This window comes from Haematobia irritans, chromosome 2 (assembly GCF_050003625.1).
Source record: "Haematobia irritans isolate KBUSLIRL chromosome 2, ASM5000362v1, whole genome shotgun sequence".
Lineage (NCBI taxonomy): Eukaryota > Metazoa > Arthropoda > Insecta > Diptera > Muscidae > Haematobia > Haematobia irritans.
This window is the reverse complement of record NC_134398.1, coordinates 69,860,398-69,920,561: the sequence shown is the minus strand read 5'-3', so window position 1 is coordinate 69,920,561 and position 60,164 is coordinate 69,860,398. Positions and strand designations below refer to the sequence as shown.

The window sequence follows — 60,164 nt, the reverse complement described above, 5'->3', positions numbered from 1 at the left end:
CCCCAATGAAATTGTCCTTTTTTAAGTATGTCTCACATTTTATGAACTAAACATCATTGAACTTTATGACCGAACACATAAGATCAATGTGAACTAAAGCAGAAGAACATTTTCGTACAATTCCCAAAAATAGTAGGAATTAACTATTGTATGGTTAATGGTCATGATTTGATTTTTTAGTTCATTTAAATTGCAGTTAAACAGAACACCTCGGCATTAACTTTTCCTTGTATTAAATAACAACGCTTTGTCGAAATCTCAAAATGTGGAGTGCAATTTAGTTAAATTTAAGAGGTAGTTAATTTTTCCAGTTTCTTTTTTTTTTTTTGGTGCACGTGAAACCAAGAACAACCTAAATTTTTTGGAGGAAAATCAAAGCGGAAATATATTTGAAGGGAAATCGAGAACATACATAACATAAAGGTGGTTATGTATATAAAAACTCCATTGTATTGAACAATACTGTTTGGTGGCACTTCAGGAATCGATAATTCAAACCGCACGCACAGAAAAAACATGTTTAGTCATGGTTGCCGCATCGATTTAATGCTTATCTAGAGCATGTAATTGTCGCGAAAACCATGTATTTTGTCTTTGTAAAAATAATTTTCGAACAGAGAAAAATGTATGCTGGTTATAAGCATTTTAAATGATAGAATTTGGGACCATTACATGTTAATAAAATATAAATAAAATTAATTTTGTGTTTTCTTTTCTCAAGTGGCGTCCTTTTTCTGACGATGAAAAAGGTTTTTTCATAAAGATCATGACATTTTAGATTGTGACCATGTTCTTTTAACTGGGAGAAAAACATTTTGTTTAATCTCTGCGTGCGCTTTATTACCCAGCAAAAAAATTTTGGAAGTTGTTCTAAAGGCACAACTTTAAAAGCACTTCCTTGTTTAGTTTGTTTATTTTAACTACACAGGAAGTTCTTTTACAATTTTTATAAGTCGCTTTTTTCGTATTATTAATGGGTAATTTTAACGTTTTTGTTGCTTAAAAACAGAGTAGGAATTAATAAAATGATAAAACTTATTTAAATGTATTCGAAAAATGTTTAAATCCATTCTAAAAAAAATTGAGAAATTTTGGAACTATTTTAGCCAAATTTTTCAGACAAGCGTTATAATGCATTAGAAATCAGAAAACATTATAAATATTATTTATTTGGCAAAATATAACAAAATTTTTATATCCCATCCCATACACAGAATTCGGATCACACCTTAAGAAGTTATGCAAATTCAGAGCAACGGTAGTTGAAATGATTGACATCCGTCCTAGGAAAAGCCCATGTTAAATTCATCGCCTCTGAGACAATTTCGCACCACTTTCGGATCTAAAAAGAACATTTTCACTACTTTTTTGGTGACGCTTTGTTTGCTGGGTACTTCATCCCGGTGTTAATTTTGCACAACACTGACTTTCCCGTCTAGTAATATTGAATTCATGAGAACAATCTCCTAAGTTCTACTTTTCATTATCATTTACATAGCTATATTTTACATTTAAAACCTAATACTGAACTAATAAATAAGTTTAATAAAGAGAAGACATTGCATTTTAAATAAATGGACATGATTTGTAAATGAGAGAGGAAAATTTTGATTAAGATGCAAAATTTTTGTGGAGTAAATGATTACTATTCATTAAACACTACATACTTATTCGTATAATGTATGGTTGGTAGTCGGTTAGTATCCATAAAGAACCTTTTAATTAATTATATATTTCAAACAAAAGTTGGGTGGTATATATGTATGTATGTAGTGTGTATATGTACATTTTCAAGACACTTTTACTGAACCAGTAATATAACTAAGTTTTTCTTTGAGATTTTTGGAAGATTTCTAGATAGACTAATTTACCACTTAAGCCTATCTTGCTGTTTTAACGTACATATATATGATACATTTAACATTTAGAAAATTGAAATGTTGTGGAGGAATTGGCTCAGAGTTTTTTTTTGTAATTTTTCACAAACAAATATATGCATAAGGAAGAAGAAAAATATGTAGTTCTATTGCGTTCAACATGAGTATTATACAGTGCTGCGCAAAAACATTCGCTTTTTTGTCCGTTTACCCGCGTATTTTTAGTACAAATAATGCGATGAGGCTTGAGCACGATATTGTTTCGGTGTTAGTTTTATAAGTTTTGGATTGAATGCTCCCAATTGGGCCTCATTGGTGGATGAGGGCGCCGGTGGCACGGGATTCGATCGAAAACGGGTTCTCAAAAATTTTTGCATGGACCGCAATCGTATGAGTGGAGCGCATGGCGATTGTCGTAGACTATTATGATTTAGAGCCCAATAAATGATGGGACTAAGGGCGGAATACATGTAACCTGTGGAAAAATAAATATTTAGCATAAATAAAAAAAAGTACAAAAACAGGCCATTCAAACTTACCCAATAATAAGTTAAAATATCTTGATGATTTATTGCAGTAGTTATTGTAGCCCATAATTCTGTAAATGACACAAAAAACATGTGGTGTCCAGCATGCTATAAAAATTAATGCAGAGCCAATTAGCATATTTGCCAAATGACGCCTCGAACGCAATGTAGATGTCTGTGGTAAAGGTATGCCCGGGGTGGCAACTCTTCTGCCCCTCGCAGCAGCACGTTGCATTCGTTGACGCTGCGAATGTTCACGGATTTCACGCATGGCTCTAAAAAAATAAAAATAAAAATACAATGACAATATTTATTTGAAACTTTGACCAACTAGCAGTTATGTCATGAGACTTATGCTATGGTCACACTAGGCAATTATTTGACATAAATCAAAAAAGAATCCGTCGCCACAGCCAAACCAGCAGACATTTTTATCTCATATTTTTTTTACTATACAAAAATAAGTGGGGTTTTCTTTCCTGATGCAATAACTCCAGAACGCACGAACCTATTTCCATGGTTTTGCATTCGTTGGAAAGGTCTCGCGCTCCGTAAAATTTATAGCAAAGAAAATTCAAGAAAGTTTCAACAGAAAAGCGGGAAAATCTTTTTTTTACACACAGCGCACATTAAAAAAATTATAACTTGAATTCATCGCAGTTGCTTTTTATTTTTATTTTTTTTGCGAAAGATTTAAGAAGTTGTAAAAGTGATGTGACAAATATTCATGTTATAAACCGGCATTGTGTACACTGTGAAATTGTGAAAAATTATTAAAAAATAACTTATTAGTTTCCTAACACTTCAATTGGAAATCATCAAATCAATTACGTGTATTGTGCAAATTTTTAGTATGCAAAAGTGATGTGAAAAATGTTCATTTGACAAACCGGCATTGTGTACACTGTGAAATTGCGAAAAAAAGTATTAAAAAAATAACTTAATCGTTTCCTGACATTTCAATTGGAAATCATCAAATCAATTACGTGTATTGTGCAAATTTTTAGTGACTTTAAACAGCAGACATTTGTCTTTAAGATAGTAAGTTGAACTGTGTAAATTTTGTGGATCATGCATTTGAAGTTAACTTCACCACTCTGTCCATAGACCAAAATGCCTTTAGGGCGACGTGCGACCATCGTCCGCCGCACAAGACATACAAGCCAGCAACAAGTGTATTTACAAAATTTAAGGGAATGACATTCCAATATGATCCCACTTCGAACTACAGTGATGATGAAAATTTAGATATTGGACCAATGACGACTATATGCCGATATTGCAATGCATTAAAGTTCAAAACACACACCCAATCTCTCACACCAACACAATGAATTGCAACACATAACAACTACGTATACACCACACGATCAGAAATTACAAAGTATTTCTTCAATAAATGACTGTTTGCAAATAACATACAGATACAATGACAAATATATCAATTGCACGGTTCAATGGTGCCAACATTGGATGAACCGCATCAATTTTTCATAATTTATTTCATTTCATCGATTGTGGATCAGCTAAATGAGTGGTGCAATATACAGGGAACACAACAGTTAAAGAGACGAATTATTGAACAATTGCAAGCATTTTTGCATATCCCAGCAAAAAAATTTGGAAGTTCTTCCAAAGGCACAACTTTTTTTCAACCGTCGAACTTAACGGACGGGTTTTACTAATAGCGGAGTATTTCATCGTAATAAGTACTTATTACGAATTTCACGTGTGGTGGAAATAATAAACCACCATGCAGCGAAATTCAAAGTCATCCACTGGGTTGCTAACTTCAGGGCCCAGTGGACGGGTAACGACTGAAGTTATAAATTTGGGCAGCGACCAAGAGTCAGGCCCAATTAGTCGACCTGTAGACGGGTCGACTGGCGGTGACACTTTGGCAAGTCGAACTTTTTCTAAGGTGACGACATCAAAAGGAGGCAATCCCTCTCGAAAGAGATTCAAGGAACGAAGAAATGCTTTGTTTATCCTAAAGAAATTAGGATCAGTCGACCCAAGCACGTTGTCGGCTAAGCAAAGCGATTCCTTAAAATGGGCTCAAGGAATTCTTGAAGCTGGAAGAAGGGAACGATCACCGGATGAGCTACCATCCTCTAAACGGGATCAAAGATCGTTTGCCTCAGTTGCAAAAGACAGCCTTGTGATGGCTATTATTAATAAAGGAGCATTGGACGGTATGATTCCAAGGCAAAAATGGGGGAAATTGAGAACGCGATGTCTGGTGTCTACTCAGAGGTGCGAAAAAAGTTTCCCGGACCAAGTCCTCGACAGCAAGATGCTGGATGGTATCAAGGACGATATAAGTTAATAGCTTTTGCAGACCAGAGGTCTATGGATTGCTTTAAAGCTGCATTGATGCTAATTGGTGAAGTTTGGGAAGGAGCCGCTTTGGAGTTAGTCGATAAGAAAGACATACCGGCTAAACCTAGAGCACATGCATGGATACCGGCAAACCCTCCTGATCCTGAGTCAATACTAGAGAGACTAAAAGAATGTAACCCAGATCTTCCAACCGCCGATTGGAAGGTTGGTCGTTTGGATGAGGTGGATGGACCAAGACGACATGCGGTGTTTATATTAAACATAGAGTCGCTGCCACATCTAGCCCAGACCCAAGGACGCGTAAGTTATGGCTTGAAAGCAGTGAAAAAATCTCCTAGCGAAGCCGAAGGAGACATAAAACCGGCAGACTATGGCGAAAATCATATGCGGGAAGTTTCTACAGGCTCAAGCCTCACCAAAGCTGAACCGCGGATTGTTGCGAGAGTCACCGAGATCTGTGAAGAGGAAGCCCTTGATGACTCAGTTGAAGCGGCTGATGTGACGGTGGTTGAAAATTTGGATGGTTCTACGGTTCCTCCAGATAAATCTTCACCATTGTAAGGCCGCTTGTGCTGCCTTAAAAGTTCTCCTGATGAAAGGAGACATAGATATAGTTCTTATTCAAGAACCATACATATATAAGAACAAGATCTGTGAATTAAGCACTCCGTGTTTCAAACTTTTGCATAATACCGGTAACGATATAAATCGAGCATGTATAATTGCTAAAAACGAACTAAACTTGTTTCTGCTTCCTTCATTGAGCAATGCAGACACTGTCGTAGCCAGTCTAGAGATATCCACATGCAAATATTGGGTATCTTCGGTCTACATGGGACATGATAGGGATATGCCACCCTGTGCCGTTAAGACCTTAGTTGAGGAGTCACTAAAAACAAAGACAAAACTCATTATGGGATGCGATGCAAATGCACATCATAGTATTTGGGGAAGTAGTGATACTAATGCAAGGGGAGAGTCGCTAATAGAGATTATTTTGCGTACTAACCTGGTAGTTTGCAATAAGGGAGATGCACCAACCTTCGTCACCAGGAACAGACAAGAGGTTTTGGACGTAACGTCCAAAACCTCTTGTCTCTTGATAAGATATCTGATAAGATATCTGAGTGGCAAGTTTTGAGGGAACATAGCTTCTCAGATCATCGCTACATCAGTTTCAGATTGGCTGTTCGTACTTCAAAGACCATATTTCCGCCAAATGTTAGGAAAGCTGATTGGAATAGGTATAGGGAATCGTTCAATTTGATGATACCGGAAATGCCGGAGACAAATATGAGCACTGTGCAAGATATCGAACACGCAGTGGAGCGGATTACGAAGGCCTTCAACATTTCACTGAAAGCTGCTTGCCCTAGAGGAAAGCCAAGGGGAAAAAATCGGCCGCCATGGTGGACTACGGAGTTAAGTAATATGAGGAAATCCTGCAGGAAGCTCTTTAACAAAGCAAAGTCCACAAGAGCTCCGGAGGATTGGGACACGTACAAGATGAATCTGAGAGAATATAAACGAGAACTGAGAAGGTCTCAACAAAACTCTTGGGATTATTACTGTAGCATTATTGAGAATATGTCAGAGGCTTCCAGACTACGGAAGGTACTAGCATCCACTAACACCGTTCCAGGTTTCATTAAAACATCGGAGGGAAATTGGACAACGTCCAGTGAGGAGACATTGGAGGTACTTTTGGACACACACTTCCCTGGAAATCAGACGGTTGAACCATGTTCCGGCGGTGTAACAGAGGCTCGGCGATCACTTCCTATCGAGGAAATTGTGTCGGAATCTAGAATAAAATGGGCTTTAAATAGCTTTGGACCATTCAAATCCCCCGGACCTGATGGAATTACTCCGGCGGAGTTACAGGCAGTGGCTGAAAGAATTATCCCCTGGTTGATGGTGATATATAAACAATGTGTAAACTTAGCATATATTCCAGAAAAGTGGAGGGAAACAAAAGTCGTCTTCATACCTAAAGCAGGAAAAGCCTCTCACTCGAGTGCGAAGGATTTCCGACCAATCAGCTTATCCTCATTCCTACTTAAGACCCTGGAGAGGATGATAGACATGTATCTTAGAACTAGCGTGGATTCAAGTTTGCTCTCGAAACGACAGCATGCATACTCGAAGGGCAGGTCTACTGAGACCGCATTGCATGAACTGGTCAGCTTTATTGAAAGCTCACTATCTGTCAAAGAATACACAATCGTTTCTAGACATCGAAGGGGCGTTCAATAATGTCCATCCGAGCTCGATATTAAATGGACTGACAACTCTGAATGTTGATCCAGGTATACTTAGGGCCACTTTCTCATTGTCTTGTTATTATTTATCGTGTCGATAAAACAGCTGATCCCATACAAAAATTTTACTAACCGGAGGTCTATCCACCGGTTAAAATTAATCGGAGGATGAGAAACTGGCCATTAGGCTGTTAGACGAACTTCTAATAAAGAGACGTATTTCAGCCACACTAGGGCAAGCAAACATACAAAGGTATGTGAACAGAGGCACTCCCCAAGGAGGAGTTCTATCGCCTCTTCTTTGGAATGTTGCTATAAACAACCTTCTGGTTTCTCTAGAAAAAGTGGTGGCATACGCAGATGATGTGGCGCTAGCAGTCAGGGGAAAATTCCCATCCACAATCAGAGATATTATACAGAGAGCTCTCCGGATGACTGAGAAATGGGCGAAAGATAATGGTCTTGGTGTAAATCCAGCAAAGACAGAAATAGTCATGTACTGCAAAGATCGCAAAACTCCCACGGTTAGGCCCATTTCCTTAGGGGGTACTGAAATTCCCTTTAGTGAGTGTGCAAAATACCTTGGCGTTATTTTGGACAGGAAGCTGAATTTTAGGCTTAATATTGAAGAGAGGGCGAGAAAAGCCACGGTAGCTTTGTACTCGTGCAAAAAGGCAATAGGGAAAAAGTGGGGACTAAGACCAAAAATTGTGCATTGGCTATACACGGCAGTGGTTAGACCTATAATGCTATATGGTGTTGTAGTCTGGTGGCCGGCACTTCTGAAACCGACTTGTTTAGATAAAGTTCAGCGTATGGCGAGCTTATGTATCTCAGGCGCATTTAGTAAGACAGGAACAGACTCCCTTAATGTCATGCTACATCTATTGCCTTTAGACATTTTGGCCAAACAGTCAGCTGCAACAACGGCTGTGCGGTTGCGCGAGCTATCGCTGTGGTCGGAAAAAATGTACGGTCATAGTTCGGTCCTCAAAGTAATGCCAGATGTGCCTAACGTAGTGGATTACACCCTGGCAAAACCACTTTTCGACAAAAAGTTTGAAACTCTAATTCCCAACAGTGAGGCGTGTTGTACACAGACCCCGGGGAATAAAAGATATATAGATTTCTATACTGATGGCTCCAAATTGAATGGACAAGTGGGGTTCGGAGTATATTCTAAAGATCTGGAAATTCGAATAGCGAAAAGATTACCTAATCACTGTAGTGTTTTTCAGGCTGAAATATTGGCAATAAGAGAGGTGGTGAATTGGCTGAGAAGTAATGTTCCAACAAATATTGGCATTAATATATACTCAGACAGTCAACCTGCAATAAAATCCTTGGACTCTGTGTTCCTTAACTCAAAAACGGCCATAGACTGCCGCAAATCTCTCAACGAGATGGCTGAGCAGTACAATATTCACCTAATATGGGTGCCTGGTCATAGGAACATACCGGGGAACTGTGAAGCAGATGTGTTAGCAAGGCTAGGAACTACCTTACAGATTCCAGGGGAACTAGAATCTGTTGGTATGCCTCTGGCCACCTGCAAGCTCTTACTGCGTGAGAAGGCTGTTATGATGGCCAATATTCGATGGGAAAATTGCAAGGGTTGTAACGACACCAAGCAAATATGGCCCCATTTAAACTTAAACCGCACACTAGATATGCTAGTGTTCTCAAGGCGTCAGATAGCACTCCTAATATCTGCTATAACGGGTCGCTGCCTGATAGGCGAATTTGCAAAAACTATAGGTGCGAAGTATAATGACTATTGTATAAGCTGTCATGACGTGGAGGAAACGGAATCAATTAAACACCTCTTGTGTGAGTGTCCTGCTTTTTGTGTAAGGCGTAAGCGAATTTTAGGAGCATATAGCTTTAGATTACTGGCTGACCTGGAAAACGTTAACTTAAGCAGTTTGTTAATGTTTTTGGAGCAATCTGGTTGGTTCCACAAAAGTAAATAATAGAGAAGGTTCAGTGGTTAAGACTAGGCCCATATGTAATAGGTACTTTTAGTTAAATGTGATATCACAATGGACTGAATAGTCTAAGTGAGCCTGAAATTTAATCGGGCTGCCACTTTAACCTAACCTAACCTAAAGGCACAACTTTAAAAGCACTTCCAGAAGATGTACTCCCAATGATGATCTTTATTTTAAGTACCCATGAAGTTCTTTTAATTCAATTTTTTATAACTTGGTTTTTTTCATACTTTATTGGATAATTTGAACTTTTTTTGTTTCAAATAGATTAAAAACAGAGTAAGAATTCATAAAATGGTACAAATTATTAAAATTTTGTCGAAAAAAAATGCTAAATCCAATCTGAAAAAATTGTGAATTTTTGAAAATATTTGAGGTCAAACGTTTCAGACAAGCGTTAGAATCCATTAACAATTATAAAAAATTATAAAAATTATTTATTTGATAAAATATCACAGAATTTTTTAATTTACATCCAAAACATTGAATTCGATTCACACCTAAAGAAGTGATGCAAATTCAGTGCACCGGCTGTTGAAATGGAGGAGTTCTGTCCTATGACAAGCCCATATTAAATTCATCGCTTCTGCGTCAATTTTGCACCACTTCCGGATCCAAAAATAACATTTTCATTACTTTTTTGGCGACGCTTTTTTTGCTGGGATGCTAATAATGCTGTCGTTAATATGTTTAAAACAGCATTGGAACGAATGCCATCGGATACGCACAAATTTGTCATGAGAGCGGATTGTACCCCAACAGGTGAACATGTCCGAAGATTCGATGCACCCACAGTTAATAATCCAGTCACTGATCCCCATCTAATACACGACATTGTGACAACACAGATAGTGCATGGACCGTGCGGTAAAATAAAATTAAAAATTGTTCTTCATCTTTTAATCACCAAACGAAATGTTACATAAAACGAAGCTAGCAAAACGGCGAACGGAGTTCGTCTAGTTTGCTAGTTGGATATATAATATCATGGTAAGATTATTTTTCAAAAACCGTATCCAGTTATTTGGACAAAGGTTCTGGAAAATGTTTGACACTAATTTTGGTCAAATAATTGCCTACACACAAAAAAAATTTTTCTGATTCAATCACGAAATTAATTGATCCAATTAATTTTTTAATTGAAATGTCTTCAATCACAGAAATGATAGTATCAATTAAAAAATTAATTGAAGGTCAATTAAACAATTAATTGATCCAATTAAAAAATTAATTGATACTATTATTTTTTGTGATTGATTTTTGTTTCAATTAAAAAATTCGTTGAACCAATTAAATTTTTAATTGAATATTTTTTAAAACTCAATTAAAATTTTAATTGGAAAATTTTTCGTGAGATTTTTTTCTGTGTAGTGTGACCATAGCCTTAATGTTTAAAACATGTTCAATACACAAAGAAAATATAATTAAAATTGAGCAAACGAAATGTTTTCTTTGACTTATCTAAAATTGTTTTTTTTTCATGGTGGATTCACTTGTTGTTTGGTGTAAAAGGGACATTCCTTGTCATGGAGCTAAACTTAGAATCGGGCAGCACTCATTGATAAGAGAGAAACTCAATACTTCCGGCATCACAATGTAGCCTAATATAACGACCCAGCAAAAAAAGCGCCGCCAAAAAAGTAGTGAAAATGTTCTGCTTGGATCCAGAAGTGGTGCAAAATTGGCGCATAGGCCAATGTTAACATTTAACATTGGCTTGTTATAAGACCGATGTACACCATTTCAACAGCCATTGCACTGAATTTTCATCGCTTAAGGTATGATCCGAATTCAGTCCCAGCAAAAAAGTACTTCTAAAGGCACAACTTTAAAAGCACTTCCAAAATGTCATTTCAGAGATGTTCTTTATTTTAACTACTTACACGGGAGTCACCGTGGTGCAATGGTTAGCATGTCCGCCTTGCATACACAAGGTCGTGGGTTCAATTCCTGCTTCGACCGAACATCAAAAAGTTTTTCAGCGGTGGATTATCCCACCTCAGTAATGCTGGTGACATTCTGAGGATTTCAAAGCTCCTCTAAGTGGTTTCACTGCAATGTGGAACGCCGTTCGGACTCGGCTATAAAAAGGAGGTCCCTTGTCATTGAGCTTAAGATCGAATCGGGCAGCACTCAGTGATAAGAGGGAAGTTCACCAATGTGGTATCAAAATGAACTGAATAGTCTAAGTGAGCCTGATACGTCGGGCTGCCACCTAACCTAACCTTAACTACGTAGGAAGTTCTTTTAATTCGATGTTTTATTACTCGCTTTTTTCAACCTAATTGATGGTTAGGTTAGGTTAGGTTAGGTTAGGTGGCAGCCCGATGTATCAGGCTCACTTAGACTATTCAGTCCATTGTGATACCACATTGGTGAACTTCTCTCTTATCACTGAGTGCTGCCCGATTCCATGTTAAGCTCAATGACAAGGGACCTCCTTTTTATAGCCGAGTGCGAACGGCGTTCCAAATTGCACTGAAACCACTTAGAGAAGCTTTGAAACCCTCAGAAATGTCACCAGCATTACTGAGGTGGGATAATCCACCGCTGAAAGACTTTTTGGTGTTTGGTCGAAGCAGGAATCGAACCCACGACCTTGTGTATGCAAGGCGGGCATGCTAACCACTGCACCACGGTGGCTCCCGTGGTGCAGTGATTGAAGACATTTCAATTATCTTAATGTTTCTATCTTGATTAAAAAGTTAATTGTATCAATGAATTTATTAATTGAAAAAATTTAAACTTTTTAATTGGAAATATTTTGATGATATTTTTTCTGTGCATTATTATAAATAATTAATGAATCTTTAAGATCATAGCTCGAGAAATGTTAATAAATAAACGTCTATAAAATTCCTGGTTACATCCAGAAAAAAAGTGCCTTCGGAACTAAAGGAAAAAATATTCATCAATTTAGTTTAGCCATTTTATTTCCATTAAGGTAAATTTTTGTGTGAAATAATAAAATTTACTTGTTTCAGTAAAAACAAGTATATACGGCCGTAAGTTCGGCCAGGCCGTACCCTACATCATGGATTGCGTAAAAACTTCTACGAAAGACTGTCATCCACAATCGAATTACTTGGGTTGTGATATCTTAAAACTTCTTAACATCGTTTTCTAAATTGTGAGTTAGTCCATACGTGGTATATATTAGACAAAAAAGTTATGTATAGGTAGTCTACAAATAATTACGATTCGCTTATATGGGGGCTATATAGAATTATGAACTTGATATGGACCAATATTTGTGTGATTGGGGATCGATTTATCTGAGGGCTATATATAACTATAGACCGATAGGCATGGTTGTTAACGGCCATATACTACCACAATGTACCAAATTTCAATTGACTCGGATGAAATTTGCTCCTCCAAGAGGCTCCAAAACCAAATCTAGGGATCGGTTTATATGGGGGCTATATATGATTATGGACTGATATGGACCACTTTTGGCATGGTTGTTAAATATCATATACTACCACCACGTACCAAATTTCAACCAGATCGGATGAATTTTGCTTCTCCAAAAGGCACAGGAGGTCAAATCTGGGGATCGGTTTATATGGGGGCTATATATAATTATGGACCGATATGGACCAATTTTTGCTTGGTCATTACAGACCATATACTAACACCATATACCAAATTTCAGCCGGATCGGATGAAATTTGCTTTTCATAGAGGCTGCAAGCCAAATCGGGGGATCGGTTTATATGGGGGCTATATATAATTATGGACAGATGTGGTCCAATTTTTGCATAACTAACACCATGTACCAAATTTCAGCCGGATCGGATGAAATTTGCTTCTCTTAGAGGCCCAGCAAGCCAAATCGGGGGATCGGTTTATATGGGAGCTATATGTAGTTATGGACCGATGTGGACCAATTTTTGCATGGTTGTTAGAGACCATATACTCACTCCATGTACTAAATTTCAGCCGGATCGGATCAATTTTGCTTCTCTTAGAGCAATCGCAAGCCAAATTTGGGGGTCCGTTTATATGGGGGTTATACGTAAAAGTGGACCGATATGGCCCATTTGCAATACCATTCGACCTACATCAATAACAACTACTTGTGCCAAGTTTCAAGTCGATAGCTTTTTTCGTTCGGAAGTTAGCGTGATTTCAATTGACGGACGGACGGACGGACGGACATGCTCAGATCGACTCAGAATTTTACCACGACCCAGAATATATATACTTTATGGGGTCTTAGAGCAATATTTCGATGTGTTACAAACGGAATGACAAAGTTAATATACCCTCCACCATAGGATGGGGGATTTCAACAGACGGACGGACGGACGGGCATTCTCAGATCGACTCAGAGTTTTACCACGACCCAGAATATATACTTTATGGGGTCTTAGAGCAATATTTCGATGTGTTACAAACGGAATGACAAAGTTAATATACTTTATGGGGTCTTAGATCAATATTTCGATGTGTTACAAACGGAATGACAAAGTTAATATACCCCCCATCCTATGGTGGAGGGTATAAAAATTCTAAACTGAAAGCAGGTTAGGAATAGTTCATTAACTAGAATTTTACTAATACTATTTTCTTCGCTGGGTATAAGAATTTACAACTGAATAAGAAAATGTTATTCACTGATAACAAAGCATTCGTAAAAATAAACAAAAACCAAACTAAACCCAATTTTCCTCAAATTTAGTAAAATTTCCTATAAAATGATAATCTGACTTCCTTTATTATAGAAAGCTTATCATACATACGAATAACATAGAATAGGCATAGAAAAATATTTTAGTTCATTCGTACTAAGAAATATTTAATCCTTTCAAAACTTAAGGAAACGCACTTGTTAGAATATATAGGAAATTTTTCTATTTTTCTTTTATATACCTGTAATCGATACCTGTCATCGATGTAATAGATATCTTTGCACGTGGGTTGTTTTTATACCCTCCATCATAGGATGGGGGGTATATTAACTTTGTCATTCCGTTTGTAACACATCGAAATATTGATCTAAGACCCCATAAAGTATATATATTCTGGGTCGTGGTGAAATTCTGAGTCGATCTGAGCATGTCCGTCCGTCCGTCCGTCTGTTAAAATCACGCTAACTTCCGAACGAAACAAGCTATCGACTTGAAACTTGGCACAAGTAGTTGTTATTGATGTATTGCAAATGGGCCATATCGGTCCACTTTTACGTATAGCCCCCATATAAACGGACCCCCAAATTTGGCTTTCATCCGATCCGGCTGAAATTTGGTACATGGTGTTAGTATATGGTCTCTAATACCCATGAAAAAAATTGGTCCACATCGGTCCATAATTATATATAGCCCTCATATAAACCGATCCCCCGATTTGGCTTGCAGAGTCTCTAAGAGAAACAAATTTCATCCGATCCGGCTGAAATTTGGTACATGATGTTAGTATATGGTCTCTAATGACCATGCCAAAATTGGTCGAAATCGGTCCCATATAAACCGATCACCAGATTTGACCTCCGGAGCCTCTTGGAAGACCAAAATTCATCTGATTCAGTTGAAATTTGGTACGTGATGTTAATATATGGCCTCAAACACCCATGCAAAAATTGGTCTATATCGGTCCATAATTATATATAGGCCCCATATAAACCGATCCCCAGATTTGACCTCCGGAGCATCTTGGAAGAGCAAAATTCTTCCCATTCGGTTGAAATTTGGTACGAGATGTTAGTATATGGTATCCAACAACCATGCAGGAATTGGTTCCTATCAGACCATAATTATATATAGCTCCCATATAAACCGATCGCCAGATTTGACCTCCGGTGCCTTTTGGAGGAGCAAAATTCATCCGATCTGGTTGAAATTTGGTACGTGGTGGTAGTATATGATATTTAACAACCATGCCAAAAGTGGTCCATAGCAGTCCATAATCATTTATAGCCCCCATATAAACCGATCCCGAGATTTGGTTTTGGAGCCTCTTGGAGGAGCAAATTTCATCCGAGTGAGTTGAAATTTGTGGATGACAGTCTTTCATAGAAGTTTCTACGCAATCCATGGTGGAGGGTACATAAGATTCGGCCTGGCCGAACTTACGGCCGTATATACTTGTTTTAGTTGGAATCGTGTTGTTATGATATACGGAGATATCGTTAAAAAAATAATTTAGTAAAATAATATAATAAATAACCAATAAAATATATAAAGTATATGTTATTTTAAATTAGTGAGAAATTTTTCGTTTTTGAAAATTATTAAACATAAACAACAAACAATACGTCTATCAATGTTCGAGATGGTGTATAAAGAAAGAAAATACCAGAAGAATAACAACCCCTTCATTCGTCTTCATTTTGGAATCTTCAATTATCAGGTAACATTCAGTGACGCTAACTTTTTGTGAAAAAATTGAGGACGGACAACGATGGTGTTCGAAATATTGGAAAGAATTAAAAATAAAACACTATAGAAAACTACGATTTTATTTTGTTTTATTGAAATTGTAAAAGGAGGACAAAATCGTTAAGCTGCAACTTATTAAAAGTCAAAAGTACACGCAGAGAAGGAATATGATCACCTCAAACCTGTTTCAAGAGCAAAATGTTATTTTTGTATGGTGACCATGTAACATGTTTGTCACTAAAATGTTATTTTCTCGTCAAATATATCCTGCTTGCCGAAATCAGGTACTTGATTTCCGAGAAAATAACATGGTTGCGAAAACCATGTTACATGGTCACCCCCCAAAAATAACATTTTGCTCTTAAAACATGTTTGAGGTAATCATATTCCTTCTCTGGGTGTACAAGAAGAACAAAAATGCGTTTTACAGTTGATAACATTACATGGAAATTGGAAATAGTGGAATAATAAACTAATATTTCAAAGCCAGTCGATGCATCGTTCAAACAAATAAAAATGTCTTTGGCGCTATACGAAGTTCAACTTTCTTCACAATGAGTTCATTTTAACTTAAAGAAGGGGTCACTTTTTCTGGGTGTATGTTAATACGCGCAGAGAAGGAATATGATCATTTCAAACAAGTCTCAAGATCATAACATATTCCTTCTCTTGGTGAAGTTTATGTTGTACACAGACGAAAAAGACTGTTTTTCATATGTTTGAGTGTAAAAATTATATGTTTGAAACTCAAATTTTTTAATACAAAATTTTTGAGTGCAAGCATATAATGTTCATAAACTAGCATAACATGTTTGGGACATATATGTTAATATATTACAACATAGTATGTTTGTGATATAAAATGGTTGTAAATATAAAATGCTTACACAGAAAAAAATTTCACGAAAATTTTTCCAATTAAAATCTTAATTGAGTTTTAAAAAATATTCAATTAAAAATTTAATTGATTCAACAAATTTTTTAATTGAAATAAAAATCAATCACACAAATTAATAGTATCAATTAAATATTTAATTGGATCAATTAATTTTTTAATTGACTGTCAATTAATTTTTTAATTGATACTATCAATTCTGTGATTGAAGACATTTCAATTAAAAAATTAATTGGATCAATTAATTTCGTGATTGAATCAGAAAAAAAAATTTTTGTGTGTAGATGCAAACATATATTAATTTAGAAATAGCCTATAAACATATATGTGTTTAGAAAGAGAGACCTACAGAGTATGCTGCAAGTAAAAGAATGGAAGTAACCAATTGGCGCCTTAAAAAAAATATATATATATACACAAAGAAAATTTCATAAAATTTTTTTTCTACCAGTGTATGCCTAAGTTGAAACATAATATGTTTGAACAATACAATATTTTGTTTGGACCAATCCTGAAAATACGTATGCTTGAAGCAAAATGTGTTACAGAAGCGATTTTTTTGAGGGTGTATTCATTGAACTTTTTAATGGGTCTAAAATAAAACAAGGATCTTAGGAGCATTCTTGTTTTATTGTAGACCCATAAACCACCATTTTTCCTTGGACGTTAAATTGCATACATACCTTGGAGATATGGGATTTTTCGACTTGATGATATTGCGACTCGAAATTGCACCTCTCGGATTTAAATTTTGCATTTGTATATCACCGCCATTGGAGGTATCATCCGTTGTACCACCACAGCCAGCAGCTTGATGAGCATTCGCAATGCCCGTTACAATCACCATATGAGTTTGACGTCGTAGTATTGGCATCGGAAGTGGTAGTTCACCATGTGCTGCCCTAGCTGTCAACGACAGAGCGCATAATTTCCGCCGAACCCCATAGTGATTGAGGAGTACACCAATGCCCGGGAGAACAAAAACGACCAGGGTATGAATAAAAATGAATACAACAAATGCTGGATTGGCACCAGGATCCAAGTGACAACTAATGCTAACGTTGGGAAACTCTCCAGCACCAGAGGTAGGAATCGGTGGGAGTGTTGTTAACATCGCCCCAGTTGGCAACGATGATGGTGGGGATAGTGCAATTACTGCTTCCGTGGATGATAATGATGGAAACGTTGGCATGGGCATGGGCATGGGCATGGGCGATGGTCTATGTGCAGCATTTTTTATGACAGTTTTTGCAACAATTTTATAGATAAACAAAAACGGTACACTAACAATAGCTGATGTCATCCATGAGAAAAGAGCCAAAGAAACGTGTAAATAACGACGCTGACGTAGTTGTGCCAAACGTGGATGTTTAACTGTTGCATAACGATCCAGTGATAGTAAAAAGAATGACAGTGTGCTGGCAGCAACTGGTGTAGCCTGTTGAAGACACGATAATCAATAGGAATAACTTTAGATTTGTACACAAAAAGTAGGTAAGTGCTTTGGATTGATATGTGGCCAGGTACATGAGTAAAACTGCTAAACTGTTATTTTAACTTTTTATTTTATACCTCATTCACATTACACTTCCAAAATCCACTATAACTAGATTTCAACCGTCATTTGCCTTATAAACAAGTAAGTAAAGTCTAAAGTCGGGCGGAGCCGACTATATTATACCCTCCACCCCTATGTAGGCCAAAATTTGTGTTGCCATCTCAACTACTTCACATTTGCTGAAAGCTATATAAAGGAGGCAATTTTTTTACTTCTACAAAATCTCTAGAATTAAAATTTAAATCGGCTGACACTATCCAGTTAATTGGAGGAAACTTCCATTGAAAATGGGTCTAAAATGTGTAACAGTCTACCATATTTCCCCAACTCTGGTGTACGTATATATGGGAGCTATATATAATCTGAACCAATTTTGACTAAATTTGACATGTACACTGTTAGAAAAATATGTTTTTCATATGTTCCGATGTAAACAAAATGTGTTTCGGGCTCGACTTTAAACCACAATATATTTAAGTGCGAACATGTAATGTTCCTGAACTAACACTAAATGTTTGGGACATCTATGTTAATATGTTAGAATATATTATGTTTGGGGCATGAATGTTTCATAAAAATCATATGTGTGAATACAAACATATAAAAATTTACAAATTTCGACTAAACATACATATGTTGTGATATTTTATTCAAAGCGACAGAGAGAGTATAGAGAGAAATAGAGATGGAAACCGGTAGAGTTGACGAAAGATATCAATATAACACAGCAAAAGAGTCAAAAGAGAACAATTTCTGTGAAACCGCTTGTATGTTGTTTCGGAAAACTGTTTTATGATAAGGCCAAAAATTTTATATGTTTAAGTCTAAATATTATTTAATTTGAATAAAGAGAATATACATTCTGAACCAAGAGAATAGACATTTGAAAAACAAACAGCTTATGTTTTCGCCTTGAGAGCAGCATTTTATGTATGTGTGGACATGTGTTTTGTTTATCATTTTGGCATTATGGACACAATTTTTTTCTTGGTTCGTTAAAAGAAATCAGGGGTCTTCATAAAAATAACGAAAGGGCACTATACTCTTTTTAGAGTTGGGACAGTAAAATGAAATAAGGAGGAAATAGTGAAAAATTACACAGTAAAATGTAAAAAAACAAACTTTAGTTCCTCTTTATTAAAAAGTAGTCCACGAGGAGTTGACGGACACCATCAAATATAAAAGCGGGCATTAAGTTCGAGTTTTACAGCTAAAACAATTTAAAAAGTTTATTTTCTTTAAAATGAATTATTAAAGAAAAATAAAAGGAATTTTAGAGCGATGGTGTTAAATGCTAGTAAAAAACTGTTCACTCCTAAATAAATTTATGTTTATATTATAAAATTATGTATGTATGTTTATACTCGACTCCACGTTCTTCTTTTGTTAGTTTTTGGATTCCTTCCAAATTTTAAAGTTTTGTACAAAAACAGTTTTTTATTACAAGATTGTTATTTTTGCAATAAAAAATAATATTTTATCCAAAAATCAGTCAATTTCGTTTATATCAAGCACTGTTACTGACTATAAATCTTTAATAACGCACATTTCGAAGTTTCATTAAAAAAAAAAAATAATATAATATAAATATAAATGTGTAAATTAAAAAAAAAAAAAAAAAAAAAAAAAAAATGTTCGGTCGGAGCAGGGATTGAACCCACGACCCTTTGCATGCAAGGCAGACATGCTAACCACTGCTCCACGTAGCAAACAAATGTATGTTTCTGTTAAATAATGTTATGTTTGCATAGGCTCGTGGGCGCTGCAAACTATGCTACATAAATATAACTTAAAACGATAATTATCTACTGGTGACTATAACAGCTACGTAGCCCAGTGGATAGTGTGTTGGCTTACAAACTGTATGGTCCTCGGTTCGATTCTCCGTGCAGGCGAAAGGTAAAATTTTAAAAATTTATAAAAGTGAATAATTTCTTCAACATTATTTGTATTACAGAGAAAGGTGCCAATAAATAAAAAAATTCGTGGAAGTGAAAATTACGAGTATGTTAGGGAATGAGCACAATCGTGTTTGGGAAAAATTCTTCCAAGCATATAATATTTTTGGCTCAAAATGCTTCCAAACATATAATATGTTCACATAAAACAAACATATTAATGTTTCGGCAGTATGCAATAATATATGTGCTTCCTGCAAAATATGTTTGGAACATATGTTAAAGAAGCGATTTTTTTTGAGGGTGTATAGTTAGAATAATAATTCTGCTATCTATGCGAAATTTCACTTAAATGGGAGTATAACATTGGCCCCCCTGGTCATATGAGTACAAATCGGGCGGAAGATATATATGGGAGCCATATCTAAATCTGATCCGACTTCAACCAATTTTGGTACAATTACCGATACTACTAAACGTACTCCTTGTGCGAAATTTGAAGCAAATCACGGCAAAACCCTGGATTTTGAGGCCATATAAGTTCAAATCGGACGAAAGATATATATGGGAGCTATATCTAAATCTGAATCGATTTTGACCATTTTTGGCACATATAATAGTATCGTTAAAAGTACCCCTTGTGCAAAATTTGAAGCAAATCACGGCAAAACTCTGGCTTTTGTGGCCATATAAGTTCAAATCGGACGAAAGATATATACGGGAGCTATATCTAAATTTGCACCGATTTCAATCAAATTAACCAAGCATTGGTAGAATGTCAATTGTACCCTCTGTGCAAAATTTCACGAAGATCGGTAGTAAACTTTGGCTTCTGTGGTCATATGAGTCTAAATCGGACGAAAGATATATATATGGGGGCTATATCTAAATCTGAACCGATTTGGCTGATATTTTGCAGGATTTTCGAGATTCATAAAATATTTGGATGTACGGTATTTCAAGAAAATCGGTTGATAAACACGCTAACTATGACCAAATCGGGGATAAATATATATGGCAGCTATATCTAAATCTGAACCGATTTTTTCCAAAACCAATAGCGATTGTCTCTATCCCTTGAAACGGCCCTATGCCAAATTTGAGGACGATCGGACTTAAATTGCGAGCTGTACTTTGTGCACAAAATTACATATACAGACAGACAGACAGACGGACATCGCTAAATCGACTCAGAATTTAATTCTAAGCCGATCGGTATACTAAAAGTTGGGTCTGTGACCACCATTTCTTGGCGTTACATACAAATGCACAACTTATTATACCCTGTACCACAATAGTGGTGAAGGGCATAAAAAGAGATTTAAAATCATTGTTTAGTAGGTTTTTAGCCTAGTGTGAATGTGCTATTACTTATATTAAATTTCTATATTTAAGGTAATTTAGTTTTCGTGATTATATTTCTTTAATTTTACAGAGTTAATTTGTAGTATGGCGTTTTATTTATTTTTATTAATTTCAATATTTAAGTAAAATTATTAATTGGCGTCAAAGATAATCATTTTAACTACACTGTTGGAAAATAAATTACATAGTGTTATAAATTTAAACTTTGTAGTCGTTATTTTTCGTAATAACTCTTAATAAAAATTTTGTTAGCTGAACGAAAAATTAACTTCACCCTTGTAATTTTTAACTATTCAGGACTAGGATTTTAGTAAAATTGTTAACTAAGTCGTAGCAACACCATTAACTACAACTCGGTAAAAAATATTTAACCCTTGGATTGCCGATCGACGGAATTAGTTTTTCGGGATCCCGAAAAACTATTTATAATTTGTTAATTTTGTAGCTTTTTAGCATTTTTTATTAAATTTAAGTTTTCATTTAATGCAAACGGCTCTTAGATTTCATACCCGACAAATTGAGTTAAGCATTTATGGCACACCTTAAGTAAGAATTTATTATACATGAGCGGAAGATATATATGGGAGCCATATCTAAATCTGAACCGACTTCAACCAATTTTGGTACAATTACCGATACTACTAAACGTACTCCTTGTGCGAAATTTGAAGCAAATCACGGCAAAACCCTGGATTTTGAGGCCATATAAGTTCAAATCGGACGAAAGATATATATGGGAGCTATATCTAAATCTGAATCGATTTTGACCATTTTTGGCACATATAATAGTATCGTTAAAAGTACCCCTTGTGCAAAATTTGAAGCAAATCACGGCAAAACTCTGGCTTTTGTGGCCATATAAGTTCAAATCGGACGAAAGATATATACGGGAGCTATATCTAAATTTGCACCGATTTCAATCAAATTAACCAAGCATTGGTAGAATGTCAATTGTACCCTCTGTGCAAAATTTCACGAAGATCGGTAGTAAACTTTGGCTTCTGTGGTCATATGAGTCTAAATCGGACGAAAGATATATATATGGGGGCTATATCTAAATCTGAACCGATTTGGCTGATATTTTGCAGGATTTTCGAGATTCATAAAATATTTGGATGTACGGTATTTCAAGAAAATCGGTTGATAAACACGCTAACTATGACCAAATCGGGGATAAATATATATGGCAGCTATATCTAAATCTGAACCGATTTTTTCCAAAACCAATAGCGATTGTCTCTATCCCTTGAAACGGCCCTATGCCAAATTTGAGGACGATCGGACTTAAATTGCGAGCTGTACTTTGTGCACAAAATTACATATACAGACAGACAGACAGACGGACATCGCTAAATCGACTCAGAATTTAATTCTAAGCCGATCGGTATACTAAAAGTTGGGTCTGTGACCACCATTTCTTGGCGTTACATACAAATGCACAACTTATTATACCCTGTACCACAATAGTGGTGAAGGGCATAAAAAGAGATTTAAAATCATTGTTTAGTAGGTTTTTAGCCTAGTGTGAATGTGCTATTACTTATATTAAATTTCTATATTTAAGGTAATTTAGTTTTCGTGATTATATTTCTTTAATTTTACAGAGTTAATTTGTAGTATGGCGTTTTATTTATTTTTATTAATTTCAATATTTAAGTAAAATTATTAATTGGCGTCAAAGATAATCATTTTAACTACACTGTTGGAAAATAAATTACATAGTGTTATAAATTTAAACTTTGTAGTCGTTATTTTTCGTAATAACTCTTAATAAAAATTTTGTTAGCTGAACGAAAAATTAACTTCACCCTTGTAATTTTTAACTATTCAGGACTAGGATTTTAGTAAAATTGTTAACTAACACCATTAACTACAACTCGGTAAAAAATATTTAACCCTTGGATTGCCGATCGACGGAATTAGTTTTTCGGGATCCCGAAAAACTATTTATAATTTGTTAATTTTGTAGCTTTTTAGCATTTTTTATTAAATTTAAGTTTTCATTTAATGCAAACGGCTCTTAGATTTCATACCCGACAAATTGAGTTAAGCATTTATGGCACACCTTAAGTAAGAATTTATTATACATGAGCGGAAGATATATATGGGAGCCATATCTAAATCTGAACCGACTTCAACCAATTTTGGTACAATTACCGATACTACTAAACGTACTCCTTGTGCGAAATTTGAAGCAAATCACGGCAAAACCCTGGATTTTGAGGCCATATAAGTTCAAATCGGACGAAAGATATATATGGGAGCTATATCTAAATCTGAATCGATTTTGACCATTTTTGGCACATATAATAGTATCGTTAAAAGTACCCCTTGTGCAAAATTTGAAGCAAATCACGGCAAAACTCTGGCTTTTGTGGCCATATAAGTTCAAATCGGACGAAAGATATATACGGGAGCTATATCTAAATTTGCACCGATTTCAATCAAATTAACCAAGCATTGGTAGAATGTCAATTGTACCCTCTGTGCAAAATTTCACGAAGATCGGTAGTAAACTTTGGCTTCTGTGGTCATATGAGTCTAAATCGGACGAAAGATATATATATGGGGGCTATATCTAAATCTGAACCGATTTGGCTGATATTTTGCAGGATTTTCGAGATTCATAAAATATTTGGATGTACGGTATTTCAAGAAAATCGGTTGATAAACACGCTAACTATGACCAAATCGGGGATAAATATATATGGCAGCTATATCTAAATCTGAACCGATTTTTTCCAAAACCAATAGCGATTGTCTCTATCCCTTGAAACGGCCCTATGCCAAATTTGAGGACGATCGGACTTAAATTGCGAGCTGTACTTTGTGCACAAAATTACATATACAGACAGACAGACAGACGGACATCGCTAAATCGACTCAGAATTTAATTCTAAGCCGATCGGTATACTAAAAGTTGGGTCTGTGACCACCATTTCTTGGCGTTACATACAAATGCACAACTTATTATACCCTGTACCACAATAGTGGTGAAGGGCATAAAAAGAGATTTAAAATCATTGTTTAGTAGGTTTTTAGCCTAGTGTGAATGTGCTATTACTTATATTAAATTTCTATATTTAAGGTAATTTAGTTTTCGTGATTATATTTCTTTAATTTTACAGAGTTAATTTGTAGTATGGCGTTTTATTTATTTTTATTAATTTCAATATTTAAGTAAAATTATTAATTGGCGTCAAAGATAATCATTTTAACTACACTGTTGGAAAATAAATTACATAGTGTTATAAATTTAAACTTTGTAGTCGTTATTTTTCGTAATAACTCTTAATAAAAATTTTGTTAGCTGAACGAAAAATTAACTTCACCCTTGTAATTTTTAACTATTCAGGACTAGGATTTTAGTAAAATTGTTAACTAACACCATTAACTACAACTCGGTAAAAAATATTTAACCCTTGGATTGCCGATCGACGGAATTAGTTTTTCGGGATCCCGAAAAACTATTTATAATTTGTTAATTTTGTAGCTTTTTAGCATTTTTTATTAAATTTAAGTTTTCATTTAATGCAAACGGCTCTTAGATTTCATACCCGACAAATTGAGTTAAGCATTTATGGCACACCTTAAGTAAGAATTTATTATACATGAGGTATACTATACACCCAGAAAAAAGTGCCTTCGAAACTAAAGGAAAAAAATTTCATAAATTTAGTTTAGCCATTGTATTTCCGTTATGTTAAATTGTTGTGTGAAGTAATAAAATTTACTTGTTTCAGTAAAAAAAAAATCCTAAAGTGAAAGTAGTTAGGAATAGTTTATTAACTAGATAAGACATGGAATTTTTGCTAATAAGAATTTACAACTGAACAAGAAAATTTTATTAACTGCACGGACGAAAAAGCCTGTTTTTCATATGTTTGGGTGTAAAAATTATATGTTTGGAAATCAAATTTTTAAACACAATATTTTTAAGTGCAAGCATATAATGATCATAAACTAGCATAATATGTTTGGGACATATATGTTAATATGTCAGAACATATTATGTTTGGGACATAAAATGTTTGTAAATATAATATGCTTTGATGCAAACATATATTAATTTAGAAATAGACAATAAACATATATGTGTTTAGAAAGAGAGACATAAAGTGTATGCTGGAAGTAAAATAATGAAAGTAACCAATTGGCGACTTAAAAATATAAATACACAAAGAAAATTCCATTAAAGATTGGAAAAATACAATGTGTGAATATAAACAAGTATAAATTTACAAATTTGGAGTAAACACATATATGTTGTGACATAAGACCGCCAAAAATTGTATATGCTTAAGTAAAAAGATTAAAATGAGTATTCGGAGAGAAAATTCATTCGGAACCAAGAGAAAAGACATTAAAAAAGCATGAGTTTTGTTTATCATTTTCGCATTACGGGCACTTTTTTTTGTTTCGTCAAAACAACTCGGAACGTACACTGAAAAAACAGTGAACGCACCAGGAAGAAAACTTTCGATTAATTTTAGAAAATTTTGAATATTTGTAGAAAATTTTAACTAAACAGTATTACAAACCTTGGCATCACGCCGATGTCATAAAAATAAGTAAATATTTTTCGACAAATACAAGAAAATTTTTTAGACATAACTAAGTTTTTTCACTTGTTAAAGAAAATTTTGTAGTTTGAAGAAAAAACTTGGAGTTCAAAATTGCAAGAATGTCTTTAGTGACATACGAAGTTCACGATGGACGCATTTTTGGTAAAATTTACAAATTTAAAGAAATTCTGAACTATTTTGTGAAAGAGACGAATTTAGTCAATCTTTATGCTTCATTTGAGTATATTTTTTTCCTCGGGTTTAGTTAATTTAACTAACGTACACAAAAAAGTATTAGAGTAAAGAAAACTTTCTCCAAACATAATAATTCCATGAACTAAAATAAAGTTAAATTGGCTTTAGTGAAATAGAGAGTTCACTTTTTTTGAGTGTAGGACGAGTAAGTCAAAATATTTAAAGAAAGGTAATTAAATACTGAAAAATAGCATGTCCGGTTCCAAAGATTGTGTCTCTATTTTAAAAATTTTGCTATTGATTCCGAGCCAATGAAGCCGAGAATTCAAGTAAGGATACTTTTAAGACACAATTCTCTTTTAAATGTGGGTTTTGTGTATTTGACTCTATGAAGAAGATTTTATTTTTTCGCTTTTTCAGCTTTTTTCATATGCTATAAAAAGTCCGTTAAAAATAAGACAGTAGAAATTGTGCTATGTTTCAAATAATTTGAATTTTTCTGAATTTAAGTTTTTTATAAGACAGACTTTACAGTTTAGTAGTAAAAAGTTAATATAGTAGTATGTAAAGTTGAACACCTTTTCGGGATATTCCGAACGTATTTGGAATATTCGTAAAAAATATATGTAAAAAACAAAATAAAAAAAATAAAAAAATGGTGTCGGTCGAAGCAGGGATCGAACGCAGGACCCTTGGCATGCAAGGCGGACGTACCAACCACTGCTCCACGTCGCCAACAAATGTATGTTTAACAATGTTATGTTGTTAAACAATGTTATGTTTGCATCGGCTCGTGGGCGCCGCAAGCTATGCTATATAAATATGACTTATAACGATAATTATCTCTTGATGACCATAACAGCTACGTAGCCCAGTGGTTAGTGTACTGGCTTACAAACTGTGTGGTCCGCTGTTCGAATCCCCGTCCGGCAAAAGGTAAAATTTAAAAAAATTATAAAATTTAATAATTTCTTCTACAATGTTTGTATTACAGAAAAAGGTGCTAAGAACTAAAAAACTCATGGAAGTGAGAAAAATGTGAGGGAATATACAATTAGGCAGTAACAAAATTTGAGCACAATCTTCTTTGGGAGAAAATTCTTCTAAGCATATAATATTTTTGGGTTCAAAATGTTTCCAAACATATTATATATTCACATAATATAGTATATAGTTTTTTGGAAGACAACATTATTGAATTTGGATGGAAAAATACATAATGTTTGGAACTTAGACTACCCAAACATATTATATTGTTTAGACCAATATGCTTTCAAACATATTATATATTGGAAGAAATCAAACATATAAATGTTTGGGCAATACCCAAAAATGTATATGCTTGAAGCAAAATGTGTTTGGGAGTATATGTTACAGAAGCGATTTTTTTGAGGGTGTGATAACAATGCGTTCATGAAAATGAACAAAAACCGAACTAAAACTGAGTTTCCTCAAATTTAGTAAAATTTCTTATAAAATGATAAATCGGACTTCCTTTATTATAGAAAGCTTATCATACATACGAATACGACTTAGCATAGAAAAATATTTTAGTTCACTCGTACTAAGAAGTATTCAATACTTTCAAATTCTCAAAACTTTATAATTCCATGAACTAAAATAGAATTAAATTGGCTTTAGGTTTAAGTTTGGGTATAAATAATATGCTTGGATGTAAACAAATGTTAATTTAGAAATAGCCTATAAACATATATGTGTTTAGAAAGAAAGACCTAGAGAGCATGCTACAAGTAAAAGAATGGAAGTAAGCAATTGGCGCCTTAAAAATATATATACACAAAAAAAAATCATTAAAATTTTTGTTCTACCAGTGTATGCCTAAGGTGAAACATAATATGTTTGAACAATACAAACAATATTTTATTTGGACCAATCCTGGGAATCACTGTGGGGCATTAGTTAGCATGCCCGCCATGTATACACAAGGTCGTGGGTTCGATTACTGCTTCGACCGAACACCAAAAAGTTTTTCAGCGGTGGATTATCCCACCTCAATAATGCTGATTACATTGGTTAGCATGCCCGCCATGTATACACAAGGTCGTGGGTTCGATTACTGCTTCGACCGAACACCAAAAAGTTTTTCAGCGGTGGATTATCCCACCTCAATAATGCTGGTTACATTTCTGAGTGTTTCAAAGTTTCTGTAAGTGGTTTCACTGCAATGTGGAACGCCGTTCGGACTCGGCTTTAAAATGAGGTCCCCTTTCATTGAGTTTAACATGGAATCCGATAGCACTCATTGATAAGAGAATTTCACCACTGTGGTATCACAATGGGCTGAATAGTCTAAGTGAGCCTGATACGTCGGGCTGCCAACTAACGTAACCTAACTTTGGACTAATCTTGAAAATATATATGTTTGAAGCAAAATGTGTATAGGGTATATGTTACAGAAGCAATTTTTTTTGAGGGTGTAGGGTTCACTTTTTTTAGTGTATCTGCCAATACACCAGAAATTATACGAAATTATCAGGTTCATAACAGGAACGAATAATTTAAACATTTTTATGACGGATGTTCACCACCATTTGTTTTATCTAATGTAATTGTCCTAGTATGGTATGTCTAAAAACATTTTATGAACTAAAATTCAATGACGGTACATACAAGAACATGTTCCCAAAAATAATAAGAATGAACTACTGCTAGGTTGAAATGGACATAATTTAGAGCAAATGATTTGTTTTTAAACTTATAAATTTTTGCACGAGTTAGTTCTCATAAAAAATTACTATTTTAAGGTAAGTATTAAGTTCGAGTTTAGACGCTAAAGTGAAAACTAAAACAGTAAAAAGGCATAAAATTAAACATATGTTATTTGTTGCAAATTTTATTATAACTTTATGGGGAATAGCCCAAAGTAAATTTTCACAAAGTTGGTATTCCATAAAATGGATTATTGGAGAAAAGTAATCATGAAAAAACTACGATTCTAGCGACTAAACTCGTACTTAATACCCACCTTTATTTGTGATTACCTGTATGAAATCAATCACTTTACACAGTTGCAATGGAAGTGCTTTCGTTTTCCGATTCATTGCCAGATTCAAGAGTGTCACTGGTGCTGATATGCCGGTCACTAACAAGTCCGCTATACAAACAGCCAGCAACAGCGGATTCCGTAGTCTCACCGATGAGGCAGAGCACAAGGTAAGCAGGAGTGTAGCATTGCCCAAAACTCCTCCAAATACCACAAATCCATATGCAATTGCCATAAATAACAGAGTAAGTGATGGTATGGTATGGTCATCTCGATCTCCATCATAAGGGCTTAGGTATGTCAAATTATCGAAGTTTTCGTAATCAAGGGGATCACCTAGGCCAACAGCTTTATGACCATTGGCTACATCTTCCAATGATTGTTTTAGAGCAGCGAGACTTAAGAATTGCTGACCATTGTCAACAATGCTTGTATCCAGGACATCATTTGTACTTGAAGTTGTATAATCAAGGAATTGGGAATTCAAAATACTCGCATCAAATGTCACCTGTTGTTGTTGATTCAAATGGTGATGATATGTATGCTCCCACCACTGTTGTAAATTATTGCTATACATTGTATTCCACAAACAAAAGGTGTTGAAGTCACCACTGTCCGTCTTCCTTTATGAGCCGCAATGTTTGCTCTCACTTGCAGCTTTGTTAGACATGAACTTCTTCATATCGAAATCATAGTCCTGGAAAAAGATGGAAAAGGAGAAAAAAGTAAAATAATAATAAGCCAACAATTGCGCTAGTAAATGTAGTTAAACGGTTTAAGTTATGGAAAACGGAAAACTAATTCCATTATACACAGAAGCCATTATATTTATAGTTGTAGTCAAATGACTTTAACTTTAGTTTGCTCGAGGGTCATCTAAATAGACAATAGTTGTAATATTTAATTTTAAAGAAACTCTTGGACACAGAAAAGAAAGTAAACTGTTTTATACCAAGTATGAACTACCTCGTGCCAAAATTTGAGATTTCCGCAAAGCGTTGTTAAAACCAGGAAAATTTGATGCCCTGGTTTACAACTCACGAAATTACACCCTCTTATAAAAAAAAACTACAAGTAAAGAAGAAGACATTTTAACCATACAGTTATTACTAATTTTGGGAATCGTACGAAAATTTTCTTTTGAGTTAGTTCATATTGAACCTATGTGTACGGTCATTGAAATTTATACCCAACTTTAAAACATAATTCAATTTAATTACGCACAAATATTTTTATTGCAATAAAATTAAGTTAAATTTTGGGATACTTTAACTATGTAAGAATTATAAACAGGTTGTCCCAAACAAGGATCCACCATGCTTGAACAATTAGCTTACAAAACAAATAAATCTTAAAAATAATTAAATTTTAATTAAAAAAATCTTTTCTTCAAAATATTTTTCATTGCGTCCCTCAGTAAAACTCGTATGTTGATGAAATAAAGTAAAGGAAACTTTTTGATTGAAAGAAATCGTCTTTAAATTATATGATATATCGATTTTAAATTTTAAGATAAAGGGAGATTTTGCATCTTTGGTTAAATGTGTTTTTTAATAAAGAAAACAAATTTTTACTTTCAAGTATATGGCATTTGTTTATACGTGAACAGCTTTAACAGGTTGGCTGATAAGTCCCCGGTCTGACACATAGATGGCGTCGCTAGTATTAAATGCATATTATTTTTATATAGTACCAACCTTCAAATGATTCGTGTCAAATTTGAAGTCTGTAAGTCAATTAGTTTGTGTAATAGAGCGTCTTTTGTGAAGCAACGTTGTTATTGTGAAAAAATGAAAAAAAAATTTCGTGTCTTGATAAAATACTGTTTTCTGAAGAGAAAAAATACGGCGGAAGCAAAAACTTGGCTTGATAATGAGTTTCCGGACTCTGCCCCAGGGAAATCAATAATAATTTATTGGTATGCAAAATTCAAGCGTGGTGAAATGAGCACGGAGGACGGTGAACGCAGTGGACGCCCGAAAGAGGTGGTTACCGACGAAAACATTAAAAAAATCCACAAAATGATTTTGAATGACCATAAAATGAAGTTGATCGTTATAGCAGAGGCCTTAAAGATATCAAAGAAACGTGCTGGTCATATCATTCATCAATATTTGGATATGCGGAAGCTCTGTGCAAAATGGGTGCCGCGCGAGCTCACATTTGACCAAAAACAACAACCTGTTAATGATTCTGAGCGGTGTTTGCAGCTATTAACTCGTAATACACCCGAGTTTTTCCGTCGATATGTGACAATGGATGAAACATGTCTCCATCACTACACTCCTGAGTCCAATCGACAGTCGGATGAGTGGACAGCGACCGGTGAACCGTCTCCGAAGCGTGGAAAGACTCAAAAGTCCGCTGGCAAAGTAATGGCCTCTATTTTTTGGAATGCGCATGGAATAATTTTTATCGATTATCTTGAGAAGGGAAAAACCATCAACAGTGACTATTATATGGCGTTATTGGAGCGTTTGAAGGTCGAAATCGCGGCAAAACGGCCCCATATGAAGAAGAAAAAAGAGTTGTTCCACCAAGACAAAAAATTTGGCTGAGGCCTATTTTGAGGCAAAACCGAAGGAGTACTACCGAAATGGTATCAAAAAATTGGAAGGTCGTTATAATCGTTCGTTATAGTCGCTCTTGAAGGGAACTATGTTGAATAATAAAAACGAATTTTGACAAAAAATGTGTTTTTCTTTGTTAGACCGGGGACTTATCAGCCAACCTGTTATTAATACATCGCAAAAAGAGAATATAATTTATATAAATGGGAACTGTAACCTATTTTTAATTTTATTGTGCCGCATCTTTTTCCTTGAATTTGTCGAAAAATATTTACTTATTTTAATGACATCGGCGTGATGCCAGCGTTTGTAATACTGTTAAGTTAAAATTTTTTAAAAATATTCAAAATTTTATAAAATTAACCGAAAGTTTTCTTCCTGGTGGGTTCACTGTTTTTTCAGTGAAGTTAACTTTTTTGAGTGCAACAGACAAATCCACGCTGCAAAAAATATTGCCGTGAGTCCAGCGTCATTTTTGGTTGAGCAGATTTTGTATCATTAAATTTGTTAAAACAACACTAATTGTTAAGTCCAACAAAACATCAATAATATACTACAAAAGAGCATACCATTCTTAGATTTCAAAATGTTCATTTATAAGCACAGGGAGAAAAGAATAGAAGTTACATGCAATTATATAATTTGTTGTAGGTTTTCCATTATTAGTCGTTCACTTTACTTGCAACGGGTAAATTTCTTGCTAAAATATCAGAACCAGTACCCACTTTTGTATTCAGACATTTTAAAATTTTTGAAACAATTTTTGTCACTTTTAGACATAAAGTCAAAATATCTCTCTTGCCTTCAGTAATAGTACCAAATATTAAAAATCTAGCTAATGAAAAACAATTGCCAAATTTCCCACTAATTGATAAACTATTTTATATTAATATTCATTAACATTTTTATTTTTAACTATTTAATTTGTTAATAATAATTAATTTAAAAAAAAGAATGAGTAATGATAGGCTTATATATATGAGACATAATATCATTACATGTACTAGAGTACAATAATGTACTTCGTACACAAACAGTCTCGAAAGCGCGCATCATAGCTGATCAATGCATTTTGAAACAAACAGACTGAATAAAAACAAAACAAAAACAATGGAAGAAGGTAGTATACGGCCGTTGAATGTCATTACATGGCATTCATACTCTAGTAAATCAATTGCCGACGGCAATATACTAGAGTGGTGTTAATTGGAAGGCAAAAATGTTTCTACCATTTTTCTTTTTTTTGACATTTTGGATTGTTTGAAGTTCATTCTTTGCAATATAAGAAAGCTTTACCAATATTGTCTAATAATTGAAATGTGTAGATCGTCCAATAAAGGGAACTGATGAGAATAAATCCGAAACAGCTGTCTTCCCAACCATTTTGGACAACATTTTTGCTCTTCCATAACATCATAAAAAAATGAGTAATGATAGGCTCGTATATATGAGCCATAATATCATTACATGTTCTAGAGTACAATAATGTACTTCGTACAACAACAGTCTCGAATGCGCGCATCATAGCTGATCAATGCATATTAATTAATTAATTTAATATTGTTAATCATATTTTCAGCTATTGCTAATATTTATTTCTGTTTGTTTGGGTAAACAAAAATTTGTTAGGTTGGGGCGCAACGAAATTGATACATTTTTTAGGGGCGCGAAGCAAATTGGGTTGGGAAGCTCTGCGTTAGAGTATCATCTATACGACCATGGAAAAAAAATGTTTTCAATGGTTTGTACTTTTCCGTCGGAAAAGGGTCACTGTAAAACATGATTTTTTTTGGAAAATTTGTCTTTTTCCATCGATATTTTTTGAACCACATAACTTATCACAGATCCAATTATACACGATTATTCGTCATCTCAATACCTTGCATTTCGGTCATTTCTAATTCGAGTTATAATTTGTTTAGTGAAAAAAAGCGAAAACCTCAAAATAACGGGATATCTCAAAACCTGTTCCATAAAAATTTTTAACATTTTTTCCCAATTCAGCAGATCAAAATACATAAGAAAAGTCACCTCTCACCAAATGTACATTTTCAGTGTAAACTAGTATAATTGAGTGATTCGACTTAAAAATGGGCATCTTTACATAAAAGCAAATTTTTACTGACTATGGTCAACTTAGCTTTAATAATTCTGAAAACTTCTTAAAAATTAATTAAAACGTCTTTAACCGTGGAAAGTCATCCATATTTGGTGTACACACGCACAGAAAAACCATGTTTGGACATGGTTGCAGCATCCATTTAATGTTTATCTAGAGAATGTAATTGCCGCGAAAACCATGTATTTTGTCTTTGTAAAAATAGTTTTCTAGCGGAGAAAAATATATGGTGGCAATAAGCATTTCAATGGTTCTCAAATGCCGCAAACATGTTCTATTATTTAAATGATAGAATTTGAGACCATTAAATGGTCGCGAAAATCATGTACCTGACCATTCAATTTTTTTTACTTTTTTACAGGGAACAAGTATATACAGCAGTAAGTTCGGCCAGACCGAATCTTAAATACCCACCACCATGAACCAAATATTAGGGTTTCATTTGAAATTTCAGGAGGGCTTGAGGACATTTCCGGAAGATAAATTTAAAGATTTCACCTATGAGGACTATATCAGATTCTGAATTTATAAGAACCATTTTTGTTTGAGTTTTAGAGGAATTATTAACATCTCTTGTAAGTGTGCAAGAAAATTATAAAATAAATCGTTCTTATGGGGGCTATACTAAAATATGGAGCGATACTCACCGTTTTCGGCACACCTCTTTATGGCTCGAAAATACCTCTAGATTTCCAATTTCAGGTGTTCGGTCGTAGCAGGAATCGAACCCACGACCTTGTGTATGCAAGGCGGGCATGCTAAACATTGCACCACGGTGGCTCCCAAAATATGGACCGATACTCACCATTTTCGGCACACCTATTTATGGTCCTAAAATACATCTAGATTTCCAATTTCAGGCAAATTGGATAAAAACTACGGTTTCTATAAGCCCAAGACCCCAAATCGGGAGGTCGACTTATATGGGCACCATACCAAAACATATGGATCGATACTCACAATTTTTGGCACACGTATTTGTGGTCCTACAATACCTCTAGATTTCCAATTTCAGGCAAATTGGATAAAAACTACGATTTCTATAAGCCCAAGACCCCAAATCGGGAAGTCGGTTTATATGGGTACTATATCAAAACCTGGACCGATATAGCCCATCTTCGAACTTGACCTGCCTGCAGACAAAAGACGAGCTTGTGCAAAATTTCAGCACGATTGCTTCATTATTGAAGACTGTAGCGTGATTACAACAGACAGACAGACAGACAGACAGACGGACATCGTTATATCGTCTTAGAATTTCTCCCTGATCAAGAATATATATACTTTATATAGTCGGAAATCGATATTTCGATGTGTTACAAACGGAATGACAAACTTATTATACCCCCGTCACCATTCTATGGTGGTGGGTATAAAAAAGTATTTTTATAGGTTAAGTATAGACTAGAACCATTACATGGCCATAAAGACCATTTACATTTTTTTCGTGACCATTTAATTTTTTTAACTTTTTGCAGCGAAATGAATTTGATAAAAACATTGAGCAGGTTCACACGATTTTCATTTTGCGCGTCAGTCGTGGGTTGATTGTTTCTTGGAATGGACGGAGAATACGGATTTACTGTGTTTTGTGTTAATTTATTTATTCAGAAGTGGCACGTGGTTTTATGTGAAGACAAAAAAGGAATGTGTAGTGAAAAAATGTACCTGTTTTTTGTTCTGCATTTTGCTATATGGTATCATTTATTTTTATTTGCAGTTACATGATGTTTGCGTTTGTACATTTGACGGGCACGATGTAAATATGGAATAATTACTAATTGTTGAAATTGAAGTAAAATACAGTGTGTAAAAATATATGATGTTTGAACGGCATTATAAATACAAATAAACAATGAATTAGTTTATAAATAAATAAAACAAACAAATAAAGTTAACTTTGTGTTTTCTTTTCTCAAGTGGCGTCCTTTTTCCGACGATGAAAAAAAGTTTTTTCATAAAGATCAAAACATTTTAGGTTGTGACCATGTTCTTTTAACTAGAAGAAAAACATTTTTAATATATACACGCTCACAAAAAATCGCTTCTGTAACATATACTCCCAAACATATTTTGCTTCAAGCATATACATTTTTGGCTATTGCCCAAACATTTATATGTTTGATCTCTAACAATATATAATATGTTTGAAAGCATATTGGTCTAAACAATATATGTTTGGGTAGTCTAAGTTCCAAACATTTTGTATTTTTGCATCCAAATTCAATAATGTTGTCTTCCAAAAAACAATATGTTATTATGTGAACATATAATATGTTTGGAAGCATTTTGCACCCAAAAATATTATATGCTTAAAAAAAATTCTCCCAAACAATATTGTGCTCAAAATTTTATTTATTTATTTATATATTTACAATCATAATGAATTATGAAAATAAACAGGTAATATAGGTGCTAACAACATAGGTTTTCGACCTGAATGCTCAAAATTTTGTTTCTGCCTAATTGTATATTCCCCCACATCTTTCTTACTTCCACGAGATTTTTTAGTTCTTAGCACCTTTTTCTGTAATACAAACATTGTAGAAGAAATTATTCAATTTTATGATTTTTTTATTTTAACTTTACCTTTTGCCGGACGGGGATTCGAACAGCGGACCACACAGTTTGTAAGGATCACAGAAGTAGCTGATCAATTGCCCAAGGAAAAATAAAATGTTAATTTTGTAATAACAAGCAACAACCACCAACTTAATTCAATATCGCTCCCTGTTAAATAGCGCTCCAAGCTACTAAACACATATATGTTTATAGGCTATTTCTAAATTAATATATGTTTGCATCCAAGCATGTTATATTTACAAACATTTTATGTCCCAAACATAATATGTTCTAACATATTAACATATATGTCCCAAACATGTTATGCTAGTTTATGACCATTATATGCTTGCACTCAAAAATATTGTGTTTAAAAATTTGTGTTCCAAACATATAATGTTTATAGCCAAACATATGAAAAACAGTCTTTTTCATCCGTGTACATAACATTTTAAATCGTGACCATTGTCTTTTCATTCAAACAAAATTCTTTTTATCAATATAATAACATTTTAGATGAGGACAATTATATTTTTCTTAGAACCATGTTCACTGAGCCAACATGGTTGCATGTTAAAATGTTACATGGTAAAACAACATTTTTAATTTGATTTGTGAATTCTTTTGAAATTTGATAGAATTTCAAATAATTTGGGGTTTCATAACCGAATGTAGAAAATTTCTTACAAATTCTATTTACACCATCATTAGTTGGTGCTCATTATTATACCCTCCATTCCGTTTGTAACACATCGATATATTGCTCTAAGACCCCATAAAGTATATATATTCTGGGTCGTGGTGAAATCCTGATTCGATCTGAGCATGTCCGTCCGTCCATCTGTTGAAATAACGCTAACTTCCCAACGAAACAAGCTATCGACTTGAAACTTGGCACAAGTAGTTGTTATTGGTGTAGGTCGGATTGTATTGCAAATGGACCATATCGGTCCACTTTTACGTATAGCCCCCATATAAACGGACCCCCAAATTTGGCTTGCGGGAACCTAAGAGAAGCAAATTTCATCCGATCAGGCTGAAATTTGGTACATGGTGTCACCATATGATCTCGGACAACCATGTAAAAATTGGTCCACATCGGTCCATAATTATATATAGCCCCCACATAAACCGATCCCCCGATTTGGCTTTCGGAGCCTCTAAGAGAAGCAAATTTCACCCGATACGGCTGAAATTTGGTACGTGGTGGTGGTATATGATATTTAACAGCCATACCAAAAGTGGTCCGTCCATATCAGTCCATAATCATATATAGCCCCCATATAAACCGATCCCGAGATTTGGTTTTGGAGCCTCTTGGAGGAGCAAATTTCAGCCGAGTCAGTTGAAATTTGGTACATTGTGGTAGTATATGGCCGTTAACAACCATGCATAACTAGGTCCATATCGGTCTATAGTTATATATAGCCCTCAGATAAATCGATCCCCAATCACACAAAAATTGGTCCATATCAAGTTCATAATTGTATATAGCCCCCACATAAGCGACCCCCATATTTCAATTCTGGCTCTCTGCCACGTACGGACTAATTCACAATTTAGAAAACGATGTTAAGAAGTTTTAAGATACCACAACCCAAGTAATTCGATTGTGGATGACAGTCTTTCGTAGAAGTTTCTACGCAATCCATGGTGGAGGGTACATAAGATTCGGCCTGGACGAACTTACGGCCGTATATACTTGTTGAATATTGGTTTTGAATAACATGGCTTTTTGGCTACGCTTTTTTGCTGGGAAGGCTTATATAAGAGACTCACTTGATATTTATTATTATAAACATTTCATCTTTTCCATAAAAACAACACTCTGTTTTCCCATCTATTATTTTATTCAGTTAAAAATAACAGTCTGGTTCTTGTTCAATTGTCCTGTCGTATTGGAAAATATGGACAATATAGGCATTTAGTGCTAGTGGTTTTTTCTCTCTCAACGAAGCTCAAAATCTTTTGATTTTCAATATTATGTGTCTGTGGTTGTTACGGATCACTGTGTGATTTTTCGTCACGGTAAGCGCATTCAAGCGAATACAAACATAAGAGGACATACGAGCGCCCTTATACTTGGCAAGTAGTCAATCAACCGCTTGTTACAACATCTGTAACTTTATTAGCGCTCACAATAGGTGTCATTTCGTGTGGAGACTGTTGTGTGCTCTTGCTCTGTCTGTAAAACATGCAAACAATAGATAGCAAACACCATACAGTATAATGTACAATTTCCATGGTAATTTCAACAACCCTCTTGGTGAATATAAAAATGCAATGATTATGTGAAGTGCTAACATGAACTACTATTGTGGGTGATGATAAATAGTTTCGAGATGAAAGAGAATTCATATGGTAGTCGAAAATCGTCTTACCGACCATCGGGATTATGGCAGAGTGCAAATATTTACGGACCAACCCATTTGTGGAAAAAAGTGTCCCCTTCTTTAAGTTAAAATGAACTCATTGTGAAGAAAATTGAAAATCGTATAGCGCCAAAGACATTTTTATTTGTTTGAATGATGTGATTTTCGTATAAATTAGGTACAACACAGAAAAAGTGTCTCATAAATTTAAGCAGATTTTTACAATAAATTATTACAAGAATTTTCCAGAATTTTTCGTACCTTCAACGAAAACTAACTACTCGAAAGGAAATTTGATCAATTTTAAGTAGCAATCGTTAAGTTCATGGCCTACAAAATACGATGGAAATTTCCTTAAACATTTTCTTAACTGGCAGTTAAAAATTCTTTCGTCATACTATAAAACTAATTATGAAATATAAAATACTTTCTAAATAATAAGTGCAATTTACTATAAAGAGCTTTTGTATGAGAAAATATTTTTTTACGAAAATTGAACTTGAAAGCGGATAGCAGTTTCTTACTGGCAATTCCTATAGTTAATAATAGTTGGTACAACATTTCTCAATGAAATATTTTTAGTTCAAATGTAATTAAATTTATAGACATTTTCATCAAAAATGTCCTAATTTTAAGTTAAACGTTTCATCGTTCCTATACTGATATGCATTTAAGAGTATTGTGTTTAGAGTAAATTGTGGACAGATGCGATGAATTAATGCATAGTATCGTACAGATATCTTTCTCGTCAAAGTGGAATATGTTTAATGTAAAGATGATGTTACTTGAATTTTGTTTGAGAGTGAGAGCATGCAATGCAATAATGAGAAATGGTAGCGAGTGATGGGGATGTTGTGTACCAGGGATGGAAAATGCTGTACTATAGTACTTTTTTCAATACTTTTCACCCCGGTCAGTACCGTAGTACCCCCGCGAAGGATTTAGTACCTTTTGTGTAGACATTTTTGAGTCGATATCAGATTTATGGTACAATGGCTTTGACAAAATATTTTAATATTTTGAGAAAGTCTTTATCAACCTTATTTGCTAATAGTCTTTTACAAATATAGCAAAACAGACATGTTCATGTGGGAAGAAAATCTCGATTTTGTAAAAGACATAGTCAAAAACAGGATTTTATTGAACTTCAAGAATGTTTTAGTCGAAAAAAGAATGCGATTCTATATTATCGATTTTTTATTTCGGTAGAAAATGTTGTCAAAATTTTATTTCTATATAGAATTTTTGCAAAATTTTATTTTTATAGAAAATTTTGTCAAAATTTTATTTCAATTGAAAATTTTGTAAAAATTTTATTTCTATAGGAAATTTTTGCAAAATTTTATTTCTATAGAAAAAAGTTTGCAAAATTTTATTTCTATAGAAAATTTTTGCAAAATTTTATTTATATAGAAAATTTTGTCAAAATTTTATTTTCTTTAAAATTCAGTCTCTTGACAATAATCTTCCAGTGAAATTTTTGTTGAAATTTAGCAAAAAGTACCTTTCCGCTCAAAAAATACCTTTTTTGTACTTTCTTAAAAATTGTATTTTCCATCCCTGTTGTGTACATCTTAGCGTGGGGTTGTTTTTATTTTTGTCCTTTCAGTGGTTTGTGTGTGTGTGTTTATTATTCGCGAATGGTTTATTTGTCTGGATGAGGTGTTGTTTTCAATGAAGGCACATGTGTTTTTGGTGTTGTAGGAATGTTTTGGTTTTGCTTGGCTTTGTTTGGCATGCTTCAGTTGTATAGTTGGCGTTGGCGTGGGCTGTTGTATCTTTTTAGCAGTTATGTAACAAGGGAATATAAACGTATGGAATATTTTGGTTTTTTGAGGCATATATTGGTGTTTATTAAACCTTTTAAATGAAAGTTATTAATATTTTAGCGATGAGATGTACGATGGCGAAGTGATGATCGGTAGCTTAGAAACAAAGTTATTAAGAATGTTCAATATTTAGGGAAAATGCCACCGTGGTGCAATGGTTAGCATGCCCGCCTTTCATACACAAGGTCGTGGGTTCGATTCCTGCTTCGACCGAACACCAAAAAGTTTTTCAGCGATGGATTATCCCACCTCAGTAATGCTGGTGACATTTCTGAGGGTTACAAAGCTTCTCTAAGTGGTTTCACTGCAATGTGGAACGCCGTTCGGACTGGGCTATAAAAAAGAGGTCCCTTCTCATTGAGCTTAACATGGAATCGGGCAGCACTCAGTGATAAGAGAGAAGTTCACCAATGTTGTATCACAATGGAGTGAATAGTCTAAGTGAGCCTGATACATCGGGCTGCCACCTAACCTAACCTAACCTAGGGAAAAATGCTGAAATGGAAAGTATATTGAAATTGCTTTATCTAATTTAATTTTTATTATTCAATGTAAAAAATATGTATATATTTAATTTCAGAGTAACTCCAGATGAATTTAGAAAATTTTTTGTTACACCTCAGCGTTTAGTTTAATCATAAATTGATAAGTATTTAAAATGTGGGTTTCTTTTAAAAATAATATTTTTTATGTATATTATTATTATTTGCTAATTATTATTATTATTATTTTTTTGAAAACAGTTTAAAGTTTTTCTTTGTTGTAAAAGAAAATATTTAATTTCAGAGCAACCCAGATTGATTCGGGCAAATTTTTATATTTCTCCTCAGCGTATAATTTAATAGAGAAGTGGTAAGTTTTCTTTTAAAACTTGACTTTCTTTTCACTAGAATATTGACGATTTTATGACCTTCTTATTATCAAAATTACAGGTTTTTAATACCTTATTTTAACTTTAGTATTTTTAATGTTAAAACAAATATTAAATTTCAGAATAACAATTTAGAAACATTTTTATGAACATTGTTTAACATTCTTTTAACCAGAATATTTAGTTTTTTATGCATATTATTATTTCTTTAATTAGATTTTTTGGAAACCAATTTAATGTTTTTATTTAATATAAAAAATAAATATTTAATTTCAGAGTAACCCCAAATGAATTTGGAAAACTTTTTATATTTCTCCTCAGCTACAATTTAATAGAGAATTGGTAAGTTTTATATTAAAACTTTGGCTTTCTTTTAACAGGTGGCTTTTCGATAACAACACAGTTTTATGAGTTAATATATTACTTAATTCATTATTTCTCTAATTGTTTCAGGTACAAATTTTATGAGATACGTTTATCTAAGAAAAGTGGAATTCCTAACACCATTTGATAAATGCCACCAAATATGGTAAGTTACAAGCTAATATAAAGAGCTAAAAAATTATATTTTTTTACATATTAATTTTTAACAATTTTCATTATTCCTTCCGTTTTTTCAGCAGGATATGTGAAAAATATACTTACGATGATTAAAAAACTAAGGATAAGTCAAAATGTGCAAACAGCGAGATAAAATAAACTACTTTCTTGTTCCATGTGGCCGTAATTGTTATTCACAAAAACCATTGTATTAAGAACTTCCATCATAAGTTTTTATAATAAAATACTTTTGCTTAAAGAAAGATTACTTTTAATGTATGAAAATTTTCGTAATAGTATAACGGTTTGTTGTTCATTTAATTATTTAATTTCTCCGTACTGTGGAATGATTGATATAAAAATAGTTTAATCGTCGACATTTTAAAAAGACTGTTAACCAAATTTTATTATCAGGTTTCCCAAAAAATAATCAAGTTAACCAAAATAATACCAACTTTTTAACTTGGTAGGGGTATATAAATCTAATGGTTTTGTAAAATTGAACTAAAATACAACGCCATAGATGAAGTAAAATTTAAGAGAATTATAAACTAGACAAGTAGAAAAAAATCTTAAGCTATATCATGGTCAATTTTACTACAGTTTGGTTAATTTTGCAATGGAAAAGGGTTCACTGTTTTTTCAGTGAATGCATTCCATATATTAGTTAACATTTTCCTATATTTATGTACTACTATACTACAAAATGAAAAAATTTAACTGAATTGAATTCATATATATATGTAATGATTTTATTGATCTTTCGTCATTGATTTGGACAAATCTTACATATTTGTGGTTATCCTTATACCTCAAACTTAGAACTGCTTTTTTCGTTTTTAAATACAATTTTATTTATTTATAAGGCAATTTTTTCTTCAATAAAAGACATGCTTTATTAATATATTAAATATACTTATAAAGAATAAACAGCATCGACTGGCCTTGAAATATTAGATTATTATTCCACTATTTTCAATTTCCATGTAAAACGTAAACGTACTTTTTTCTTCTTGTACCTTTCACTTTTAATAAGTTTCTGTCTAACTTTTTTGTCCTCTTTTTACAATCTCAATACCTACAAATATAAAAAATCATAAACCAATTTTTTCCTAAAAGGACAGCGTCACTGAACATTACCTGATAAATTTCTAAAAATAGCTAAACGTTTTCTTCCTGGTGGGTTCACTGTTTTTTCAGTGTAGTTGAAGATTCCAAAATGAAGACGAATGATGGGATTGTTATTCTGTTGGTTCTTTCTTTCTTTATAACTTACCACGAACATTGATAGACGTATTGTTTGTTGTTTATGTTTAATAATTTTCAAAAACGAAACATTTCTCACTACACTAAAAAAAAAGTGAACTCTCTATTTCACTAAAGCCAATTTAACTTTCGTTTAGTTCATTATGTTTGGAGAAAGTTTCCTCTACTCTAATAATTTTTTGTGTACGGTAGTTAAATTAACTAAAACCGAGGAAAAAATATACTCAAATGAAGCATAAAGATTAACTAAATTCGTGTCTTCCACAAAATAGTTCAATATTTCTTTAAATTTGTAAATTTTACTAAAAATGCGTTCATCATGAACTTCGTATGTCACTAAAGACATTCTTGCAATTTTGAACTCCAATTTTTTCCTTCAAACTACAAAATTTTCTTTAATAAGTGAAAAAAATTAATTATGTCTAATAAATTTTCTTGAATTTGTCGAAAAATATTTACTTATTTTTATGACATCGGCGTGATGCCAGCGTTTGTTATACTGTTTAGTTAAAATTTTCTAAAAATATTCAAAATTTTCTAAAATTAACCGAAATTGTTCTTCCTGGTGGGTTCACTGTTTTTTCAGTGTATCAGGTAGCTTTCAGTGACGGTTTATGATTTTGTAAATTTATATGTTATGTATTGAAATTGTAAAAAGAGGACATAACCATTAGGCAGCAACTTATTAAAATTGAAAGGCACAAATTGAAAGCTGAAATCAAAAACAATAATGACAAGCAAATATATTTTATAAATTATATGAAAAGTTAGGGTATATTATACCTCATTCACATTACACTTCCAAAATCCACTTTTACTAGATTTCAACTGTCATTTGCCTTATAAAAAGTAGATTTCAAATCTCGATAATGTAGATTTCGAGCATAATGTGTATAGCCTATTATATTTGGAGCAAATATTTTGATTGAATCTATTTGTAGACAAAATGTGCTTGCGTGTGTGTATTAATTTTGACATTGCATCATGCTAATGAAAATCCCTGAAATATTTAATATGCTGAAAGAGCAACTTACGAGGGCGATTCGGAAATTTCTTAGCCTATCAATGAAAGAGAATAGTTAGTTTTTCAAAAATATTTTTATTTTTCAATATAATCTCCTGAAACTTCAATACACTTAGTCCAACGCTTTTCTAGCAATTCTATCCCTTGATTAAAATAGTTTTCCTCAAGGTTTTCAAAATAGTGGTTTACAAATGTAATTGCATCTTCATTTGAGGTAAAACGCTTGCCAGCAAGGATTTTTTTTTAGATTTGGGAACAAGTAAAAGTCACTGGGAGCTAAATCAGGAGAATAAGGTAGGTGGTCAAGCAACTCGTACTTTAATTCGTTGATTGTAGCCATTGTTAAAACACTTTTGTGCGCTGGAGCGTTGTCTTGGTGAAAAATGATTTTTTTGTGTTGTAAGCCAGGACGTTTTTCGCGAATTTGATCCAAAAGGTTGCCATAGTACTCTGAATTTATTGTTTTACCCTTTTGCAGATAGTCAATCAATAAAATACCTTTGAATCCCAAAAAACCGTTGCCATAACCTTACCAGCCGATTGAATTGTTTTTGCCTTCTTTGGGGCACTTCCTCCTGCTTCAGTCCATTGTTTGGATTGTTCTTTCGTCTCTGGAGTATAGTGGTGGATCCATGTCTCATCAACAGTTATGAAACGACACTTAAAATCCATTTTATTTCGCTTAAAACGATCCAAACAAGCTTGAAAAATGTTCATTCTTATGCGTTTTTGATCGACTGTTAACAAATGCGGCACCCACCTTGCAGAAAGCTTTTTCATCTGTACTTCTTCATGCAAAATTAAAGGGACTCGATCATTTGAGATGTAAATGAGATTAGCAATTTCAAGCACTTTTATTAGTCGATCATTTAATACCATATCATGCACTTTGACTACAATTTCTGTTGTTGTTACTGTTTTTGGACGTCCACTACGTTCATCTTCAATGCTTGTACGACCGCGTTTAAATTCAACAACCCAATTTCTTACTGTTGCATATGAAGGAGCACTTTCACCTAACACATTCACCATATCATTATGAATTTCTTGTCCCGATAAACCTTTTTTATGTAAACACTTAATTACAGCACGCATTTCTAATTTTTCCATTGTAAAAAAATTGCGGAGGCATCTTTTTTGAACATCTGTTTCTATATGAAGGAGTTGCCAGATCGAAACAAAATTTAACATGTGTTCATAACAGAGATGGAAGTTTCCAAAACACTTAACTTTTTTTCTGTTTATACCGCGCTTTTTGTGCTAGGCTAAGAAGTTTCCGAACTGCCCTCGTACACTGTCGGATAAAACATATAACAGAAGTTCGCATATTTGTGGTGTTTTGCACGAACAAGTATAAAAACAACATGCGAAATGTAAGAAAAAACATAAACAATCAAGATGGACGAAAAGGGTAAAATGGAAGAAAAAAAGTAAAGATCCACGTATATGGGCAAACCACTTATTCCTTAACCCTTAAATGCACAAGATCACCGATTCTTCCGAAAAAAAATATAACATGCAAAATTGTAAAAACAAAACATTTATATACCACTTTTTGTTCATCTCTGGTAAATATTATTTAACTTTAAATTTGTATTTTTTTGAATTTTTGGTCAAAATTTAATTTTCAATTTGGACTGCAGATTATTCAGAAATATAAAAAATACAAAATTTCCGGAAAAAATATTTTTAAAAATAGCTGATGTTTCAAATATAACAAACTTGATTTCATAGAATTCGGCCTAAATTTTAAGACGTACGATTTTTTCTGGTTGTATCTACACTGAAAAAATATTAACCTAATATGGAAATTTTAGGAATCGAAATTTACCCTCAGTTATGGAAAAAATTCTTTAAAATAATGGCGTTTTAATTAAATGAAAGCTTATAATCCTTGCTTCAAAAATTTGTTTCATTAAATTTAGGACACAAATCTTGAAATTTTCCGTCTCTCTGCTGAAGTTGTAGAAGTAAGGCAAATTTTCCTTAATATAAAAAAAAAACATTTTTAATATAAAGAAATCGTCTTTAACTCAACTGACATATTGCATTTTTAAATTTAAGAAAAAATCGCTTCAAGTATAGGCTAAGACTTATTTTAAGGATTTGCATCTTCGGTTTAAAGTTGTTTTTTAACATTAAGAAAACTATTTTTACCTGTCATCATTTGGATTTTAAATTGGAATTTGTTTGAACATAAATACCTTTATTAATATATCGCAAAAATATGATAAATTTTAATTTTATTTATCCTGGGTTTAAAGCCAGGGAGGTCCGTCAAAGATCTCTTTATTTTAAAGAAGGCGCATCTTTGACTCGGAATCAATACCAAAATCCTTTTCATTACATTTCTGGACAATAAACGAAAAATACACAATTTGGAGACAATTTTTTTACTGTACGTCTCTAGTAAATTGATATTCATGTAAAAACTATAGCCTATATTATTTCAGATTCTTTTTTGATTTTTTTCCCAACACTTCAACAGATATTGCAGGCCAAATAGACTTTAGTTTCGTATGACCATTTGGTCACAATTCAAGAAATAAGTTTTCAGAACAAACACATGTAGTTTTATAAATAATTGAGGTAGGCCTTCCAAATTGCAATATTTTTTCTGCAAGCTGTTAGTACAAGTAGAAACAGAGGAAAAATGAAAGTTTTTAACATTAGGTTTTATTCGGAAGTGAAAGGGTTAATAAAGGAGCATTGGACGGTATGGTTCCAAGGCAAAAATGGGGGGAAATTGAGAATGCTTTGTCTGGCGTCTACTCACAGGTGCTGGAAAAGTTTCCCGGCCCAGATCCTCGACACCAAGAGACTGGTTGGTATCAAGGACGATTTAAGCTAGTCGCATTTGAGGACCCGAGGTCTATAGAATGTTTTAAAGCTGCTCTGATACTAATTGGTGAAGTTTGGGAAGGAGCTGCCCTAGAGTTAGTCGAGAAGAAAGACTTACCGGCTAGACCTAGAGCATATGCGTGGATACCTGCAAACCCTCCTGACCCTGAATCTATTTTAAATAGACTGAAACAATGCAATACAGATCTTCCAACAGCTGATTGGAAGGTTGGCCGTGTGGATGAAGTGGATGGACCAAGACGGCATGCAGTGTTTATATTGAACACTCAGTCTTTGCCACATCTAGCAAAGTCTCAGGGCCGTGTATGTTATGGCTTTCATTATATACAAATGAAGGTATATAAAAACAATCAGTTAAAGGATTCGGAAATCGACAAGCCTGAATCAGAAATAAGCGGATCCTCTTGCGAAGTCGAGGGAGATACCAAAGATGCAGACTTGGATAGACACCGTATGCAAGAGGAGGTTTCTACTGCCTCAAAACTCACCAAACTTGAACCTATGGTTATTGCGAGAGTCACCGAGATCTCTGAAGAGGATATTCTTGATGACTCCATTGAAACGGCTGATGTGACGGTTGTTGAAAATCTCGATGGTCCTACGGATCCTCCAGATAAATCTTCACCATCGTAGGGCCGCAAGTGCTGCCTTAAAAGTTCTCCTGATGAAAGGGGACATAGATATATTTCTTATTCAAGAACCATATGTTTGTAGAAACAAAATATGTGAATTAATTACTCCGGGGTTGAAACTATTGCATTATACTGGTAACGATGTAAATCGAGCCTGTATAATTGCTAAAAACGAGCTCAACTTATTTCTGCTTCCTTCAATGTGCAATACAGACACTGTCGTTGCCAGTTTAGAAATAGCCAAATGCAAATATTGGGTATCTTCGGTCTACATGGGACATGATAGGGAGATGCCTCCATGTCCCGTTAACACCTTAGTTGAGGAGTCATTGAAAACAAAGACAAAACTCATTATGGGATGCGATGCAAATGCACATCATAGTATATGGGGAAGTGGTGACATTAATACAAGAGGAGAGTCACTCCTAGAGTTTATTTTGCGTACTAATTTGGTAGTTTGCAATAAGGGATATGCCCCAACCTTTGTTACTAAAAACAGGCAAGAGGTTTTGGACGTCACCTTGGCCTCGCAAGAACTGAATGAAATGATATCTGATTGCCAGGTTTTAAGTGAACATAGCTTTTCGGATCATCGCTACATCAGTTTCAAATTTGATGTTCATACCACCAAGACCATATTTCCGCCAAATGTTAGGAAAGCTGACTGGAATAGGTATAGGGAATCGTTCAATATGATGATACCGGGGAAATACCAGAGACAAATATGAGCACTGTGCAAGTTATCGAACACGCAGTGGAGAGGATTACTAAGGCCTTCAACATGTCACTGAAAGCTGCATGCCCTAGAGGGAAGCCAAGGGGGAAAAATCGACCACCATGGTGGTCAGTCCACCAGAGCTCCTGTGGATTGGGATGCTTACAAGAAGAATCTGAGAGGATACAAGCGAGAACTGAGAAAGGCTCAGCATAACTCTTGGAATGATTACTGCAGCAGCATTGAGAATACGTCCGAGGCTTCCAGACTACGGAAGGTACTAGCATCCACGAGCTCCGCTCCAGGTTTCATTAAAACATCGGAGGGCAATTGGACAACGTCCAGTGAGGAGACGCTGGAGGTACTATTGGACACACATTTTCCCGGAAATCAGACGGTTGAACCATGTACTGGCGGTGCCACAGTGGCTCAGCGGTCGTTTCCTATCGAGGAAATAGTATCGGAATCTAGAATAAAATGGGCGTTAAATAGCTTTGGATCATTCAAATCCCCCGGACTTGATGGAGTTACTCCGGCGGAGTTACAAGCGGTGGCTGACAGAATTATCCCCTGGTTGTCGGCGATATATAGGATGTAACAACTTAGCATATATTCCAGGAAAGTGGAGAGAATCAAAAGTCGTTTTCATACCTAAAGCCTAGTACTAAGATGACGTTTTCGCACGAAAAACTGTTATACTCCATTTAAAAAACGCTAGCGCGGAATAAATGCGAAATCTTTGTTTTGAGCATTTTTAAACACATATTTATACAACCCTGTATTTTTCGCACGAAAAAATAGGCAGGAATATTATTTCGCATAAATAAGTTAACATCCCTGCGTTTGAGACCCTATTTACGGAGATAGATCAAGATATTCGTTTTTCGCAGAAACGAACTTAGTACTAAGTATAAAGCGGAAAAAGCCTCTCACTCGAATGCGAAGGATTTCCGGCCAATCAGCTTATCATCATTCCTACTTAAGACTCTGGAGAGGATGATAGATATTTATCTTAGAAACAGCGTCGATTCAAGTTTGCTCTCGAAACGACAACATGCATATTCGAAGGGCAGGTCTACTGAGACCGCATTGCATGAACTAGTCAGCTTTATTGAAAGCTCACTATCTGTCAAAGAATACACAATCGTGGCGTTTCTTGACATCGAAGGGGCGTTCAATAACGTCCATCCGAGCTCGATATTATATGGACTGACAACTCTGAATGTTGATCCAGGTATACTTAGGCTGTTAGACGAACTTCTAAGGAAGAGACGGATTTCAGCCACACTAGGACAAGCAAACATACAAAGGTATGTGAACAGAGGCACTCCTCAAGGAGGAGTTCTATCACCTCTTCTTTGGAATGTTGCTATAAACGACCTTCTGGTTTCCCTAGAAAAATAAAGGATACAAGTGGTGGCATACGCAGATGATGTGGCGTAGCAGTCAGGGAAAAATTCCCATCAACAGTTAGAGATATTATATAGAAAGCCCTCCGGATGACTGAGAAATGGGCGAAAGATAATGGTCTTGGGGTAAATCCTGCAAAGACAGAACTAGTCATGTACTGCAAAGATCGCAAAACTCCCACGGTTAGGCCCATTTCCTTAGGGGGTATTGAAATTCCCTTTAGTGAGTGTGCAAAATACCTTGGCGTTATTTTGGACGGGAAGCTGAACTTTAAACTTAATATTGAAGAAAGGGCGAGGAAAGCAACGGTAGCTTTATACTCGTGCAAAAGGCAATAGGGGAAAAGTGGGGACTAAAACCAAAAATTGTGCATTGGCTATACACGGCAGTGGTTAATGCTATATGGTGTTGTAGTCTGGTGGCCGGCACTTCACCAGCCAACAAGTTTAGACAAAGTTCAGCGGATGGCGTGCTTGTATATCTCAGGTGCATTCAGCAAGACAGGAACAAATTCCCTTAATGGTATACTGCATCTATTGTCTTTAGACATTTTGGCCAAAAGTCAGCTGCAACAACGGCTGTGCGGTTGCGCGAGCTATCGCTGTGGTCGGAAAAAAGTTACGGTCACAGTTCGGTCCTCAAAATAATGCCAGATGTGCCTAACGTAGTGGATTACACTTTGACGAGACCACTTTTTGACAAAAAGTTTGAGACTCTAATTCCCAACAGTGAGGCGTGGTGTACACGGACCCCGGGGAATAAAAGATATATAGATTTCTACACGGATGGCTCCAAATTGGATGGACAAGTGGGTTTCGGAGTATATTCTTAAGATATGGAACTTCGAATAGCGAAAAGATTACCTGATGGCTGTAGTGTTTTTCAGGCTGAAATATTAGCAATAAGAGAAGTGGTGAATTGGCTGAGAAGTAATGCTCCAATATTGGCATTAATATATACTCAGACAGTCAACCTGCAATAAAATCCTTGGACTCTGTGTTCTTCAACTCGCAAACGGCCATCGACTGCCGCAAATCTCTCAATGAGCACCACAATATTCACCTAATATGGATGCCTAGCCATAGGAACATACCAGATGAGCTGGTAAGGCTAGGAACTACCTTACATATTCCAGGGGAACTAGAATCTGTTGGTATGCCTCTGGCTACTTGCAAGCTCTTACTGCGTGAGAAGGCTGTCATGATGGCAAATATTCGATGGGAGAATTGCAAGGGTTGTCAAATATATCCCCATTTAAACTTAAACCGCACACTAGATACGCTAGTGTTCTCGAGACGCCAGATATCACTCCTGATATCTGCTATAACGGGTCGCTGCCTGATAGGCGATTTTGCAAAAACTATTGGTGCGAAGTATAATGTCTATTCTATGAGCTGTCATGATGCGGAGGAAAAGGAATCAATAAAACTCCTCTTGCGTGAGTGCCCTGCATTTTGTGTAAGGTGTAAGCAAATTTTATAAGGTGGAAATTATGTCTATTTTTTATTTCAAATATATTCTGAGAAGAATTTTAAAAATGCCCCATGAGCATGATTCCGCTAATGTACCTGCTGGACCGATTTTTTTTCAATGTGGTAAGTTTTTCTATAAATGGTATTTCCTCCGTTTGTAATAAAACCAAAATGTCAACTTATTAAAAATAATTCTTTTCATTTGCAGGTAGACAGGCCTTCTTATTTTCTTACTGTTTAATGCTAACTAAGCTGATATCCTTATACGGTGTTCTCACCAAGCATGTTTTGGGGTTTGAAATGTTTTCCCTTTATAAGCACTTCAAAACGAGTCGTTTTCACCATACTGAAAACAAGTTCAAAACACAAGTTTTCCTCCAAAACACGTCAATTTTAGAATGTGAACCCACCTAATTTGGAATATACCCCGAATAACATACCCTATTCAAAATATATGTCAAAATATTAACATAAGTTTCATGAAAAAAAGGAATAAACAAAGGCTTTTAAGAACATGGACATGTGAAAATAACATAATTTTTCTTTGCGCTCGCGGTAATTATTTGGACATACGTTGCATATATGTGAATTTCGAGTAAATGTGAATTTCTAGTTTCCATGGTAACTGTCAAACTAAAACATCTCAACCCGGTGTGAACGGTGAAATGTTTTGGGTAAACGAGTCGGTGGGAACATAGCATTATTGGCTCTAAGAAAATACTCTTGAACCCTTAAGTAAAAAACCAATATACGATAGAATTTGATATTTTTATATTTTGGATAACTTTCTAATTTCAGATACTTATAAAGCAAATCCACACAACATAAACAACCCAAATCGATGAAATTGGATAAAAATGCAATGAATATAGCAACTTATGCCATATATATATCCTTACTTGTTTTAAATACTGTTACGAATTTGATATTTCTAGATTTAAGTTTATTTAAATTAGTTTCCGTTAATTTAAATTTCAAGTTGTAACTATAAAATTACGTCATAACTTGTTAGAGTCATTTCTTTAGTTTCTAGTACCCTCCTAAACATCTTTTGTGTTCTTAGTTTTCCAATCGTTCATTGTTAAAGTAACCCCTTTTGTTTTACTGTTATAATTATCGGTAATATGACCAGAATGCACTAGCCAAGATAATAATAAGCCTAAAAGTATGTGTGCCATATCACCTGTACAATAACGCCCCATAGAAAGTTCTAAACAGCCGAGACAATGAACATAAGTCGATAAATATGTGCAATTTCGCCGTGCGACATCTACAAGGTAGTAGCTTAATCTCGAAGGTTGTAGGCCAATTAGCGAGAACATTCGAAATCGTCATATCTCGGTATATAAACCCCTAGCGGAGAGAGCAGTCAAGTCAGTCGTAAGCTAAAGTTTATACAGTACACATCGTAGAGCAAATAAGTGAAACCAATCAGTTAAACATAAAATTGAACAGTATGATGGTTACAGAAATGTTAAATAAGTTGTAGATTGTCGTTATTTGAAAAGAACTGTGTTTTAATTATCGGGTAATTAAATACGCCTCAATATAAAAACGTAGCAATTGGTGTCGGAAGTGAAATAACGGAAAAAAATCTACAATGAAGTTTAATCAGCTTCGAGTGGAAGACTTGAAGAAGGAAAATGGAGCAGCCGACTACAGGAAACAAGGCTCAATTACAAAAGCGACTACTGGAAGAGTTCGAGCGGCGCAGTATTGATATCGAAACACATGAGTTCGATTATAAGGAAGATCTTGATGAATCAGTAGTAGCCAGCGCCTTGGAAACTCCATCTGTAGCTTCTAATGTTGTTGATTACACATCGATGGTCAATATTTTGAGCAAAATGATGGAAGAAAATTCTCTAAAAATTCAAGAGAATTCTAAAAAAATTATGGAAGAAAATTCTCTAAAAATGCAAGAGAATTCTAGAAAATTGGAAGAAAAATTCGACGAAAATTCAAAAAAGATGGACGAAAATTCTAGAATTCTAAATGAGAATCTTCAACAAATTGCTGAAGGCATGGAAAATCGTGTGGACCATATCGAAAGCCAAATTGGGGAGCTGGATAAGAAGATTATTTCTGTGGATGAGAAAATTATGGTTCATGATGAGAAGTTTCTACACATTGAAAGAAAAATGTCAGAGCTGGAAATTAAAGGTGGACCAGTGCGCGTTATCGAGGGCTCGAAAACCAAACCTCCTGTTTTCGATGGCTCAACTTCATTTGATGTCTTCAAATTCCAATTCGAAATGGTTGCTTGTAGAAATTTGTGGAACGACAATGACAAAGCAATTGAACTTCTATTGTCATTAAAGGGCAATGCCGCTGATGTGATACAAAGCATTCCCGCTGCCTCTACACACAAAAAAATAACTGCAAATAAATATTAACAACTTTATTTGTATGTAAAATCTGCTGATGCTCAACAAATTTGTCTATTGAATATGAGGCATTTGTTGTTGAAATGTGTTTGTAGATGCTTGACAGAGGAAATAATAGAAATATTCAGAATTTTCAACAAATTGTTTTGTTGCGAAAATAGTTGACTGCTATCGATATGAAAACAAAAATACAAGACTGGTTACGCGCACATCGCTGAGAACATGTACGAAAGCTAAAAGAAGTATGCGAAGAATACCGTTAGAACAAAATGAGTATGAGCACATACACGTGTATGATAGCAAGCAAAGAGCTCATTAATCAGAGAATACAGAAAAACATTTATAAATGTCTGTGAAAAATTTATATTTTTCAATTTGGTAGCTTCTTAAATGTGTTTGTTGTATGAGATAATTAATAAAACCATATTAATATCGGGATTAGAGTTATTACAATTCTAATTAAATAGAATATATATTACTGGGCAAAAAGTTGTCAAAATGCTTGCTAGACCCTGGACTACTCAAATTTAAAATCGTCATACATTTACAAAACTGAGTATAGGTTTTTCGACACAAAAATGTTACATGTTCCCCGTCCAAAAATAGCATTTTGGTCATATTCCTTCTCTGTATGTACTTAACAAAATGTCTCCAAAATTGTTCCAGCAATTTTGCAATTTTGGTGCAATAATTCTGTCAATTTCAATTTAATTTTTGTCAATACACCAATAAATTTGTTACAGGTCATTGATAGACTCCAACAAACCACATACAAATTTTTTCGTTCAAATTCAAAAATATTAGTTGAGGATTAAACGTAACGTTCAACAACAAATATTTTGTACTGTTGGAAGCTCAACAAATTACTTACAAATTATGTTATTGAGAACACAAATTATTTGTTGCCTTCTGATGGTAACGATTGCTAACAACTTTTTTGTAATAATGGTTATTAAAAGTACAAATTAGTTTGTTGCAGGAAAATTAACAAATTTTGTTATTGGTTTTCCAACAAAAGTTATTGGTTCTCAAACTTATTTTTATCTGTGTAGAAATAATTATAATGAAGTAATAGCGGCACTTCAACTTAAGTACGCCGGAGAACATAAGCAAGACATCTTCAGAATGGAATTAAGAGGGAGAGTTCAGAAGTCAAATGAGACTCTACAAGACTTTGCAACAGAGGTTGAGCGGTTGGCGCTTTTGGCATACCCTGGAGAGAATCATCCTCTTATAGATCGTATCAAGATTGAGACTTTTGTGTATGGCATTTGAGACTATGAGATAAAATGTGCAACATATGCCGCATAAAAGGCTACATTCACAGAAACAGTAACATTTGCACTTGTACAAGAGACTGCGAGATTGCTGGCACGGCAGAGTAGAGACCGAGTGTGAAGAATCGAATCGGTCATTGAATTGGTAAAAGAGGTTCTAAGACAGATAATGCAAGAAATGAAGCAGCAGGCAAATAAATCTAGAATAAAATGCTATAACTGTGATAAGACTGGACATCTTTCCCGGTAATGTAAAACGTCGGGGTCAATCTCGCCATCTCCATTAAACAATAATCATAAGAAGGCGACCACAAAGCCAAACGACTCAAATTTAAATTTTGCGGATAATAGAAAAGGTGGCAAACAAGTTATTGATCAAGCCTTGACACGACGGCATTGCAATGTAGAAAGTACACGCTACTCGAAGGCTGAACCAAAGGAGACAGTTGTAAATGTCAGGCAGTTACACATCGAATCTGGCACAGACTGGTCAAGAGAGCAACGTAAAGATCCCATTCTGAGAAAAAATATTTCGGCAAAAGAAGAAAATAAGAAACCCAGCAAGAAAGACATCGCAGCCGAAAGCCCACTTATGAAATCATACTGGGCTCAATAGGACAGTCTATGTCTGGTCAATGGATCCCTGCAACGTAAATGGGAAAGTGAAGATGGCAAGAGCAGCCGAAATTTGATCATCGTCCCGGATTCCAAAATAAGAGACGTTTTGGCGGAGTTCCAGAATGGTCCCAGTGGAGGTCATCTGGGAATAACCAAAATAGCCGAGAAAGTGAAGGAACGATTCTACTGGGTTGGATGCCAGAAATCAATTGCTGAATGGGTGGCAAATTGCGAGAAGTGCATAAAGGCGAAAGGGCCAAGACGAAAAAGTAGAGGTCTTATGCTAGAGTATAGGCCAGAGGCTCCATTTGAAAGAATGGCAATGGACGTTGCAGGGCCTTTCCCAGTAAGTGATTCTGGAAACCGATATGTCCTTGTGGTCATGGATTACTTCAGCAAGTGGCCAGAAGTTTATGCCATTCCAAACCAAGAGGCGAAGACGATAGTAGACGTAGTCGACAAGAACTGGATATGTCGCTACGGTGTGCCGTCCGAGATACACTCAGACCAAGGAAGAAATTTTGAATCGGCCATATTCCAAGAGATGTGTAACTCCCTTGGTATCAAGAAAACAAGGACTACGCCATTGCATCCACAGTCTGATGGCATGGTAGAAAGGTTTAATCGCACCCTGGAAGAACATCTTCGAAAGGTGGTAGATAACGGCCAACGAGACTGGGACGATCATATACCAATGTTTTTGCTGTCGTATAGATCAGCCATACATGATTCTACGTCACGAACACCGGCCAAGGTCCTATTCGGAACGGAATTGAAGTTGCCCGGAGAATTGATATTCGGCTCTACACCCAATGAGCTCGCCATGGAAGAAACCAGTAACGACATACCAAACACATTTGGTAAAGTTCACGAATTAGTGCGAAACAAAATAAAAATGGTCAGCAACAGGATGAAGGCGAGATATGATCGTGCAGCGAACACTGAGGGCTTTAAAGAAGGACAACTGGTTCTGCTATTCAACCCGCAACGAAAGAAAGGATTATGTCCTAAACTACAAACGCAGTGGGAAGGCCCATATAAAGTCATCAAGAAGATCAATGATGTTGTATACCGCATTCAAAAGGACGACAGCCCAAGGTCAAAGATGAAAGTTGTTCACCTGGAACGTTTGGCTCCTTACGGAACGGGTTCTGTGCCTATTCGGGACGAACAGGTTAAAGCGGGAGGCAGTGTTACGAATTTGATATTTCTAGATTTAAGTTTATTTAAATTAGTTTACGTTAATTTAAATTTCAAATTGTAACGATAAAATTACGTCATAACTTGTTAGAGTCATTTCTTTAGTTTCTAGTACTTTCCTAAACATCTTTTGTGTTCTTAGTTTTCCAATCGTTCATTGTAAAAGTAACGCCTTTTGTTTTACTGTTATAATTATCGGTAATATGACCATAATCCCTTATGCCTGCACAGATGGTAGAATGCACTAGCCAAGATAAGAATAAGCCTAAAAGTATGTATGCCATATCACCTGTACAATAACGCCCCATAGAAAGTTCTAGATAGCCGAGACAATGAACATAAGTCGATAAATATGTGCAATGTCGCCCGTGCGACATCTACAAGGTAGTAGCTTAATCTCAAAGGTTGTAAGCCAATTAGCGAGAACATTCGAAATCGTCATATCTCGGTATATAAACCCCTAGCGGAGAGAGCAGTCTAGTCAGTCGTAAGCTAAAGTTTATACAGTACACATCGTAGAGCAAATAAGTGAAACCAATCAGTTAAACAAATAAATTGTATATTCTCGTTATTTGAAAAGAACTGTGTTTTAATTATCGGGTAATTAAATACGCCTCAATATAAAAACGTAGCAATACCTTAACTTTGGGGCGTCAAAACAAATCGGGATGTCCGTGGGTCTCGATTTGTTTAACATAAAAATAGGTATCTTTATCATAGATGAAAAAACTAAATTTAAAGAAAAAGATCATTGGTACCAAATCATGACCGTAGCTCATTCTTACTATTGTTGGGAATCGTACGAAAATTGTCTTCTGCTTTAGTTCACATTAAACTTATGTGTATGGTCATTGAACTTATACCCACGTTTAGTTCATAAAATTTTTGAGACTTAGTTGGGATAAAGAATATTCCATAGGGCTGTGGAAAATTTCGAAAAAAAAAATAATAAATTTTAACTACAAACAAGTAATTGTTTGCAATAACTTTGCAATAATAATTAATTTAACTACGGCAGATGATTTAAAAATCGTTTCCTAGAATCGAGTACGCAAAACTAGAATTTGAAAGAGAAGTATGCCTTAAAGTTACCTTTACTTCCATTCTCCCCTTCTTTGGCTCGGAATCGATACCAAAATAATCAGTGTAAAGCTGCAACTAACAAACCGTGTACTTCTTTCCACCCGCATAATCATACATACATAACGGCAATGTCAAACTTCCACAAAAGGTCAACTGTTTTATAAAATTACAAATTAATTCGCAAACAAAGCAAAAATAAAAAACAAAAAAATGAAATGCGAACGAATCAAAAAGTGAACAAAATACGAAATAAAATATTAATAATGTTCGCTAATTGTTGTCTCGCAGATACCAAAGATATTCCTTATATGTGGTTTGGTATGAAGTTAACTTTTTCAATGGAGTGTTTAATATCCCTACACTTCTTAGTATTTGTAAGAATAATGGTACACTGGTGGAATGATTATCAGAGAGAATAAAAACACAAGAGAACGAAACTGCGTCAGTAGGTGGTAGCCATGAGGAAAATTTCTCAAATATCATGCAGTTTTTCGCCGCTTCTCTCAAATATCATACAGTTTGCGTCGGCGACACCCAGTTCAGTTATCTGCCGACTTTACGAAACGTAAAGAAAATAGGATTTTAAATCTACTTTGTAGTAAGAAATGTTCTTTTTTGTAAATATCATTCCATTAATTTTTTTGACAGACAATTTGAAATTATAACTGCCGATGCCTTTATAAACAATTTATCAAAACAGCGCTTCGACCGCAACTTCGGTAATACCAAAGCTGCACGCTTTGTGCGACATCTATACGGTTGACATTTGTTGTTTTTGTAGAAGAGAAATTTTCGTCCTCTTGTGTTCTTATTGTCTCGATCCATGATATTGGATAAATTATAAAGGGCGATTGCCACGACACAAAAAAATTACTATTCACGAAATATTTAGAGGGTGCTACAGCACCTTATAGCGTGAGTTCAATGATGAGTGAAAAAAAATAATTGTACAAAAAAGGCGTACACAAAGAGAAAGAGTTTTTGGATATACACATAAAACAATTTCATCGTTGAACTCATGACAAATTTAACTTATTTCAATACCAATTTTTTTTTTGTTTTAGTAAAATAAGTTCAATGTAAACGAAGCAAACATTTGTTTAAACGATTTTAGCTATTTTTTCTTTTACGAGAAGGATCATTGCATTTTCCCTCTTTTAAACATCTTAAACTAATTAGAAATTTATTCATATTAATGATGCGCTATTTTTTAAGTGAATACACTCTCCCAGTTTCTGTTACCTGATTAAAATTTGTTCATACTTAACCCTCAACAATACTTAACCCTTAACAAAAAAAAGAGCAAACAAAGTTGTTTAGATCCGCAATCTGTGATGCGGAAATAGTGCAAACTTGGATCATCTCCAATGCATTTTACATGGGCTTGTGATAGGACGGAAGTACTCCGTTTTTGGGTCCTTTAACTTCCAAGGCACAACTTCTAAGTGCCTTGTAAGTTCATTTAAATGAAGAAATTTAAACAACAAACAAGTAAGTAAAGTAGAAAGTCGGGCTGGGCCGACTATATCATACCCTAAACCACCATTACTGAATTAGTAATCATAAGCATTTGTGGGGTAACATTGATATAGGTCTGGGAGATAAACCGCAGTTGCATATTTAAGAAAATTAAGAGGTACATGTTTATGTGTGCTTTGTCTCAATCTGACTATAGCTCATAGTCAGTGTTGCCAGAGAAAATATTCGGTTTACCCTACAAGGACAAAAAAAGTTCCCTACTTTCCCATACATTCCCAAACAATTTTCCCTACAATATTTTTCGTTAAATTTAAACAAATTTTACAAAATAAAAATGGTTCTAAGTACTTTATTACCTTAAACCATGAAAATGCAACATATGTAACCTAGAAAATAAGTTTGTATTACCACCAGGTTGCCACAGTTGGTAGAATTCTACCAAAAATAGTAATTTTATTTGTTAAATCTCTATAGAAATAAAATTGTGGAAAAAGTTTCTATAAACAAAATTTTTTGAGTAATTTTTCTATAGAAATAAAATTTTGATAATATATTCTATAGAAATAAAATTTTGAGAAAATTTTTTATACAAATAATATTTTGAAATATTTTCTATACAAATACAATTTTGACAAAATTTTCTATAGCAATAAAATGTTGACAAAATTTTCTACAGGAATAAAGTTTTGACAAAAATTTCTATAGAAATATTTGTTTGGTAGATTTGTGGTAATCTACAAATTTTATTATATTTTTTTTTTGCATGAGTGGTAACTGTTGTTACCACACATTGTTAATGATGAAGCCCTGCCGGCTTCTAATTTCCTCCTCTAGAGCCACCAAAATGTAAAAATTATTACAAATTGTGTTGAGTGAAAGTGTCCCTACATTGTGGCCCTACGTCTTACAAGACGCAAAATATTAGAAAAAACCTACATATAGGGAATTTCCCCTAGTTCTAGCAACACTGGCTGTAGTTGATATTGCACCTACGGGGTTTGTATGCCACTAATA

The 60,164-nt window shown here is 34.5% G+C and overlaps 1 protein-coding gene across 1 annotated transcript; it reads right to left on the bottom strand.

Annotated features, from left to right (window-relative positions):
• Positions 1-1,471: 1,471 nt before the first annotated feature.
• On the bottom strand, positions 1,472-29,555 carry LOC142227666 (uncharacterized). The gene is made up of 4 exons (XM_075298119.1): positions 28,861-29,555; positions 16,961-17,715; positions 2,417-2,679; positions 1,472-2,352 (listed from the first exon to the last, which is right to left on the bottom strand). Exons 1-4 carry the CDS (start codon positions 29,437-29,439, stop codon positions 2,099-2,101), a joined length of 1,851 nt encoding a protein of 616 aa, XP_075154234.1. The 5' UTR covers positions 29,440-29,555; the 3' UTR covers positions 1,472-2,098.
• Between the last annotated feature and the right edge of the window lie 30,609 nt (positions 29,556-60,164).

What these genes read in the sequence shown, in the direction of transcription:
- LOC142227666 (XM_075298119.1), bottom strand. Translation starts at nt 29,439, where the DNA reads ATGTATAGCAATAATTTACAACAGTGGTGGGAGCATACATATCATCAC. An exon ending in AAAAATCCCATATCTCCAAG is followed by an intron (nt 2,680 to 16,960) that starts GTATGTATGCAA and finishes TTATTTTTTTAG; the next exon opens with AGCCATGCGTGAAATCCGTG. An exon ending in ATATTTTAACTTATTATTGG is followed by an intron (nt 2,353 to 2,416) that starts GTAAGTTTGAAT and finishes ATTTTTCCACAG; the next exon opens with GTTACATGTATTCCGCCCTT.